Source organism: Cricetulus griseus, chromosome 3, assembly GCF_003668045.3.
Source record: "Cricetulus griseus strain 17A/GY chromosome 3, alternate assembly CriGri-PICRH-1.0, whole genome shotgun sequence".
Taxonomy (NCBI): domain Eukaryota; kingdom Metazoa; phylum Chordata; class Mammalia; order Rodentia; family Cricetidae; genus Cricetulus; species Cricetulus griseus.
The window spans coordinates 160,644,686-160,707,872 of record NC_048596.1 but is presented as its reverse complement, the minus strand read 5'-3'; the positions used below and the strand labels follow the sequence as shown (position 1 = coordinate 160,707,872).

Below are 63,187 nucleotides of genomic sequence, written 5' to 3'. Positions count from 1 at the left end.
GCTGGCCTCAAACTTGATATATAGCTAAGAATCTTTTTTGTTGTTGTTGTTGTTGTTAAGACAGTGTGTTTTCTGTGTTGTCCTGGCTGTCCTGGAACTTGCTCTGCAGACCAGCCTGGCCTCAAACTCAGATCTGTCTGCCTCTGCCTCTTGGTATGCACTGCCCAGTTTATACAGAACTCAGAGCTCTGAGCATGTAAGCAAGGAACTCTAACAAATGAATCAGCCCCCTACTTGTTATGTATTGTGGTTATATAGTGCTGTGGAATAATCTTTCTGTACACTGTGAATATATATTACTCTCATTGGTTAATAAAGAACTGACCAGCTGGGTGGTGGTGGTGATACCTTTAATCCCAGCACTCAGGAGGCACAGGCAGACAGATTTCTGTGAGTTGAAAGCCAGCCTAGTCTACAGAGTGAGTTCCAGGACAAGCTCCATGCTCCACAGAAACCCTGTCTAGAAAAACCAAAAAACAAAAAAAAAAACAAAAAAAAAATAAAACAAAAAAAAAGAACTGTCTAGCCAGGCAGGAAGTATAATCAGGACAGTCAAACTAAGAATGCTAGGAGGAAGAAGGTTGGAGTCAGTGGAGTAGCCAGGAGACTAAGAGGGAGCAAAACATGCTGGAGGACAGGTAAAGCCACAAGTCATGTGGCAATACATAGATTAATAGAAATGGGTTAATTTAAGTTGTAAGAGCTAGTTAGCAATAAGCCTGAGCTAGTGGCCAATCATTTATAATTAATATTGAGTCGCTGTGTCAGTTATTTGGGAACTGGCAGGCAGAAAGGAAAACTCTGCCTATAATGTAGTATTATGAAAACCTCTCCCTGGGCGGTGGTGGAGCACACCTTTAGTCCTAGCACTCGGGAGGCAGAAACAGTCAGATCTCTGAGTTTGAGGGCAGCCTGGTCTACAAACTGAGTTCCAGGACAGCCAGGGCTACACAGAGAAGCCCTGCCTTAAAAAGAAATCAATCAAATAAAATATCTCTTACATGCTAAGAGATTGGTACTTTTATTAGACCTCACAGCCAGAGTTAGTATACCTTAAGGTCACTTAAGACTTCCAGGACAGATTCCAAAGCAATACAGAGAAACCCTGTCTCCGAAACAAAACAAAACAAAAAAAAAAAAACACTTAAGACTGTTATTCTACCATGTACTGAGTCTGTCTGTTTAAACTGCCTTTAAGAGAAAAATGTAAGTTCAGCCTCACTTGGATTCAGTTTTTACAACCTAAGCTAATGTACAGCTGAAATCCCAAATTACATACTGGTCTATGCCCCTGACCCACAGATAGTGCATGCGTATTTATATATTGGTTATGATAATCATTTGCTGGAAACAACAAATACAGTAATATTTGCCATGAATGTTAAAATCAATATATGGATATTGCTTGATAATATTTGTAATACTTTTTGTCACCTGGGTCAGTTGGATTTGCCGACTTATTCCCTTGTAAACCTCTGTTAATGATTTCTATAAACTATCCCTCATTCCTTCCCCCATGGGATACTCCCTGTGCTGTTGAAAAAAGACAGAGCAAAGCTCTTTGTTATGGACATATACGAGAACAGATTCAGAGGACAGCCTTAAGGTAGGTACAGATTCAGGCCCAAACAACAGACAGACAGGGAGAGCAATGTAGAAAATTCAAATCAGGGCTTGCCCTTGATTTAATGACACCAAGGGGAGGTGCTTTGATTTCTTTCCTAAATGTGATATAGATGCATCATTGGTAACTCTGAGTTAATTATTAATTTGTTCAAACCAACTGCACTTTAGGAGACAGGATCTCACTATATAGTCCAGGCTAATATGGAATTTAAACTCCTTTTTCCTCAGCTTGCCAAATGCTGGTATCACAGGCATGAGCCACAACACAGACAGCTATCATGAATGTGTCCTTGAGAACAAAATATTTCACTGATCCATTTCCTATTTGGAGGTGTCTGTGTGTGTGTGTGTGTGTGTGTGTGTGTGTGTGTGTGTGTGTGTATACACCTATTCTACAGCACACCTGTAGAAGTCAGGTGATGACTATCAGGGATCTATTCTCTCCTTTTTCTACCTTTGTGTAGTTTTCAGAGAATTAAAGGTTTTCAGACCAGCCTGGGCTACATGAACCCTAGCTCAAACAATCAAAACCAGAGTCAGGTGGACGTGATGGTGCACATTTTTTTTTTTTTTTGCGAGACAGGGTTTCTCTGTGGCTTTGGAGGCTGTCCTGGAACTAGCTCTTGTAGACCAAACTCACAGAGAGCCGCCTGCCTCTGCCTCCCGAGTGCTGGGATTAAAGGTGTGCGCCACCAACGCCCAGCTGGTTGTACATGCTTTTAATCCTAGTGCTTTGAAGGCAGAGGCAGGTGGATCTCTGAGTTTGAGGTCAGCTTGGTCTATAGAGCAAGTTCCAGGACAGCTAGGGCTCCACACAGAAGCCCTGTCTTTAAAAAACCTAATAACAACAACAATAATAAACAATAAATTATTTGGTTTATTTGGTTTGGTTCCCAGCACCCATATGACAGTTCATAGTAGTCTGTAACTCCAGTTCGAGGGAGATCCAAAGCCATCTTCTGACCTTGAGTGGCACCAGGCACACATGTGGTACACATAATATATCTTGGCAAAAGGATCATACAAATAATATTTTAAAAATTAATCTAAAAAGCAAATCCCAAGACCAGATTAAAACAATGAGACTGGCTGTAGCTCAGCGGCAGAGGTTTGCCCAGCATGTTAAGTTTTGGTTCCATCCTCAAACCACCAAATACAGAGAAAATTCTAAGAACCTCCCTAGCAGCCTGGCAGTGGTGGTACACGCCTTTAATCCCAGCTCTTAGGAGGCAGAGGCAGGCAGATCTCTGTGATTTTTGAGCCCGGCCTGGTCGAAAGAGTGAGTTCCAGGACAGACAAGGCTACACAAAGAAACCCTGTCTTGACAAAAAACAACCAAACAAGTTTTGTTTATTACTTACTGTCAAGGTAGGTCCTGTGATCCCAGCTACTAGATACAAGAATTATGTTTGAAAAAAAAAGAAATAAAGGGGAGTTTAGAGGATATTAGCAGCTGGAGTAGGCTTTATTTTATCTGGTTATTTTCTCTCAGTATTTGACTGCACCATGATCAGGTTGTAGCACCCAGCAACACAGTGACCAGAGTTCCAGACAATGCAGATAACATGCTTCAAGACCGGGTTTTTGTAGCTAAGGATGGGGAAGGGAGAAGAACAAAGGGCAGAATGGAGAAGTTTACCTTTTCAGAACGCAGGGTCTGTTGTCTCTTTTGTATCATCTGTAATCCCCAAATAGCTGGCTTTCTGGAGCTATAAACTAAGGTTATGGCCAATGCTTTTTTTTTTTTTTTTTTTGGAGTAGTGATCTTTTACTAGGGAACCTGAGGCAGGAGACCAACTGAGTCCAGTGTATACAACGTAGGAGTAAAAGAGTTTTGTGTTTTTGTTTTTTTTTTTTTTAACTTTTTTTGTGTTGTTTTGTTTTTCGAGACAGGGTTTCTCTGTGTTGCTTTGGAGGCTGTCCTGGAACTCGCTCTGTAGCCCAGACTGGCCTCGAACTCACAGAGATCCACCTGCCTCGGCCTCCCCAGTGCTGGGATTAAAGGCGTGCACCACCAACACCCGGCTTTTTAATTTCTTTTTAAGGGTTAAAAAAAAGAGCTGGGCGTTGGTGGCGCATGCCTTTAATCCCAGCACTCAGTAGGAAGACGCAGGCGGATCTTTGTGAGATCGAGGCCAGCCTGGTCTCCAGAGCGAGTGCCAGGATAGGCTCCAAAGCTACACAGAAAAACCCTGTCTCGAAAAACCAAATAATAATAATAATAATAATAATAATAAATAAAAAATGAGCTAAGTAGTGGTGGCACATGCCTTGCCTGTCTCAAATCCCCCCAAAAAAGAAAAAAGGAAAAGAAAAGAAAAAAATCAAAACCAAAAAACAAACAAATTGGGTCAAGTGGTGACGGCAACACACCTTTAATCCCAACAATCATGAGGCAGAGGCAGGTGGATCTATGCCAGCCTGATCTACAGAACCAGCTCAATGGCAGTTAGGGCTACACAGAGAAACCCTGTCTGGAAAAAAAGCAACCAACCGACCCACCAGACAAGAGTCAAAAATTCTATGACAGCAGGAAACTACACTTTAAAAGGGTGGGGCACAAGCATGGGCAATTAACAGGCGGTTGCCAGTACTAAATATGGCAGCATCCTTTTAGCCCTACACTCACCTCACGTGACGGGCCAGGGCGGGGCCGCAGCTTAGCTCAGCCCCATAGGACACGCCCACTCCTGATTACCCAATGAACCTGAGGCTGCAGGCACGCCCTCTTTCACCCCTTTCACCAATAGCCGGCCGACAGCGTCCTTATAAACCAATCATCACTTTTTCCTCAGTTGAGTGATAAGTCAACGGCCCAGTGAGCAAGACCCGAGTCGGGCCGCAGACAGGAAGCGTTGCCGCTCGCGTCCAGGGGCGCGACGTACAACCAGACGGACGGCTCTCCTCGCAGCTCGCGGAGGCGAACCGGGCGACAGGTAAGTGGTGGGTCCCGAGCTCGGGGCCGCAAGTCGGGGCTGTGGGTTTGCTGAAGACGCCGCGGTGCAGCGGGAGGAGTGGGCGCGAGGCGGCAGGGCGGTTAGGAACCCACCTCGAGCTGGCGGCCGTTGGGCTCCCGCGCGCATGCGCCAGGGGCGGGCCAGCCGTTAGTGTGTCGGCTTCCGGGAACGGTGTTATGGCGGCCCTCGGAGGCCGGCCTGTGTATCGTGGCGGGATTGATGCAGAGGGCGGCCTCAGGCTGGGGTTCGGGTCGCAGCCGGACGACCCGGGCCCTCGTGGGCAGAGTCTGCAGTCACCTGCCTCCTGTCTTCCTTTGCCGCTTTCCCAGGAGGTTTCTCCTCCAGACTCGGGAGGCCGGTGTGGCGGCTCACAGGAGCCGGGTCTTTCACCCGGTGTCGCCTTCCCGGTGTGAGGCGGCTCAGCCCGGTTGCATCTCATCTTCTCTGGCCCTGATTGAAACTTTAGGTCTGGGATAGCCACTTCCTGGGTTCACTTGTTTCATTTTCTGTACCTGATGGAACCCAGGCCTGACGAATTTGTGGGTATCCGCTCCGAGTAGCACCCCAACTCGTTCCTGAAACATTTGGTGTATCCCATCTTTTTTTGTTGCTGTTGTTTTTTGTTTGTTTTTTGTGTTTTCTAGACAGGGTTTCTCTGTGTAGCTTTGGAGGCTGTCCTGGAACTCGCTCTGGAGACCAGACTGGCCTCGAACTCAGAGATTCGCCTGCCTCTGCCTCCCGAGTGCTGGGATTAAAGGCATGCACCACCAACGCTCAGCCCCATCTCGTGTTTTGAGACAGGATCTTTGTACACTGGAATTCACTATGAACTCAGTGAAATCCACTTGTGTCTGCCTCCGGAGCGCTGGGATTAAAGGCGTGCACCACTACGCTCGGCTTCACCTTTATCCCTTAACTAGGACAAGAAACGTTTTTAGATCTATACTGCCTCAAAACAGTACATATGTATGAGGGGGCCATAAGGTTCTCATGAAGTTGAGGCTGTCCTTGAATTTTTTATTCACGTGGGTGTGTGAATGACTGTGTGCAGGTGCTCTTGGAGGCCGGAAGAGGGACTCGAACCTCTACTTGGAGTTAGAAGGTGGTTGTGAACTGAAAAATCGCCCGAAAGCATCAAGCGTTTTAACCGGTCTGCCACACCTCTCTTGTCCTGAATGCCCAAGGTTTTTTTTTTTTTTTTTTTTTTATTGCTGAAATAAGATCTCTATGTAGCCTTGGCTGGCCTGGAGGTCACTGGAAAAATTGCCCAGGCAATTTTAAAGTTCATTTTAGTATAGACTGGGCATTTGGGGGGGGGGGCGGGGTTGAGATAGGAGGATCGGGAATTCAAGGCTGGCCTAGGTCCTGCATAAATCCCTTTCTCAAATAAAAATAGATACACCATCTTGGCCATTCACATGTTTGAGCCAGAGATGTCTGGTTCTACTCTACCCGGGGATGGCTCTGACCTATTTGGTGTCCTCCTTATTGCCCCTGGATAATTCTCTTTCCATGCCTGTTTTTCCCAGCTGTTGGCCTTATGCTCCACTCCATCTTGAGCAAATTCTTTTTTTGGAGGGGGTGCTGTTTGCGACAGGGTTTCTCTGTGGCTTTGGAGGCTGTCCTCCAACTAGCTCTTGTAGACCAGGCTGTTCTGGAACTCAGAGATCTGTCTCTGCCTCCAGAGTGCTGGGATTAAAGGTGTGTGCCATCCATGTTCTCCCCCCCCTCACACACACACTTTTTGTGTATGTGGTGTATTTGTCTATATCAGAGGGACAATTTGTCACTTCTATGTGGATTCTGGGGAATCCTGCCCTTTCCTACTGAGTAGTAACCTTTCTTGACTGGCAAATGAACCTGTCCCTTTGCTGCTGCAGTGGACTGGTGTAAGTTTGCCGCCTTAAGGCCCTAGTTGTAGTTCCAGTCATTTACCACCACTGCTGCTGACTGCCAGGTCCTCTTCTACATATGAGATCAGGTTGGCGAGATGAGTGTTTTTGTTTGCTTATTTTTCAAGACAGAATTTCTCTGTGTAGCCTTGGCATGGAATTCAATTTGTGGACCAGGCTGACCTTGAACTCAGATTTGCCCGCCTCTGCCTTCCGAGTGCTGGGCTCAAAGGTGTGTGCCACCACACCCAGCTAAGAAGGATTCTTTTAAATTGATGCTAACAGAAGTACACTTTTGGAGAATAAGCACCCAACTAAATGGTGCTGGAGAGGGGAGATCATGACCCATGCATGTGGTAAGGTGTGTGTGGGGGGTGGGGGGTTGTTGAGATAGGGAGATAACGTCTCACTATGTAGGCCTTGGCTGTGTAGACCAGGCTGACCCGAAACTCTTCAGGTCTGCTTGCATCTGTCCTGAATGCTGTTATTAAGGATGTTTGCCACCACCTGACATTTTGGAAATATTTTATTTGGCTGTGGTGATGGCAAATGGTGTATTATTATATTCACTCTGAGACCCTCCTCCCCCCAAGTGCTATAGAGCAAGTTCCAGGACAATCAGCTACACAGAGAAAATCCAACTCAAAAATTTACGTGTGACTCTTGCCTGCATGTGTGTGCCGTACACCACTTGAGTTGCCTGGTGCCCAAAGAGGCCAAAAGGCTTAGATCCCAGGAACTATTATAGTTGTGGATAGGTACTAGGAACCAAACTTGTGTTCTTTACAAAAGCAACAACTCCTGAGCCATTTCTGCAGGCCCAACCTCAGCCTGTTTTAAACAGCACAGTGATGAGAGCCAGATTTGATTTAGATGGAGTGCGTGCCTTCTGTGGGAGCTGTGTACTGGATAGGGATCAGTGGACACTGAGAGGCTGTAATCCAGACAGATGTTACCCAAACGGCCCCATGCGATATGCTTACAGGCAGGAAGATTGTGTGGCCATAAAAAGGAAAAAAATGTCTCATTAAAGACCAAGGGGAAGGCAGAGACAGGAGGATCTCTGAGTTCGAGACCAGCCTGGTCTACAAGAGCTAGTTCCACGACAACAGCCTCCAAAGCCACAGAGAAACCCTGTGTCCACCCCCCCCCCAAAAAAAAGACAAAGGGGACAAAAAAAGGAATGAAGTGCTGATTCGTGTTGTACTGTGGATGAGCGTTGAGAACGGTGCAGAGTGAAAGAATGGAAAAGTAAGGCCTCATGATGCTATTATAGAAAATGCTCAGAAAAGGCTAGTCTGCAGAGAGAGAAGCAGATTGATGGTTCTGGGAGTTCAGTGATGGCTAAAGGGTACAAAGGTAGTTTCACTTTGTGGTCTGGTGGATGAAATCCAGGGTCTCACATGCTGGGCATCTATCTCTGAGCCACACCCCCAGGCACAGAGACTCCTTTTTTTCTTTTTTTAAAGTATTTTTTGTGAATGCTTTGCCTGATATGCTTTATGCCTGTGGAGGCCAGAAGAGGACATTGGGTCTCCTGGAACTGGAGTTATGGGTGGTTGTGAACCACCATGTGGGCACCAGGAATCCAATCCTGATCCTCTGAAAGAACATGTGCTCTTAACCGTGGAGCCATCTCCAGCTCATCCAGAAGGTTGAATGTGCTGATGCCACCATGTTGGTTGGCTCCTGAATTGTTTACTTTGGTGAATCTTATAGCAGATAACTATTTCAATAAAGCTGTTCCAATTTTAAAGAAACAAAGAAAGGCAGCTTCAACTTGGGGCCAGCACGGTAGCCTATTGGAGAAGTGGCTAGGTAGATTTGCCTGGATTTGGTGAGTTGAATTCACTGGATGGGATTTGCTGCTCAGTCAAGACTATCTCAGAATGGAATGAATGAGATGGGGGATGTGGGCCTTGAGGAGAAACACAAGCTTTGTTGTAGGCCTCTTGGAGTTCAGCTCCTAAGGATAGGAGAAGGCAATTAGTAACTGGTCTGGAGTGAAAGTCATATAATTGGAGATAAAGTAGGGGAACCTTAGCAGAGAAATGGCCGAATTTGAGGCTGGAGAGATTGCTCAGTGATTAAGGGCACTAACTGCTCTTCCAGAGGCCCTGAGTTCAATTCCCAGCAACCACATGGCAGCTCACAACTGTTTGTGACTACAGTTCTAGGGAACCCAACACCCATAGCAAAACACCAGTGCATATAAAGTAAAAATAAAGAAATGGCTGAATTTGGATAAAGTCACAGAGGGAATACATAAGAGAGCCAGAAGTAGGTCCTAGTGTGTCAGCATCTGACTTCAGGAACTATTTCAGCAGACCAGGGAGGTCAAAAGACAAACCTGGATGGTGTATGCCTTGTACTTGGTGTTTGAGGGATTAATGAAGTGACAGGGAGCTTGTCTCCCGTGGATTCCATTTAGCATCTCAGCTGGCTGGCTTTCTTGCTTGCCTAGCCCAGTGGGAACCCTCTTCATAAAAGCACTTAATGATTCCCCAGTGTAGACCACAAACAGCAGGGGAGGCTGGGCAGGGCAGGGCAGATGCTGCTTGCTTTCTTGCCCACTATTGCTTTCTCAGCACCAAGGCAGTCACAACTGCAGGTCCTAGGTCTTGCTTCATGCATGTACCGGGAGGTCCTTGGGATGGGTGGTCTGAGGAGACTTACTAGTACCGAAACTTAAATGTCAGGGAGGAGGCAAATTAACCAGGCAAGGTGTTGTCTGCTTGTAATTCAAATACTGGTGAGGTTAAGGGAGAATGATCTCAGCAAAGACCAGCCTATATATTAAAGTGTCATCCCCATCCCTACCCCAACCCCCAGACAGGGTTTCTCTGTAGCTTTGGAGCCTGTCCTGGAACTCACTCTGTAGACCAGCCCTCAGAGAGATCCACCTGCCTCTTCCTCCCAAGTGCTGGGATTAAAGGTGTGCACCACCAATGCCTGGCTTCTATTAAAGGTCTTTTTAAAAACAAAAAAAACTCAATAAGATTGGGGATTTTCCTCAGTTGGTGGAATGCTTATAAAGCATTCCACATGCCCCAGTACTGTATTTTTAAAAAAAGCTGAGGTGGAGCACACCTGTAATCCCAACACTTGGGAAGCAGATCTCTGTGACTGGTTTACATAGCAAGTCTCAGACACCCAGCGTGATATAGTGAGATCCTGTTTAAAAAAAAGTTGTGATTAATCTGTGGTGTTGGGGACAGAACCTGCTAGGTAAGTGTTCTGTCACTGAGCCCCATCAGAAGACCTTAGGATGCTTGAGGGTGGTGGCCTTGCTTGGGGAGTGAGTGTGTAGCAGATGAGAGTTGCTGGGAAGAGGGTGGTAAGGGGCTGTAGGCTGAAGGGAGAAGAATTGAGCTTTCCTTGCCTACAGGGTTTGCCCTGCCAAACCCTTTCCTGCCTGCATCTCAGATGCATCTCTACCTTCTCTGTCTTCCATTCTCAGTGCCATGGCAGAACAAGATGTGGAAAATGAGCTTTTGGATTATGATGAAGACGAAGAGCCCCAAGCACCCCAGGAGAGCACTCCAGCTCCCCCGAAGAAAGATGTCAAAGGGTCTTACGTCTCCATTCACAGTTCTGGTTTCCGGGACTTTCTGCTGAAGCCAGAGCTCCTGAGAGCCATAGTTGACTGTGGCTTTGAGCATCCTTCAGAGGGTATGCTACCTGGTGTTGCCACCCCCCCCTCTCCAGCCATGACCTTCCCTGGCAGAGGAGTATACAGGGAGGCAGCATCCTGTCTCTTACTCATATACTTTTTTCTTCCTCAGTCCAGCATGAGTGTATTCCCCAGGCCATTCTGGGTATGGATGTCCTGTGCCAGGCCAAGTCTGGGATGGGCAAGACAGCTGTGTTTGTGCTGGCCACCCTGCAGCAGATCGAGCCCATCAATGGCCAGGTAGGTGTGGGCTTCTTTCTGGGATGGGTTCCATGTGGCAGAGCAGCCTTGGGTATCATGAAACTGCTTTGCTTTTGATTATAAGCTGGGAATTGAAACTATACTGACTGCAGTCACCACAGTTACTGCTGATTTGTTATGCAGGTGTGTAATACCACCATTAGAGATCAGTTTTAGGGTCTTAAGAGTTATGTTTGAGCTGGGCGTTGGTGGCCCACGCCTTTAATCCCAGCACTCCGGAGGCAGAGACAGGTGGATCTCTGTGAGTTCGAGACCAGCCTGGTCTACAAGAGCTAGTTCCAGGACAGCCTCCAAAGCCACAGAGAAATCCTGTCTCAAAAAACAACAAAAAAAGTTATGTTTGAATCCAGCATAGGAAGCTGAGGCAGGATTGAGAGTTCCAGGCCAAGGGAAGACCCCATTTAACAAATGTCATGTGTGGTGGGCTGCAATGTGGCTCTGTGGTAGAGCTATCCAGTAGCATGTGTAAGGTTTTGGTTTGTATCCTTAGGTGGGTAGGTGCTGGTCCTGTCAGGGCATGGCACAAGTGTGGTAAGGGCTGTGTTGTGGGTGGGCGAGAAGACATAGCAACATGGGGTAACTAACCCTTTTCTTTAGAGTCTGTGATACCATTCTCTGTTCCTGGCCTCTTGAGGGAGACAGGCTTTAGTAGCCATGAGAGAGTTTGAGGGGGAGATAGGCTTAAGGAGAAGGTGGAGATGTTTGGATCTTCAAGTGACTTGTATAGATGGAATTATCATAATAGATACACTGTGGGTAAGTGTGGATTCTGGGAAAGAATATGTTTCTTGCCTACCTCCAGGTATCTGTACTGGTCATGTGCCATACAAGGGAGCTGGCCTTCCAGATAAGCAAGGAATATGAGCGCTTCTCTAAGTACATGCCCAGTGTCAAGGTAAGCCTCTTCAGGTGCTGTGTTGGGCCTCAGCTCCAGCCCAAGCATCATTTATCAAGCTTGAGGTCAGTGGTAATTTGTGTTTCTTAAAAGCCTGATAATTTATGCCTAGCATCCACAGGCTTGTGCTGATCCAGGTGCCTCTTCTTATCAGTGCTAGCCTGTCAGGCTTGCTCCTGCTCTTTAGGCTCTCCTGGGTTCTTAATGAGGCTGGTGTGCTAGGATGGACAGTAAACAGCTTCCTTTCTGTCCCCATAGGTATCAGTGTTCTTTGGGGGCCTCTCCATTAAGAAGGATGAAGATGTGTTGAAGAAGAACTGTCCCCATGTTGTGGTGGGGACACCAGGCCGGATCCTGGCACTTGTACGGAGCAGGAGTCTGAACCTGAGGAATGTGAAACACTTTGTACTAGATGAATGTGACAAGATGCTGGAACAGCTGGGTGAGCATCCCACTGGCCTGCCTAGCAGGTTCCCCACTCAAGAATCACAGCAACTTTCTAGGGGGCCTGATGGATGGGGTAGGCAGTGGGTCACATGGGCGGCAAGACCTCAGGGCTCCTGGGAGAAACCTAAAGAAAAGTTCCAGTGTTGACAGAGTATGTGCTGCTTCTGACGCCAAGTTGAGTGGGACCATAGGCCCCGTGAGCTGCCATCCCTTTAGGACATGTAGGCACCCCCAGGGAATCTGGAGGAGTAGGGTGGCCTCTGCCACCCATCAGGGACTGGGAGAGATGGGCATGTGTCCTGGGGAGCAGCTGCAGCTCTCACGCCAGCGGCTGTCTCTGCCTCAGGCTCCCTTTCCCGAAGCATGGCTCAAGGCGCACTGGCAGGGCCGCTCCATGCTGGCAGCGAGTAAGTGGACCGCGGCTCCTCCCATGCCTGCGCTCCCGCACGCCCGCCCGCCCATCCGAGCCCAGCCCCTCAGGCAGCGGGGACACCCCTGGGCCCACTCCACCATGGCCATGGTGCCAGTATTTTCTGGCCCAGGTTGGGGAGGGCTGGTTCCTCTCTGGTATGGGTCTCATCAATCAGACAAGACACTGAGGCTTGCTGTATGTTGGCATCCCATCCAGACATGCGCCGGGACGTGCAAGAGATCTTTCGCCTGACACCCCATGAGAAGCAGTGCATGATGTTCAGTGCTACCTTGAGCAAGGAGATCCGGCCGGTCTGCAGGAAGTTCATGCAGGATGTGAGTAGGGTGACACCCCAGATGGCCGCCTGCCCACCACGGCCCCAACACCTCAGCACAGCAGCTTTGGCCCTCCCTAAGGGCCTGGGCCACTCCACGACACCCATACTGCTCTCGTGGCCTGGAGGATACTGGGAGGCCGGCGCAGCCTCCTTACTTCCCCTGGTTTGTCAAACTGGGAGCTGAGTGTGGTTACACCTACACCAGAGCAGAGCTTACATCTGGCTTTTGGGAGAGAATTGTTTACTGAGGTTGGGTGCAACAGGCCCTCTGGGAATCATCACTACAGAGGAGCTGCTCCCTAGAAGGTTCCAGGCACATGAGACACCCAGAAGTGAGTCCTGCTCGCCCCTTCCTGCTTCCCTTCCCACACAGCCCATGGAAGTGTTTGTGGATGACGAGACCAAGCTCACACTGCACGGGCTACAGCAGTACTACGTCAAGCTCAAGGACAGTGAGAAGAACCGGAAGCTCTTTGACCTCCTTGACGTCCTAGAGTTTAACCAGGTGATGCTCCCACTTGCCCACATCAAGATGAGTGCCTGTGGGTGATTCTTCATGGACCTAACTGGCATTCTCCTTCAGGTGGTGATCTTCGTCAAGTCTGTGCAACGTTGCATGGCCCTGGCCCAGCTCCTAGTGGAACAGAACTTCCCAGCCATTGCTATTCATCGAGGCATGCCCCAGGAGGAGCGGTGAGTGCATGATGTCCACCATGGCCAAGGATGCCCCTGGGACCAGTGTTTGATGCCTCTGTCTCCCACCCTAGCCTGTCTCGCTACCAGCAGTTCAAGGACTTCCAGCGGCGCATCCTGGTGGCTACCAATTTGTTTGGCAGAGGTATGGACATTGAGCGAGTCAACATCGTCTTCAACTATGACATGCCAGAGGACTCCGATACTTACCTTCACCGAGTGAGTGCCCCCTCCCTGGATGGGTGGACCAGGGCCCCGCCCTTCCTCAGATCCTGAGGGGTGCCCATCTCCTGACCCTATCTCTCTGCAGGTGGCTCGTGCTGGTCGCTTTGGTACCAAAGGCCTGGCAGTCACTTTTGTATCTGATGAAAATGATGCCAAAATCCTCAATGATGTTCAGGATCGGTTTGAAGTTAATGTGGCAGAGCTTCCAGAAGAAATAGATATCTCCACATACAGTAAGTAGCTAGGGCCATTCTTCTGGGCACAAAAGAGCTGGGCTTCCAGAGCAACAGCCCTCCTCCCTCACTGCCTCACTCTTTCTTGTCTTTACAGTTGAACAGAGCCGATAACCATATGTGTAGCCAATGCACCATGGCCACCCTCTTTCCCACCTGCTGCTTCAGATCCTCTTCCTAGGTGACAAATGGGTGTATCTTTTTATATTGTTCCAAAGCTGTAGCTGTGTAAGAATAAACTTTTACTGTGGATGCCTGGCTCCAGACCTATCTTTCTTCTCTTGGTCAGCATTTCATGGACTCAGAGGCCAAGCCAGCAGTCATGCCCACCAACAAGCATGCCACCTTTTTTTCCATCAGTATATTTAATTTTATGTGTCAACATTGAGAGGTTTACAGGTTTAAAAAATATTACAAAACATAAAACCTTTATAACAGTGAGACCCTTCCTCCCTGGATGTGGGGCAGCTGGGCCTCTGTACCGTGAGCTTTGGCAGCAGGCAAGATCATTGATGGCTGACATAGCATCAGTCTTCGCTTAAAGAAATTGAACCCAGCACCCTGGCCTCTTATGTGCCAAGGTCAAGGGACCTGCATCTGTCCCCAGGACTGCCTGTTTCATGTACCAGGGCAGTGGGCTAAGGTGGTGCTGGCTGGCTTCTGTTTCTGTGGTAGGCAGTAGCTGTGATGGGGCAGAGAGGCAACCAGAAGCAGGACCAGTGGCCCCTTTACCCTGTTACAGGGCTCATTGCCCTGTAACATCATGTAACATGGGTGTACATCCCTTCTTTATCAAAAATGGGGCCAAAGGTGGGAAGATGGCAGGAACAGAAGACAGAAGAGTGACAGCCTTGAGTGTATGCTGGTGACCTGGCTGGAACTTGCCTTCATATCCCTGATTCTGAGGGCCTGAGAGCCTGCAGAAGAAGGAGCCTTTGAAGCTGAGCTCTCAGGAAGGAGTGTCCTCCCAGCCCTGCCCCAGGCCAACCCCTTACCCGTGTGTGACTCTGGCTGGTGCCAGTGCCTGTTGTGGAAGAGCTGAACTCTGAGTACTTGTTGCCAGCAACCATGCAGGCCCACTTTCGGTACTCTTCCCTCACCTGTGAGCCCAAAGCACCGGGTTAGGGGGGAAAGGAGCTGGACTTGGGAATCAGGCCTGGCTCTATCTCCCTTCATCCCAAGCTTTTCCCACAGCCAGCTTTGGCTCTGGTCTGCCTACCTTCTTATTGAGCAGGCAGAGCATCAAGTAGAGGAAGAGGCCCTGCAGGCAGTTGAGCAAGGTGAAGATGTAGGACAGCCATGTGCTGTGGGGGTTGAAGAGAAACAGGCCGAAGACCCAGGTACAGCCCAGCACAGTGAGCTGGGCAATGGCTGTGATGGTCAGCACCCTGTGGGTTGGGTAGATGCAGCTAACAGTCTGTCTCCAGCTCTCCCAACTCCCCTCCCTGCTCAGGCCCTAGCCCGCCCTCCTCAGCCCTGCTCTGCCTGCCTTCCCCACTGTCCCTCTCACCGTGCCTTCCTTAATTGCTTCATGTTTGGGTTGATTTCAGAAAATTTCATTGTGAGCTTCCAGACAGTAACCACAAAAATGGCAGAGTTACACTGAGTGGGGAATATGGACCATAGGTTAGAGGGCTGCAAGTGATTAGCAGTCTTAAGTGATTAGCTGCTCAGGTCCCCAGTACCCAGAGAGTACTTACAAAAATGATGAAGGCCAAGGGTCCCACAAAGCTCCAAAGAAAGCCCTCCTTATGGTTCAACCAGCAGCTGGGAGAGAAGGTGAGGTGCCTGTCAGTGGCCCTGCCTGCCAGGTCCCAGCACTCCACTCCAGCCTTACCTCCACCTCCAAATCATACTCACTATGTTTGTTGCCCATATCCATCCATTTTGGCAGCTGCTGAGATAGCCACGATGAGGAAGGGTACCCCATAGCCGAACAGGCAGCGCCATTGTGTACTCAGTCCTTGGCCCTGGAACACGCGCACTACAAGGAAGTAGAGCTCTATACCTTCCAGGGCCATCCAGCAGAAGGCTGCCAAGAAGAAGTAGTGTAACATCATTGCCACCAGGCGGCATCGCAGGCTCACCTGTGGGGGGCGGGGGAGCTGTCAGTGCAGTGTAGGACCAATGGCCTCCAAAGCTAGCAGCTGGGCTCCATCAGAGCCTGACCTTCCACACAGCCCCAGGACAGACCAGGCTAACCTCCTCCTAGGTCTTGACTCCAAGCCCAAGTGAGGTCAGAACAGTAACATACCTCACCCCCTTCATTCTCGATGCCCACCAGGAATATGACAGAGCCCAGGAAAAGGCAGATGCACAGGTGCAGGTGCACCACGGTTCGAGAGCTCTGGATGGGTTTCACCAGCAGGAAGGTCAGGATACACAGCAGCAGGCAGATGAGCGAAAGTGACAGCCCCACCTTGGTGATCAATTCCAGTCTCGGATCCTAGGGGCAGGCAGCTCAGGATGAGAGGTGTTCCTTTACACCTGGGGGTTGGGAGGTGCTCATCTTTTCCTACACTCTGAACTCCTACCTTAGCACCCATGAGAAGTCAGAGGTCCCACATGCCTGTCTTAGACCACAGGGCCAACTCCTGGCTAACAATTCCAGCTGACCATGAGATCCAGGTTCTGGCCATGTTCAGAAAGCTATACTAACCTGGGATAATTATACATGATGCTTTTTTTTTTTTTTTTTTTTTTTTAAATCACATTGATGTATTTGTGTGGAGGGGGTGAAGTATCTGCCCGCTACTGCATGTGTTCTCTGGAGACGAAACTCGGGTTATTAGGGCTGGCTGCCTGTACGCACCTTTACTTACTGGCCCTTCTCATCTGCCTGAACTGGTGCATTTTTTAGCAGTACCTCACATTTGTGCAGGGACTGAGAAGCAGGGCACAGGGCTATCCAAAGGGACTTACTTGAGCAACCACTGGGGTACACCCTTTTGAGTGGAGCCTACGGTCCTGCCTAGGCAGGCACGATACCTATGGTTTCAGGACTTACCTGCACGTGGTACTGGGCCATCAGGATGGCAAAGCTGCTCAGGTGGTTGCAGTGGCAGATAGTGCCGTTCATTGAGCAGCCGTCAGTGGACCAGTGCCCATTCCCATCGTCACCAGTGTCCAAGAAGGCACATATCAGGTCTTCACGTGGCCGCTTTGTTGACCTCGCCTATGGACAAATAGGTGATGAGGGTGTCCAGAACATACTTAAGGTCTGGGGGTAAGCAGAGGACCTTGGCTTTTGGTCGCATAAATATGTCTACTCTGCGCAGAGAGCATAGGGAGCCAGCAATGGAACGACAGAACACCAGTCCCTGCCGTGAGGTGAAGCAAATCACGAGCAGTTAACAGTTAATGCCAAAGAAATTACAAGAATCAATGGGGAATGGTTGCTTACAGATTGTAATTTAAAAACAAAAACTAGGTTTACTGAATGTATTTCAGGGGCTGTCTATCTAAATTTAAGAGTCATCCATTCCAGGTTGCACTCAAACTCACTGTGTGGTTGAGGATGACACTGACTTTTAACTTCTTGCTTCTGCCTCCTGAGTGTTTGGATTACATTTTATGTAGAACTTACATCTTTGGATCCAGGGCTTCACATATGCTAGACAAATATTCTACTAAATGAGCTATAGCAGCAGCCTAGAGTAATTTTGAAATTTTAAAGTTAACATGTATGTAGCCAGATCTGTGACACCATTCATTTATTGAGTTGTTTGTTTATTGTCAAGCCAGGGTTTCTCTGTGTAGCCCTGGCTGTCCTGGAAAACTCTCTGTAGACCAGGCTAGCCTCGAACTAGGCCATCTGCCTACTTCCCAAGTGCTGGAAGTGTACCACCACTGCTGGGCCTGTGACATACACCTTTAAACCACTCACAACATAGGTGGATCATAAGAGCACTGGATGTTCCAGAGGACCCAGATTCAATTCCCAGGACCCATATGGTAGCTCATAACTGTCTAATTCCAGTTCCAGGGAGTGATGCCCTCTTCTGGTGTCCACAGGACCAGGCATACAGGCAGTGCACAGACATATATGGAGGCAAAACACCATTGACATAAAATCCTTTTTAGAATTACATTGATGGGGGCTGCACTTGTTTTACTCCTACAATGTAGGGTGTGGAGATCCATCTCAGGCCAGGGATTGAATTGATTGAGGCTTGGTGAAAAGCGCCTTTGCCTGCTGAGCCATCTTGCAGGGTCAGACTGTAAGGCTTTTTTTTTTTTCTTTTTCCTTAACGTTTTATGATACTGAGGAGCAAACCCTGGACCTTACCATGACAGGCAAACATTCTACCAGTGAGTCAACTACTAGCTTTGCCTGCCAGTTTTCATTTGTTCATTCATTCATTCATTCATTCATTCATTCATTCATTCAATTCAGCAGTACTAGAGGCTGAACCCAGTCTCTTTCTGAATTGTAAGCAAGTATGCACCACTGAGTTTGAAGACAAGGCCTTGTCCAGGCTGGCCTTAAATTCATTCTAGTTCAAGCAGGCCTTGAACTTGAAGCTCCTGCCTCTCAGTAGCTGTAAGTAAAACCTGTGCCACAAGACCCAGCTCATGTTTTGTTCACTTTTTGAGACAGGGTCTCTCTCCAGCGTTCTATCCTGAAACTCTGGAGACCAGGCTGGCCTCACTCAGAGACCCTCTTAAGTGCTAGAATTAAAGGCATGTATCACCATCCCCAGCTGTAATTTTAGTTTCTTTGTGTGTTTCTGGTGGTATTTGTTTTGTGTATATGTTGGAGGGAAGGAGTCAGTACCTTTGGGGAGTTGGTTCTCTCAAGAAGGGCCACCTTGACTTTGGTTAGCACGTGAGCAGCAGGGCATCCCCCTGCCCCCTCCCCCCTGTTGAAGGACTCACAGGATGAGAGAAGTTGAATGTGACGTTCGAGGCAAGTTTCCTAGTGTCGGTGTTGGTCAGAAAGATGGAATTGATGTTTGAGAGGAGCGTAAGTGAAACATTTAGAAGTGGGCTTTCGAAGCGCTCCTCCAATATATCCCGGCTCTGGTTCAGGTGCATGGAGGCATCAGCTAGCAACTTCTGCATGTTTGGACTGGACAGGATGCCTGCCAAGGAGTGGCCTGGGGACAGACATGCAGGCTTGCTTCCCATCCTTCTCCGTATGCCACCCTCCCAGTAAGGTCCTCCCCGATGGGCTGGTGTCTGCCTGACCCACATCCGACCTGACTCTGGCTCCCCTGGACCCTACCGTTTTCTGAGCTTTTGGCTCCAGCTGCCACAGCCCAGTCCAGTTTCACCCAAGCTTGGCTATGGTACACTGTGGTGATATCTTTGTTGTCTTGCTCCTTGATCATCAACGACAGTTCTGAAGAGACAGGGACAGTGGCTGACTGTGGAAATCAAGGATAGCATGGTACCTGGGGGTGAGCCTGGAGGGAGCCTTACCAGTGTTTGAGGGCGACGTGTAGGTGAAGGAGCCTTTGGGTAAGAACTGGGCCAAGGTCCGAAGGGTTTGTTCCATGTACTTGAGCAACTGGATGGCTACTTGGTGTCGGTCAGTGGGGTTTAGAGTTTCTATATCCGTGGGGTCTTCCAACAGCTTGTCCATGGCCTCAATGACTTTCTGGAGGTGATAAGTGAAAGAGTTGTTGAAGTTTTGAACCACAGGAACTGACTGACAGACCCCAACCACCCTTCCCATCAGTAGACATGGAAAAGCCACATGGGTTACCTGGGGAACCAGCTGGAGGGATACATTAAGACTTACACAGTAGCCAAACTAGAGATGAGGTTTATGACCCTGTGCACTTGGTTGTCACACCAGCTCATATACACCAGCAGGTACACTGACTGCCAATGCCCTGCTGAGTCATCCTCCCAGCCCCTTACTGGGGATTCTAGGCTGGTGCTCCACCACTGAGCCACACCCCCAGCCCCTCACTGGGGAATTCCAGACTGGTGTTCTACCACTGAGCCACACCCCACAGCTCCTCACTGGGGAATTCTAGACTGGTGTTCTACCACTGAGACACACCCCCAGTCCTATAATCTGGTAATTACTTGTTTACTTGTTGAACTTTTGATCTTCCTGCCTCTACCTTCTGGGGTGACAGGCATGTCATACACTACCACACCTCATTTATTTACTGCTAGGGGTTAAGCCAGGGTGTTTTGCGTGTTGGGCAAGCATTCTACCAACCGCACTATCCCAGGCCTCTCATTGTTTTCCTTTTTGATACAGTCTAGCTGAGTAGCTCAGGAACTTAAGATCCTTCTTCAGGCTCCAAGCAGCATAGGCCACCACACTCTACTTAACTCAGTCTTAACTGCTCCAGTCACTGCCATTACAACCCTTGTGTCACAGCCACATACATGGCTCCACATGTCAGACCCCTGTGCCTCAAACCACAAGCACTGCTTGGATGCATGGAACACTGTCTGTCTCCATTGCAGCCTGTGGTTTCTTCCCTGTTGCACTAGAGTCCCCAGAGTTCTCCCTCACCTGAATGGTGTGGTTGGCCGTGGCTAGATCAAAGTCTTTGAGCAGATTCCGGACTTCAATGGAGAAGCGAGAAAGACTCTGGGAAGGGAAACAGTGGGTCATGGGTGGGCAGCAGCACAGCTGAAAGGGGTGGACAGACTGTAAAGGGATCCAGCCTGCTGATCCCCACTGGCTACTCACTTGGCTCTGGGCTGTGGGCAGCAGTGTCCATGTCGGGAAGGATGGCTCTGTGGGGACAGAACTGTGGTTCAGTAATCTCAGAGTGCACTTGCAGGGCATGGAGGTGCTGAGTGGCTAGGTCAGGTACCTTGGCACTTAGTGTTCTTTGGGCCATTGAGGGACCCAGAAGTTGGCTTCCAACCTGGACGGCAGCGGCACTTGTAGGAGCCTGGGGTGTTATCACAAATGGTGGAGCTGTGACACTGATGCTGCCCAGAGCTGCACTCATCAATATCTGGGGACACAAAAAAGGGGTTAGGTCCTTTCCTGTATGGTCCCAGTCCCACTCCCTTCCTAGGTATTGCTACCATCCCTGGCCTGAGGTACTGATCCCTGGTGGCCTCAGTGAGTGGTACATGGTGGCTTAGGGAATGTGTAGGGCCTCCGGGGAATGTATGTGTGAAAGTGGGAACGATGAAGGCATCTGGGCCCCCCAGGGGGGATCCCCTTGGAATCCCAGCTCCTTTCCTGGACCCCACAGCTTTCTAAAGTCAACCTCAGGAGATTAAGGTCTGACCAACAGAGCCTCCTTTCATTCCCTTGAGTAAACATGGGGACTGAAGAGACGCCTCGGAGTTAACCTTTGGGTTCAGGATCCACATCAGGCGGCTCAGAAGCCCCCTGTGACTTCAGTTCAGAGCGTCTAACAGCCTCCTGTTATATATATATTTTAAAACAGGGTCTTTATGCATGGCCCTGGAACTCATAGAGATAAGCCTGCTTCTGCCTGCCTTCTAAGTGCTGGGATTAAAGGTGTGTGTCACCACACCTGGCTAAAACTAATCTTAAACAAGACTGTGGGTCCTTAGGAACGTGGCATCCGGACCTTCACACATTGTGTTGGTTGGGCCATTGGGGGATCCAAGAACAGGTTTCCAGCCTTGGCGACAGATGCAAGCATAGGTGCCCAGCTTGTTGACGCAATGGGTGGATTGGTGGCAGTAGTTTTGCCCGGAGGTGCATTCATTCACATCTGGGAACAAAACCAAAGGGTCATCCCTACCCCCACTCATATATACCTCCATGTACTGTACCCACTTTCCCATCTTCTCACTGCTTCAAATTCAGTTGCCACCTAGTGACCTTCTACTTTACCTGCAGAGCACCTCACGCTGGCCTCTGCAGGACAGGCCTAGCAAGGATCAGGGGACCCAGTTTATAGGAGGTAAAACCAGGAAGCAGATTGAGTCATGGGGTTGGACTTCTTGACCAAGGGCCTCTTGTTGCTCTCTAACCCTTCTCAGAATAGGATGTGATACTGTTCTCACAGATGAGGAAGAGCCACGCCCTGGGAACTCCACAGAGCTTCCGGGCTCAGAACATCCTGGGGCCTCCCTACCCTGTAGAAACATGTTGAGAACTGAACCTCGGGGGAGTCTTCATAGTTCTTGGAGCTCCTGGAACCCTGCAGAGCTTCTCTCTCTTCAGGCTACAGCCCTGCCTCGCCTCCTTCCAGCTCCTGTCCAGTCTTGCAGCTGCTTCTGGGGGGTATATCTGTGCATACCTTCGGGGCCTCAGCCTGGGCTTGAGGTCAGGTGACACCTGCATGAGTAGCTGCCCTGGGTATTGGTGCAAATGCTGTGTTCCTATAGACTCTGGGATTCTGGCCCTCATCCATCTCATGAGAAGAAGCAGAGGGGATGTGTGCTTGAAATTGAAGGCTCAGGATCGGCTAGGTTCATGACACAGAAGCATCTGGAACATTCCAGTCTCCTCCTTGTGGGCACACCCCTTTCTAATTCATATGAAGGCATCATATAGGGTCTGTGGTAGCTCTGACTCTGTTGTCCAGATGTGGAGGGGAGTAGTAGAGAGTTCCCTAGCTGCCAGCAATAGAAGTGTGGCAGCTATCAGTATCCCAGCCTGAAGACTTGGGACAAAGGCCACATATGACCCTGAAGAGCCAGTGCAAGGGAGAGTACAGCATGGCAGCCTCTGTCTCCATTCTTACAGGGTACTGTCCCTTCGGGAGAGTTCTACATGGAATTCCAGGAACCTTCAGGACCATGTAGTCCCACTCATAGGAGGTTCCCAGACCTCTGTTCTGTTCAGTGGGGAAGGATTGAGACTTGCTCCGGAGCTACACCCCCTCTACAAAGCTCAATAGAAGGGGCAGGGAAAGAAGGGATAAGACTACACAAGCCAGGGTACCACACAGTGGGAACCAGCCTGTGTGGTGACAAACTGATGTGCAGCCAAGCATCACTTGGCTGAAGTTATAGAGGATAAGAACATGTATTTTATTGAAGCCAGCCTTTCAATATCACAGTGCCCAGAAAGGAAGCTGTGTCTACGGGAGTAGGAATGACAGACATTTCTGTCCTCTCTCCTGTCATAGTCACAGACCTGGAGAAGCACTGAGTGTAGCCTCGACTCTTTATCCTGAATTGCCTGGCCTGGCAGCTGTGGGTTGACATTGTCAGGTGAGAGTAGGTTCTGGGGCGGTGGTTCTCCATAACACCTTCTCTTGCACAGTGCTTGCCTTCAACTCTGATTGTGTGTGGGGTTGATGTCACCCTGCCCAATCTGGCCACACCATTCTTTCTATTCTGTCTTCAAGGAACCATAATTGTTGGGGATAGTCAGAATGATGATTGGCTGACCAAAAAGGGGGTCCAGGCACCAACTGTTTTCTTCCAGCAGGAGCAATGACAGGGAATGTGGCCTACCCTTGGATGTCTTTTCTCCTGGGTCTCCAGGCTGTGTCCACGGGTGTACTGCAGCTTGCTGCTTAGGGAGGTTTTCAGGCACAGCAGCAACTGTGTGGATCCCGGAGGGGGCAGGTGTCACCCCAGTGTCCACTGATGCTGGGAAGAGGACAGACCCTGCAGTGGAACGTGCTCATGGTAGAGGCAGAGTATTCTGAATACCATCCCTTTGGTTTATGCAAATGAGAAGCAGATGGGCAGAAGGATGTTGACTTATGAAAATGAAATGTAGATGGGCAGAAGGATGGTGGCTTATGAAAATGAGATGCAAATGAGCAGAAGAAACTTCTGAGCTTCCAGAACCAAGTAGTAGAAAATGAGCAGAGGATATGGCCAAGAGCTCCTGCCATCCTTCGAGTGTGATCCAGGTTGGCGTACCCTCCAAGCAGTGCATGTCGGAGTGCTAGACGATGACTCAGCAAGTGCCTTAGGCATTGAATGGGTTATGCTCTAAGATGGATGGATGCTCTCTGTCACCTTCCTTGAGGTCCATGGGGACTCCTGTGTCACCTCATGTATTGATACATTTTTTCTCTGAAAATAATCTGTGTGTGCATGTGTATCTGTGTGTCTTTCTCTTTCTCTTTGAGACAGGGTCTCATTATGTAGCCTTGGCTGTCCTGGAACTCACTCTGTAGACCAGGCTGGCCTCAAACTCACAGAGATCTGCCTGCCTCTACCTCCCAAATGCTGGGATTAAAGGTATGTACCTCATACCTGGCTTTGAAAATCTCTCTTGCACTCAAAGAGAATGAACTTTTTCCAGATCTTGCCATCAAGTTAATAATCTGCCTTGAGATTAGTTAAAACTTAATCTGCTGTCCTACTATCTAAATTTAACTTGCACTTAAGAGAACAATGTTACCAACATTACTGTGCCTTGGATGGCCCATGTCATCAGCTTTACAGCCTAAGCTAACACATACATAGCTTTAATCTTACACTATGTTCTCTTCTATGCTCCTGACCAAAAATAATGCATGTGTGCCTGTGCCTGTGTGTGTGCACACGCGCATGCGTGTGTGCGCGAGCTCGAGCATGTATTGTGGTAATCTTTACGGAAAACAACCAATAGGTTGGAAACAACTTTACACAACAGATATCCACCATAAATGCTGTAAACAGCATGTGAACATAGGTTGGTAATGTCTGTTTGCTGTTCTGGGTAAATAAAGTTATTTTTCCCTTACAAAGTTCTCTTAAAGATTTCTGTAGAGAATTCCTCATTCCTTCCCCATGCTGTGTTTTCTGTACTGTATAATAAAGAGCAAACCCCTTTGTTAAGGACAGACAGAAGACACAGGAAAAGAAACATGGAGAGTTCATTTTGTTTTGGTTTTGTTTTTCAAGACGGGGTTTCTCTGTGTAACAGCCCTGGCTATCCTGGAACTCACTCTGTAGACCAGGCTGGCCTTGAACTCACAGAGATCCTCCTGCCTCTGCTTCCTGAGTGCTAGGATTAAAGGCGTGTACTAACTAGCCTGGCTATTTTTGTTTCCTTTGAGACAGTGTCATTCTACATAACTCTGGCTGTGCTGGAACTCACTACATGTTCGTTCCCTGACTCAAACTCCAGAGTGTTGGATGACAGATATGCACTGCGCAGCCAACCAAACAGGGCTTTCTGAGTCACACTTGGGAATCAGGACGAGACCCCTGCAGGGAGGTCCCAAATGTCCCTCCTCCCTGAATCTCTATGCTTGTAGATGTGACACATGGCCCAGAACAAATCACAGGGGCAGAACCAACATCAGGACCCCGCCTTGTGACTGCTGAGTGATTACGCTGGTGGCCGTGAAGATGACTTGGGCAAGTTGAGGGTATCAGTGGGCTCTTACCTTCACATGTGTTCTCACTCCTGTTAGCAAAAGATTTCTTCCCAGAAACGAGCTTATATCCCTGGTTGCATACGCAGTGGTAGCTCCCCACTGAATTCTGACACGTGGCAAATGGTCCACAGATGACTGTTACACTATGTTTTAAACATTCGTTGATGTCTACAACAAAACAGGCAGAAGGGTCACACCCCAGATCTCCCACCCTACCTGACTACATCATGGAACTGCTGATGTTTCAGCTTTGTTGAGGGACGTTAAGAGCTGTGCTCATGAGGCTGTGCTATAGCTTGAGCTAGCTATTCCTGAAGGCTTCCAGCAGGTCAGCTCTGCTCCTCTCAGAGCTCTGGGTAGACAATACCAATGTGGGGTGGACTGGAAGGCCAGCCTCCTCCCCAGTTCTAGAGCCAAGTTCAGGCCCAGAGCCCTGAGCCCAGGCCCCTCACTCAGGAAGTCCTACTTGTTCACTTCGTGCCTCCCCTTTCTTTTTCTGTATTTGAAGCTGATACCTCTGACCCCAGACCACACCTTGTCATCTCTCTATGTGCCCATCCCCAAGCCTCTGTACCGTCACAGCTCCCTGAGAAGTCAATGGTGAGCCCGTCACCACTTGGGGCGAAGCCTGACTTGCATCGACAGCGATTCTCAACACATTCTGAGTTCAAAGGGCACGAGGGGATACAGCCTGTGGGGACAGACACTTTGGTAAGAAAGTAAAGGAGGCCCTCAGAGGGGAACTGCCTCCCAGAGCAGAATCTTAGAAAGGTTTGAGGGTGGTCTTAAACTTCCCCAGCAGCTGCCCATCTCCTCCTGAGGCTCTGTGTTTGGCAGCAGGGTTCCCTCCCCAGCTCCGGCCTTGGAGCCGTCTGTCTGATGGACTTACGCCTAGCCGTCTGGGTCCAAGCTCCTGCCAGGTTCAGTAGGATATACACCACTGCAACAAAACAAAAGATGGTCAGCTGGACCCCAAAGCAGGGACAGGAGGCCAAAGTTGTGCATCTGTAGGCAGCAGGTTCTGACCCTGTCCAGGCTGAGACTCTGTAGTTAATACTCAAAACAGACCCAGTAGACAGGGATAATGAATGACACTTGGGAGGTGAGGCAGGAGAATTAGGAACTCAAGTCCAACCCCAGGCTACATACTGAGACCCTGTCTCAAAAAAAAAAAAAAAAAAAAAAAAAAAATCAACCAGGGCTGAGGAGATGGTTCAGTAGTTAAGAGCACTGGCTGCTCTTCTACAGGTCTTGAGTTCAATTCCCAGCACCCACATGGCAGTTCACAACCATCAATAATGAGATTTGATGTCTTCTTCTGGTGTGCAGGCAAACATGCAGACAGAACGCTGTATACATAAAATAAATAAACAGATCTTTTTAAAAAAAGCTAAACAAACAAATGAGCAAGCAAACAGCAACAAGTTTCATAAAGTCAAGTAATGGGTGCATACCTGTAATCCCAATATTTGGGGGGAGCACAAGAGGATCAGAAGTTTGAGGTCATCTTCGGCTACATAGCAAGGTTAAGACCAGCTTAGGCTACAAGAGTCTATCTCTAAAACAAGCAAAACATAAAGAAAAAAAAAAGGGGGGGGGAGAAGCAAACAAAAAGCCAGGGGAGAGTTTCCAGATACAAGTTTGAAACTAGCCTAAGTTACACAATGAGATTCTGCCTCAGAAACAAGACAAAGAGAAAAACTACAAAACCCATGTGTTGCTTTCTGTGGCTCAGACACTTACAGCCAAAGGATCGGTACCCATAGTACTGACAGAGGTACTTGGAGATGGGGGTGATGGTGATCTCCCTTTACGGCAACAAACCCTACAAGGGTAAGGTATTAACACTTTGTTTTGAGACATAGTCTGTCTCTATAGCTCTGGAACTCACTATGTAGATCAGGCTGGCCTTGAACTCACAGAAATCTGCCTGTCTCTGCCTTCTGAATGCTGGGATTAAAGGTGTGCACCACCACTGCCTGGTTTAACATTGTCTTTTACACTTACTCTTTGGTCTCAATGCTGTGAAAGAACAACATAATCAAAAGCAAGCTGGGCAGGAAAGGGTTTATTTGCTTACAGGTTACAGTCTATTTTCAGGGAAAGTTAAGGCAGGAGACTGGAGCCAGGGACTGAAGCAGAGACCTTGGAGGAACGCTACTCACTAGCTTGCTCCTCATGGCTTGCTCAACCTGCTCTTTTGTTTTGTTTTGTTTTTCAAGACAGGGTTTCCCTGTGTAACAGCCCTGGCTGTCCTGGAACTCACTCTGTAGATCAGGCTGGCATTCACCTGCCTCTGTCTCCTGAGTGCTGGGATTAAAGGTGTTCGCCACCACCACCCAGCTCAACCTGCTCTTTTATACAACCTAGGATCACCTGCCCAGGCGTTATTTTTTAATCAAAACATAGAAACCGAATCAAGACAAAGTGTAAAAACAAACAAACAAAAAGGGCTGGCCCTTCACACGTCAATTAGTAATCAAGAAAATACTCCACAGGCTTGCCCACAGGTCAACTTGTGGGATTTTCTCAATCGAGGGTCCCTCTTCCCAAATGAAACTATAGCTTGTGTCAGGCTGACAAAACACTAGCCAGCATATTTATATTTGGTGTGTGTGTGTGTGTGTGTGTGTGTGTGTGTGTGTGTGTGTGTGTGTGTGTGTGTGTGTGTGTTTGCCACTATAACCTATGTGGATGTTTCTCTTTTCACCACAAGAAATCCCATGGATTAAATTTAGGTCATCGGGTTTACATACAGCAGCTGCCTTTACTGGCCCACCTCATGTAGCCCAGGTTGGCCTGAAACTGGCTATGTAGCTAAGGATGACCTTGAACTCCTGACCCTCTGGCCTCTAACTTGTTGGAGCTATCGTGGTTTATATTGTTTTCTCTCATAATACTGGGATGAAACCCAAGGCCTTTGCATGCTAGATAAGTGCTCTACCACTGAGTCTCATTCCCAAACCCTCTTTTTACTTCATTCCTAAATTGTTCAGGCTGGGCTTGCACTTGAAATCCTCCTGCCCCAGTGACCTGAGGAGCTGGGACAGGCCTGTGCCACCAGGCCAGATCCTTGTTGTTCTTTAGGTAAGAGTGACAGCTTGGACTATGTCTGCCAGGTCCCATCCAAGCTCTGACACTCCAACACCACACACATCTACCCACTGTTAACCACATGGTGGTGACAAGGCAGAGGGGCTCCTCGCACACAGGAAGTGGCTGTGGTGGAGGGGGTGACTGCTGAACACAGCCTTGTTACCTTGCTGTCGTTGGCAGGCATCCCACCATGGCAGAACTGGGAGCCTTAAGCAACAGAGCAGTCACTAGAGACAGACATCCAAGAAGACAGAGGCAAGGAGAAAAGACATGAGGAGGAGGAAGAGAGAACAGGGATCCGGGCGGGCGGGAGTGCAGAACCCAGTGACTCGAGGCTGAGGGGGAGGCTCTTAAAACTTACACAGAATTCAAGGGCAGCCTGGGTAACTTAGTGGAAACCTGACTGAAACAAGGTCCTGGGTTCCATCTCTGGGACCAAAAAATGAAAGGGGGTGGTGGTTGGAGGAGGAAGAAGAAGAGAAAGCTCAGATAAGGGCACTTGCTGCCAAGCCTTATAACCTGACTTCTGAGTTAATAGCTGGGACCCACATGGTGGAAGGAGAGAATTGACCTTTATGTTTGTGTGCCATGACATGTAAGCACACACACATGCACATATCCACCCACACAAAAAATAAAATGAAAATTAAAAAAAAAAAAATTGGACCGGCCGATGGTAGCACACTCTTTTAATCCCAGTACTCGGGAGGCAAAGACAGGCAGGTCTCTGTGAGTTCGAGATCAGCCTAGTCTACAGAGCAAGTTCCAGGACAACCAGGGCTACAAAAGAAACCCTGTCTCTAAAACAGCCCCTGGGGGGGGGGGCGCATCTGGAGAGATGGCTCAGCAGATAAGAGCACTGGCTGCTCTTTCAATGGACAGGGTTTAATTTCCAGTGCCCACTTGGTGATTCACAACATTCTCTAACAACAGTTCCAGGCATTTCAGTGCCGTCTTCTGGTCTCCAAGGCTACTAGGCATTCACATGGTACATACACATATAGGCAAGCAAAACAATCATGCACACAAACTAAATAAATCTAAAAAGAGAGAGACTGGAAACCAAGTGCAGTAGTACAGCCCTGTAATGACAACTACTTGAGATGCAAAGGCACGAGGATTCAAAGTTCCCAACCTGGCCTACAGAAGAGCCTGCCTCACAATAAAAATAGAGAGAAAGAGTGGGGTGTAGTATGTGTGAAGATGTGGGCCTGGCAAGGTGTGAAGCCCTGTTTCCCTCTCAGTACAGAAGAGGGGGGAAAGAGGAAGTGTCTGAGAAGCAGGGGGCCTGGGGAGAGCCTAGGGGACAGAGTTGCTCCCAAAGTGGAGAGTTCAGTAGCAAGGGAAGAGTTCTAACAGGAGACCCGGAGGGAGCACTAGGGTGAAAGGTTGGTGGGGAGATGGAGTGATTTACCCACCACTGGGCTGGCTGCATGCCAAAATCTTAGGGGGTCCTGGGGTCAGCCAGTAACAGCAGAGTTGGGGGGCAGTGTCTCTCAGAGGGCTTCAGTCTTTGTGTGATTGGATTCCCCCTGAGGCCAATGGAGGGCCAGAGGCTCCAGGTGACATTCACCCCCTCAATCCTGGGGCACCCCAGCCAGGCAGCTGTCCCCTGAAGTCAGAATTCCTCTTTCTTCCTCCTCTTAGGCCATAGAGCTGGATTTCTCCCCCCACCCCCACCAGAACCCAGTTCCTCTTTGTGGGACAGACCACAAAATGACCTTGCCTCCAGGGTGGGCCCCAGGGCAATCCACAGTTCGAAAAGCATAGTACCAGTATGTTCCTCTCTTCATGTGACCAACTTGATTTCTGAGACAGGGTCTAAGTGAACCTGCATTCATCAAGCAGGCTAGGCTGGCCAGCCAGCCACAGGGCTCTATCAGCCTCCCTGCTACAACACTGAGATCACAGGTTCCATGGGTCTTTTCCTGATAGAACTCTCTTCCAGCCCTCAAGTAACTTTCTGAAAAATAATATTGATTTATTTTTGTGGGTATGGATGTTTTGTCTGCATGTATGTTGCCTGGTGCCTAGGGAGGTCCTGGAATTGGAGTTAAAGATGGTTGTGAGCCACCATGTGGTTACAGGGAACTGAACCCCCATTTTCTGGAAAGACAACAAGTGCTCTTAACCACTGAGCCATCTCTCCATCCCCTTAAGCAACTGCTTTAAGACTCAGAACCACCAGGCGTTGATGGCACATGCCTTTAATCCCAGCACTCAAGAGGCAGAGGCAGGAGGATTTCTGTGAGTTTGAGGCCAGCCTGGTCTCCAGAGCTAGTGCCAGGATAGGCTCCAAAGCTACACAGAGAAACCCTGTCTCGATAAACAAAAACAAAAACAAAAACAAAAAAAAAAAGACTCAAAACCATGGCAGAGTGAGTGTGGTGATAGAGGCCCAGCACTGGTGAGGCAGAGGCAGGTGGAACTCTGTTGGAGGCCAGCCTGCTGCACCTAAGGAGCTCTAGGACAGCCAATGCTACATAGCAAGACCCTGTCTCAACAACAACAACAAAACAGAAGTAGGGAGACCATCACAAGTTCGAAACTAGTCCGGGCTACATAGCTACAGTGCCAAACCCTGTCTCAAAAACAAAACCAAAAAAACTCAAAATGAAGTCAGGCCTAGTTGCACAAGTCTGTGATCTCAGCCCTCAGAAGGGGAATGAGGATCAGAAGTCCAAGGTCATCCTTAACTACCATGAAATCTTGTCTCCAAAGAAACCAGGAAAAAGACTCAGCAGCAGCAGGAGGCAGGGGCTTGGGTCATTGTCCAATCTCCACCAAGACAAAGTGAGGCTGGGAGCTTGCAAACAGATGAGTGGTTAAGCCAGGCTGGGAAAGGAGGGCAGACTGGAACAGCAGAGGGCGTCCTGTCCCTCACCCTGGGCTGGGTTCTACCCCACTACCCCGCAGCCACTGGCCAGACTGCCTACATCTGGAGACTTGGAAGTTAACCAAACAGGAGCACAACTGCTCCCTTCTGCTCCCAGACACATCTGGTTCAAATTCCCAGGCTCAAACTGGAGCCATGGGACTCTGGTTTAGGGAATCCAGAAGTGGGGGTAGGGCAGCCTTTGTGCTTCCTGCTGGAGACCCCCCCAACATCTCACCCAGAAAAAATAATAATCACAATGATAAAAGTGTCCACTTAATTCTCTGTCTCTATTTCTCTCTCTCTCATATGTAAGTGTGTGTGAGTGTGCAAGTGTGTGAGTGTGTGTGTGTGTGTGTGTGTGTGTGTGTGTGTGTGTGTGAGTGTGCGAGTGTGTGTGTGTGTGTGTGTGTGCTGGGACTTCCTATGTAAACCATGTTGACCTCCAACTCCCAGGATCTTCCTGCCTTCTTCTCTGCTACTGGGATTGGAGACACCAGCAAGGCTGATTCATTGATTTTTGAGACAACATCTCCCTTGGCCTCAAACTCATATGCAGCAGGGAATGACCTTGAACTTCTGATCCTCCTGCCTCCACTACCAGAGTACTGTGATTGCAGACATGGCCACCACACCCATGTGTTCAGTTAATTCAAATTGTGAACCAGAAAGTTTGTGTACAAACTCTTGGCCCTTGAAACAATATGCAAACTGCATAAACAAAATGCAACTGGTCTTGTTCCATTTGACAGAGGAGTAAAGTGAAGCCCAAGGTCACTGTGACCCAGCCCAGTGACAGCCAGGCAGGCCTCGCAGCTATCTGCCACCAACTGTGCCCCACTGGGACTCTAGTTCTGGCTCCAGAGCCCACACAGGCTACTGAGCTGCCTGCCTCTTGCCACCTGTTGCTGGCACACAGGCCAGTCATTGTGGTTGGGGTAACCCCAGTTTGCACACAAGTTCCATTTCTTCATTGTTTGTTATCAAGTTACTTAGGTAACTTAGCAGTCAGATAGTGGTTGGAGGCACTCAGGGTGGAGCGGGAAAGTCCAAGTTCAAACTCAGTGTGGCAACATCCCTTCAGGCAGCAGCTCAGTCCCAAGCAGGTCCCGAGGAGGGTCTTTGCAGTGTTCCTGGCACTGAGACAACCGGGGACATACTGAGGGTTCCCACCCTCACTGAAAGGGTGGTTCTCACACTGGCTTGTGCTCCACATAAGAGTGTCTGTATGGGCGACCAACCAGCCGAGTTTACTTTAGCCTACATTTCTTTTCTTTCTTTCTTTCTTTCTTTCTTTCTTTCTTTCTTTCTTTCTTTCTTTCTTTCTTTTTTCTGTATGTTTGTTTTGCCTGCATGTATGTCTGGTGCCTGTGGGAGCCAGAAAAGGGTGTTGGATCCCCTGAAGTTACAGGCGCTTGTGAGTCACCGTGTGGTTGCTGAAAACCAACCAGGTACTCTCTTAACCTCTCTCCAGCCCGCAGCAGCCTGCATTTCTCTTTCTTTTGTTCTTTTGAGACTGGGTCTTGCTGTGTAGCCCAGGCTGACCTGGAACTGGTGACCCTCCTACCTCAGCCTCCCTAATGCAGCGTCATCATGCCGGCTTTGTCACCCCCTTTATGTACCCCCGTGCCTCAGTTTCCCCCTCTTAGCCTCCAATTGGTAGCAGTCAGGCCCAGCACCCCTAAGAGCCTTCTGGGGCACACAGGTGCGTGGGCTTTGCTTGCCCCTGCCCCGCCTGGCCACGTCCCGCGAACTTCTTCCCCGCCCCGCGCAACCCCGAGGTCTCACCGAGCAGGAGGGGCCGGTGGGCGCCTCTCATGGTGGCGCAGAGCCGACGGCGTCTGGACTGGCGGCGGGCGGCGGCGGGCGGCTGGGCTGGGCCTTTATGCACCCGGCGTGGGCAGGGCCCTCCCCGGAACTGTCCTCCCCGCTGGAAAGTAACAGGAAAGTGCCGGGGAAACAGCCCCAGGGCGCGGCGCGCCCGCGCCTGGAACAAACGCGACCTATCGCGCGCGCGTCCCAGTCACCCGCCCCGCGGACAGGCGGACAGGCAGGCAGGCGGACAGGCGGCGGCCGCAGAGCAGGGCGGCGCGGACGAGGGACCCGGGACAGGGACCCAGTCACGTCGAAAAGAACTGGGTGGAGCTCCCACCGGAGCGACGCCTTGGGCTCCTGAGAGACCCCATTTCCACTAGCAGGACTTTCCCGCTTCTTTTTCAGGAGGGCAACTGAGGCTCAGAGAAGCCTGAGGCCAAATAAGAATCAGAGGAGGGCAGAGTACCTTTCTGGGATGCCAGGCCGGGAAGGAGAAACGTCAGGGCTCAGAGATGTGGCTCAGTGTGTAGTGCTTGCTTCACATGCTCGAGGCCCTGTCTACCTTCAGTGTCACATAAACGGGAAGGCAAAGGAGCGCGAGCCTGTAACCCCAGCATTAATCAGGAGTTCAAAGTCATCCCTCATTTTGTCGCATTTGAAGCATGCCAGGACTACATGGCACCTTGTCTCACAAAGAAAAAAGGAATGTGCCGTGGTTGTGCACTCCTGTAATAATCCCTGCACTCTGGAAAGCAGAGGCTAAACCCGAGGCCATCCTTGGCCACAAAAGAGAAAAGAGTTCCAGGCCAGCCAGGGCTATGTAGTGAGAACCAATCTCAAAAATAAATAGATAGATAAATAAATACGGAGGAGTACTATCAAGATGGCTCAGTGGGTAAAGGCACTTGCCCCTGAACCTATTGACCTGACATGGTGGAAGAAGAGAACCAACTCTTGCAATTTGCCTCTGTTCTTCACAAGCACAAGCACTAAATAAAGAAATAAACAAGTACAACATAATACAAACGGAGAATGAATAGAGGAAGAGAGCTGTGACCACTGGACTTCTCTAACCACTGCAGGGCTTTTTGGTTACACGTTCTGACCTTACCACAATCTATAGAGAATCATATGCTGTGCATTGGCTTCCTGCTTGAATAACACATATAACTAACATTTCTTTTTCTGTGATGGTGGGGAGATAAAACCCAGGGCTGGGTTTTTGTTGGTTTTGGTTTTTCTTTTTTTGCTTTTCGAGACTGGGTTTCTCTATGTAGCTTTGGAGCCTATCCTGGCACTACTTCTGGAGACCAGGCTGGCCTCGAACTCACAGAGATCCTCCTGCCTCTACCTCCCGAGAGCTGGGATTGCCACCAACACCCAGCCAAATGATTTATTTATTTTTACTTTATGTGCATTGGTGCCTGTGGGTATGTCGGTATGAAGGCACCAGATCCCCTGGAACAGGAGTTACAGACAACTGTTGAGTGCCAGGACGTGAACGCAGGTCCTCTGGAAGAGCAACCAGTGCTCTTAACCACTGAGCCCTCTCTCCAGCCCCAAACCCAGGGTTTTGTGTATGCTGGGCAAGCACTCTACTGTACATTCCCAGATACATCTAGTGCCTTTTCAAAACAATTATTTTTTTTCCTTTTTTTTTTTTCTCTGAAAGAATCTTAGTAGCCCAGGCTAGATTTGAATTCTATGTAGCCTAGGATGGCCTTGAATTCCTCCTGACTTTCCTACCTCCAACGCTGTAGTCTACTGGAATCACAGGCATAAAACACCAGGAGCTTCAGGCCTTCTTTTTACCTTAATAAATGCCTGGTGCTCAGTGAGGGATTAGCTGACTGCATGGGTGCACAGTCTATAAAGGCAGCCCTCCTGAGGCCAAGGTGAGAGGATTGCTATGAGTTTGTGGCTATTCTGATCAAATAAAGGAAGTTGTAGAAAATGTGTGCTATTAGGGCCGGAGAGATGGCTCACTGGTTAAGAACACCGGTGGATAACAGTACTGGCCGCTCTCCCCAGGGCAGGGTTAGATTCCCAGCACTCTCATGGCAGTCAACAATTGTCTGCAACTCCAGTCCCAGGGATCTGAGGCCCTCTTCTGGCCTCCACAGCCATGGCATACACTGGTGCACAGCTGTACACACGGGAGAACAGGCAAAGGCCAAACTGAAAATTAATAATGAAAATAAAGACACAATATTTCCCTCAACTAAACACATAGAAGAAACATTCTGTAAAAATAAAATAAATGTTTTATTTGAAAAAAGTCAGCTTCTGACACAGGTTTTAAATTTAAAATTTAAAACTTTATTTTCACCTTGTCAATTATAATGGTGTTTTAAATGCGGTGGATACAATTCATTGACTGTCATATATCTGTATCTTTCTAACTTTATTTAGAAGGGGTTAAAAAATATTTACAATTCCATTCTGGTCTGTCCTTCCTCCTGTCCTTACACTAGACCCCTTTTTCTATATTTCCGTAAGTGAAGAGGCCATTAAACTTGAGGTTTGTTGAATGAAGACTATGGCCAAGAATTCTAAGCATGGTAGGAGTTTCTCTTTAAGCCTTGGTGTGTGAATTTAAAAAAGAAAAGAAAAGAAAATGTGTGGTACAAAGTAAGTCACGGGGCGCATTGAAAGGTGGCCAGTGGCCGCATTAGGAAAGCTGCAGTGAGATGGCCCAGCTTTAGTTCAGGATTTACTCCCTTGAGGTTTGAGCAAGAGACAGCAGAGGGGCGGAAGAGAGAAGAGAAAGGGCCAGTCCAAGTCTCCAGTGGAATCTGGGCTTTTTTCTCCAAAAATGGTGGGACCTCAGGGCTCACTGTCCCCACAGGCTGGCAGGCAGAGCCTCCCTGGGACTTGATTTTCCTGTCTGATGAATGGAATTAAACCAAGCATGGAGGCTCATGCCTATCAATCCAGCACTAGGAATGTAGAGGCATGAGGATCAAGACACATTTACAGTGTGGTGGCGATTGTCACCTTGACTACACCTAAAACCCTAGACAATCAGCACACCTGGGAGAGTTTTTTTTTTTTTTTTTTTTTTTTTTTTTTTTTTTTTTTTTTATTAAATCATTCCTTAAATCTAGCCACACCTTCTAGTGGCAGCCTACACTATACAAAGGACATGGGAGAGGAAGCTCTTGTTCTTTGCCTGCTTGCCCTTGCTGCCATTGACAAGTTTGTTCCTTCACTGGCATCAGAGCCTACTTCAGGATTCTGACATTTGCTGAAGACCAACTGAGACACCCAGCTCATGGACGGAACAACTACTGGATTCTTAGACTGCCAGGAAACAGCCATTGTTGGACTAGCTGGACCACAACCTGTAAGCCACGCTAGTAGATCCCATACAGATATTTGTTCTACTAGTTCTGTTATTCCAGAGAACCCTGACTTAAAACACATAGCAAATTCAAGGTTAGCCAGGGCTCAAAAAACAAAAACCAAACAAACAAAACACTAGACTCAAAAAAGCCAAGTGTGGTGGCCCTCAGGAGTTACTCAGCACTCGGGAGACACGGGACAGAAGCACTGCTTGGTGACACAAAGCATTCCAATCTACCCCATATCTGAGGGTCTAGGCAAAGCTCTGCCCTTTGCAGGGAGTGATGTGCTTTCTTTGAGCCTCAATTTCCCCATCTGAGTGAAAGATTTTAGTTTGCTGAGAGAAAAAGTTTTGAAAGATTTTAGTTCACAGAGAGAAGTTGTTTCCCACAGGCGTTGGCCCATTACCAGGAAGCTGCCCCCAACCCCGGGCACATCCTATGGTTCAGACAGGGGCAATCGCCAAGACAACCCTCTTTGGGTCACACCTGGTTGGCCAACAGACAAGATAACAGGCCTCCCTCCCCCCAGGTACTGGCCAAGTACTTTTCAGGGTACGTTCTGTGGTTTTTCCTTTGTAGAAAAGCAGGTCACACCTGGGTGACCACGCTAACATGAGATCATACTTTGTAATCAATCACTTTGCGCCCCTTGCCTGTATGCTGATCTGTATGTTTTTTCCTTACATAGGAAAAAAACCTGTGCTAGGGTGCGCAGCTTCCACGATATTGCTGACACCCGAATGCGAATTCGTTCAATAAACCTTCTTGCTTTTGCAGCTCTTGGTCTGGTTTCTGAGTCTGGGGGCTCCTCAGGATCCTGAGGCCCTTGGGGGTCTGGAGGTCTTTCAGAGTAGAGCTTCTCCAGGCGCCCATGGGGATCCTGAGCAACCCTGCTGCACCCACATCAACGCAAAGATTAGCAGCTGCCTTTGGGGTGTGGCAAGCAGACTGGGACCTCGATGTTCCACCAGCTCAGGCCCTACAGCGCATGCACGAGCCTGGGCAGGGCAGGGGTCGGATGGGATCCCGGGCGGAGGGGACATAACAGGATGCACGGGCTGGAGACAATGGCAGAGGAAGAGGCCAGGCAGCTCCTCGCGGATGAGCGGGCACTGGGCTCCAGCAGGGCGGTACGCAATTGTGAGCTGGGACAGCTGTCGCCACCGAGCCAGGAAGCCCCACGGGAGAGGGAAGAGGGCGGGAAGGCTGCTCTTCCTCCTACAGTTCTCAGCACCGGGGTTCCCCCAGTCTGGCGCCCCACAGCTGCAGACTCCTGGCCTCCTCTATTCCTCAGATCTGTCCTAATGAGTCCCAGTCGGTCTGTGTGTCGGCAGCCAGCGCAGCGACTGTGTTTATAGTCAATGACAGTGCTGCGACAGAGCCTAAATATAGAAGTTACACTGTTTGGAGCCCCGGCCCTGAGGTAGGGTGAAGGGAAGCGCACCTGTCACCTGAGTTGTCACAGTCCCTAAGGTCACCTGGCCTGACAGTGCCCTGAGGCTGGAGCCCTGGGGTCCCCACCCCTGGGGGGAAGGAGGCCTGTTATCTTACTCAGAACTTGCAAGGCTGAGGCAGGAAGAACCTGAGTTCAAGACTGGCCAGGCTGCATAGTGTGAGCCTATGAGAGAGAGTTGAGAGTGAGGTCAGCGAGGAGGGGAAGAGAGGAGTGGGTTGGGAGGGGAGGGGAGGGCAGAGGAGGGGAAGGGACAGACAGCAGTCAAAGTGGATTCTACACAGGAGAGGCGCTTGGAGTGATGGTCCCAGAGAGACACAAACTAGTTTGGGTGAGTGCACCCTTTAGTGCTCTGGGCCCCACACCCACCTCCTCTTCTCTCTCCTGTGGGCCAACATGAGAAAAGGGGGAGAACTGTGACTTGAGTGTTCTTAGCTTCTAAGAAATGCAGAAGGCTTCAGGAAGCTGTAGGGGCATCCCCAAACCCCAAACAAGCCCAGCACCTAGCAACACACTTCCCCTTTCCCATGGGCCTTAGCTCACTAGTGACAACAGCTGGGGCTGGGGCAGGAGTGGGGGTTGGGGCTATAAATAGACGAAATAAAAGCAGCTGCTACCACAGTGTCCCACAGGAAGCCCTGCAGAGGAGGTTCTTCACAGCCAGCTGCATCCCATCCAGATGACCACTGATCACCAAGATTTGGGACAGGGTGGGAGAGTTCGGTACTGAGGTGCTTAACAGGGAAACCATGGAATCTCTCCTCCCCTTCCTTCTGGGCTGATGTGGAGCCTCTCTTGGGCTAAGGTACCCCAGAGCCACAGTCCGGTCACAGTGAGTGAGCGTTAAAGGAAGTGTGCTATCTTGAGCGCCATTGAGATTTTAATGTAACCCTTCCCCAGATGTACTTCATGAAGCCACTGGAATGCTAGACACTTGTGAAAAAGGGCAAGCAACAAGATGGCTGGGTCTCCATAATATATTCTGTTTATTTACTTTAGAAACTGAGGAGCTGGAGATGTAGCTCAGTGGCAGAGTACCTGCCTGGCATGTGAGAGGCAGTTCCATAAAACACAGAAACAAGAAACAAGTGCAATGGAGCATGCCTAAAATCCCAGGTCTTGGGAGGAAGAGGCAAGGAGATCTCTGTGAGTTCGAGGCCAGCCTGATCTACAGAGTGAGTTCCAGTACAGCCAGGGCTACAGAGAGAAATCCTTCTCAAAAAAACAAAAAGAAAACAAATAATAAATAAAAGCTGTAAGGAAAAGCAGAAGCACAGGTTGGGGGTTGGGAGATGGCTCAGTCAATAATCTGCTTGTCCACGTAAGCGTGCGGGCTCGAGTGTGACTCCCAGAACCTGTGGAGAATCCAGGCAAAATCCCAGCACTGGGAAGGGAGAGACAGGAGCATCCCTGGGGCTCACTGGCCAGACAGCCTTGCCTAACAAGCAAGCTCCAGGTTCTCAGAGAGTGAGTTGGGGATTGGGCCTCAGCTCCAATAGAATAATCGTATGGATAGAGAAAGAGTGAGGAAGACACAGTCCTCGGCCTCCTTACACATTCATGTATTGGTGAACACACACGAATATGCAGAAGACAGAACTCTGGCACACACACATACACAGATGAATATGTATACACACTTTTTTCTTGAGATAGGTTTTGACTATGTATTCCTGGCTGGCCTGGAATTCTCTATGTAGATCAGGCTAGCCTCAAACTTAAAGGTATCTGCTTGCCTCTGCCTCCCAAGTGCTAGGATTAAAATTTGTGCCTGTCACAAAGTTTTGTCTTAATTTTTTATTTACATTAAAAACTTATTTTGAGCCAGGCGGTGATGGTGCACGCCTTTAATCCCAGCACTCGGGAGGCAGAGGCAGGTGGATCTCTCTGAGTTCAAGACCAGCCTGGTCTACAAGAGCTAGTTCCAGGACAGCCTCCAAAGCTACACAGAGAACCCCTGTTTGGAAAAACAAAAAAAATCAAACCAAAACAAAAAACAATTTCTTCATCAGGTGTGGTAGCACACATCTTTAATCCCAGTGCTGGGAGGCAGAGGCGGGCAGACCTTTGAAGTCAAAACTAACCTGGTTTATAACGTGACTCTTGGAAAAAAAATAATTATTTTGTGTGGGTATGTGTAGGGGGAAATGCTGACCACGTCCGCTTGAGGGCTGGCACAGGTGACACTGTCCACGCCCACTTGGGGGCTGGCACAGGTGACTCTGACCACACACACTTGGGCATGGTCAGAGTGACTTAGCAATGCTTTAAATATGAGGGACGCACGCATGCAGCTCTCTCCCTTTTCCCTCTCCTGCCTGGCTGTACAGCAGTGGCTCCATCGCGTGAGCACTTCCTAATAAACCATCTGTTTTCAAACTAGTTCTGACTCCATTGTGATCCACATTAATTGCGTTCCACTTTAGGTATGTGTGTACTGGGCAGTGCACACATCTTTGCCACATGTGTGGCAGTTAGAAGACAATTTACGGTGTGAGATTTGTTCTCTCCTTTCAATATATTCCAACTTAAGCCTTTAGCTTTGGTCACTGGGCATGACAGCCAGTGACTTTACCTCCTTCAATCTCACTTGCCCTTTTTTTTTAAAAAAGAAGAGCTGAAGGGAGTAGGTACACCCCATTATAATTTTAAAAAAGAAACCTCGGGAAGTAGTCACACCATATAACAGGGCTCACATGGGGGGTTTACTGGAAGAGGAGAGAGAAAGGGGGCAGAGACTGGTCCCTGGGGACAAGAGTGGAGGAAGACAGAGGAAAAAAAGAAGCAGAGAGAGAGAGAGAGAGAGAGAGGGAGAGGGAGAGAGAGAGGGAGAGAGGAGGGAGAGGAGAGGGAGAGGGAGAGGGAGAGGGAGAGGGAGAGGGAGAGGGAGAGAGAGAGAGAGAGAGAGAGAGAGATATTTTAAAAGGGAACATAGTGAATGTGCACAGGTGGTGCTCTTAGTGGTTGCAGCTGAGGGCGTATCCTGTCAGGACCCCAAGGGCAGGCCAGTACAGATGCCTAAATACTACAACCCCCTTTGATCACAGCACTGGAGAGGCTGGGTAGGAGGCAGGAGGACCACTGTGAGTTAAAAGCTAGCCTGAGATACACAGTGAGTTCAAGGCCATGCTGGGTTACAGAGTGAAATCCTGTTTTGAAATTAAGCAGGAGGAGGAGGAGCTGCCAAGGAAAGAACTGGAGAGAGGGAGGGACTGAGCAGCTGTCTGCAACAGCTGCCAGGAATGGGAGTGGGCCTGAGCACAGGCAACTTGAAGCTCTGCAGCCCTACTGGGGTACCAGGTGGCACTTGGTGTCTCTGCAACTTGCAGACCCCTGCCTCCTCCTCACTCTACAGGAGTTTCTGGGTACCTGTGAAAAGGCAGGGTAAGAATCAGGCCCCTTTAGGGGTGTCCTGGGCCTTCAGAGTGCTAGGAAGGAATTAGGGCTAGGGAAGAAGGGGTTTGTGGCAGGCTCCAGGGTCAATCTCTCCCAGCTTCAGCTTCCTCCCTCTGTAACTCCTCTGTGTGTTTTCTGGGCATTGGGAAAGGGGTCGGGGGGAGGTTCCTATTGAAAGTGTAACAACACTTCTGCTTCAGGGGAGGGTTTCCCCAGCGAAGTTGTTACAGTTCCAGAGAAGTGTTACAGCTCTACTCAGGTCTGGTGAAGTGTAACAACTCTGCTGCAGTAGGGAAAAGTTTCCCAGTGACAGCGTTACAGTTCTGCTCTGCTCTGCTCCGGCTCTGGCAAAAGTAGTTACAGTTGGGCTCATTCTGGTGAAAGTGTCACGCTGAGCAAAAAAAAACAAAACAAAAACAACAACAACAACAAAAAAAACCTCACTCAAAACCTTTATTGGGAGGCAAGAATCCAAGAGAGTGGCTGCTTCGTATAAGAAACAGCAGCAAACTGAATAGGCTATGTACAGAACTTACATAGGGCTTCTTGGGGTGCGGGGGTGGAGCTTCCAGGATGGTTTGGGATTGGTGGATTTTGTAGTCTGGTTCTGGGGCAAATTCAGGGACTAGTGGGATTCTGTGCTCAGGGAATGGTAGGATTCTGCAGCCAGGTCAAGTCAGGGTGTTTTCCTTGGTCCTTTTCACACTACACTACATAAGTGCTGGCAGTCATAACCATTCCAGAAAGAGGCAGGGGCCAATGAAAATACAGTCATTCCCCCATCTGCTCATCCAGTTGGGGTGTCTGCGTGCAGCTTTGGGGATCATGTGTCAGACACTGAAAAGAAGTGTCGGCCATGTGCGGCACACACAAGCAATTCCAGCAACCAAGAGGCTGAGGCAGGAGGATAACAACTTTGAGGTCACAATGACTGTTAACACAGTAAGATCCTACCGCTATCACCTCATGTATCGTGCTTTTTCTTTTGGGCCACCAAGCAGTTCCCAAATCATGACACAGTATTATTCTTCATTACAAATGCCCAGCCTTAGCTTAGGCTAGCTCTTTTAACTTACTTTCACCTGTTTCTCTTTGTCTACCTTTTGCTTCAGGGCTTATCACCCTCCTTACTGCTGTATGTCTTACTTTCACTGCTTCTCTGGCTAGCATCTGCCTGGCTTCTTGCATGTCCCTCATTCTCTCATTCTTCCTCTCTTGTTCTCTCTTCCTCTCTGACCCTAGATTTCTCCTTTTTATTCTTTCAGCCTGGCAGCCCTGCCTATACTTTTTCTGCCTAGCAATTGACCATTCAACTAATAATCAACCATTATTAGGTCAATTAGGTGCCTTAGGCAGGCCAGGTGAAACAAACACAACACATCTTAACATAATTAAACACACATCTTTACATTGTTAAGCAAATACAGCATAAACAATGTAACACATCTTTGCCCAGCTAAAATAATATTCTACAATTCCTCACACACACAAACTGTCCTTCAGCTACCTAGTGAGACTGCCATTTCACTCAGTGGCATATGCTTGGCACAACTGAAAGCAGAGGGGGGGTAGGGGTGTGGCTCAGTATAGAATACCCACCTAGAATACTCCAGTGAGGGACTGGGGATGAAAACATAATTTTAAAATATTTGGTTTGGTGAGATGACTTAGTAGGTTGCCAAGCCTGGGGACCTCGGATCCCCAGAAGCCACATGGTGCAAGGAGAGACCCAACTCCCAGGAGCTCCTTGGACATTAGCCCAAGACCTATGTATCCACAAGCACACATACAATAAATAAATGCATCAAATCATCGACACCAGGGACTCCAAATCTGTCTCCTCACATGCACACAGTACACAGATGCCACTGTGGAAACAACCCAAGTGTCAATCAGCACAACGGTCATTCTGTAGCTGAATGTTATTCAGTCATTAAAAGGAATAAAGAACCAGGCCTCCTGCAGAATACCGATTATCCCTGCACTCAAAATGTGGAGCTTGCCAGGTGTTGGTGGCACACGCCTTTAATCCCAGCACTCAGGAAGCAGAGGCAGGCGGATCTCTGGTCTCCAGAGCAAGTGCCAGGATAGGCTCCAAAGCTACACAGAGAAACCTTGTCTCGAAAAACCAAACAACAACAACAACAAAATAGATGTGGAGCTGAAGAGATCAGTGGAGACCATCTCCCGTCCCCTCCTGGGCTCTTGTCCCACCCTTTTCCATGAATTGATCGGGCACACAGGGAAAAATTCAAACAAGAGGTATTTTATTGTCAGTTTGGGATTAGCGACTTTAAAAGGGCATAAATGCCACTTAGAACAGACTGATTTTCAATGAAGAAAGTTTGAAGTCTTGGTGGCTGTGAGGACTCCTGAGCACCTAAGACTTCCTGAGCAACATGTCTCTGGAGTTGTGGGTCTCCACGTCAAGAGGTTAGCAACTGCTTTGGGTGAGTTCCCATGCTGAGCTGAAGCATGGTGTCTCTAAGGCTAAGGGATGGGTTCTGTCGAGTCCTGAAGGCTAGCTTGAATGAGCTCCTTGCCAGGGTCAAAGTCTTAGGCATAGGGACTTCCATCTTCAGCCAGCGCAGTCTCAGCAAGTTTAAAGGCAATCTCCTCTTCCCCCTCTGTGAGTTTTACAGTTCATGGAGTGCTACCCGGTTGAATATGGGCATGCAAAAAAGGGGGAAAATAGGACCAAGCAGGAAAGAATGGTCAGATCTGGGGGAGGAGGGGAGGAACTCCATGCCAACTACAAGTCTCTCTACAAGAGATGCTTAATAGTTAAGATGTTTGGTGCTGTTCAGAGGGCTCAAATTCAGTCCCCAGCACTATCAGACTCACACCCACCTTTAACTCCTTTTTGTTGTAGCTGTTTGGTTGGTTTTGGTTTTTTGAGGCATGGTTTCTCTGTGTAGTTCTGGATGTCCTGGAACTCACTTTGTAGACCAGGCTGGCCTCACACTCTGCCACCTGCCTGCCTCTGGCTCCCCAGTGCTGGGATTAAATCATCTGTCACCAGGTTTAGCTTGCTGTCAGCTGTTCACTGGTCCACTCTGAGCTTAGCCTGCAGGCCATGAGAAGGCCATCAGAAAGCTCCATCAGGTCTCACTCAGAGGCAGGAGAATCCAGAGTCCAAAGTCTTCCGTTCCTCAGCTACTTAATGAGTTCAAGGCCAGCCAGTACTACATGAGACACTGTCTCAACAACATCAACAAAAAAAAAAACTAAGCAAGCTGCCATTCGCCTGTGAGTTCAGGCCAGCCAGTGCCACATGGCAAAACTCTCTCAAAGAAAGGGTAGGGTGGAGAGGAAGAGAAAGAAAGAGAAGAACACACCAGAAAATGCTTATCAGGTCAAGGCCTGTTTGGGTCATCCAGTGTGGCCACAATTCACCTCTCAGTTCTTTTCACAGACTGAGACAAAGTCCTCATTTCCCTTCCTCTTTACACATTTGACAGTTGAGCAGTCAGCGATCAGTGAGCACTGCATACATGCTGGTGCTCTATGTATGCGTCCACCCAACCCATGCAAACCTTGCCCTGTAGGGCAACGTTGCAGAGGAGCAGAAAGCCAAGAGACATAAGAACACTAGGGTCAATGTTTGGGATGGAGAGACAGGGAAAGTGAAGGAGGACGACCTGAGAGTGCACATCACGAGGCTGCGGCTGGAGAGGTGGCTCAGTGCTCAAGAACACTGGCTGCTCTTTTTGTTGTTGTTGTTGTTAAAGATTTATTTATTTATTATGTGTACAGTGTTCTGTCTGCATATATGCCTGCACATCAGAAGAGGGCACCAGATCTCATTACAGATGGTTGTGAGTTACCATGTGGTTGCTGGGAATTGAACTTAGGACCTCTGGAAGAGCAGCCAGTGCTCTGAACCTCTGAGCCATCTCTTCAGCCCACACTGGCTGTTCTTACAGAAGACCTGGGTTCGGTTCCCCACACCCAAATGGCAGCTCATGACTGTCTGTAACTTTAGTTCCAGGGGATGAAATACTTCTGGCATCTGTGTGGTTCACAGACATACATGCAGGGGAAAAACCACACATATAAAAATAATAAATGTTTTTTAAAAGAAAAGAAAAAAGGTGTGGATGAGGAAGGGGCCTGAGGATATCTTAGGAAGAGTGTCCCAAGCTTGGAAAAAGGCTCAGGCAGAGAGGCTGGAACATGCCTGGCCTGGGACAGCAGGAAGTAGGGAACAAGAGGGAAAGCAGGGGGTATATGAGGGATGTGTGCATTAATGGTAGATGCCTGTGCTGGGGTGTCACCCAATAGTAGAACCCTTGCCTATCAAGGCCTAGTCAGTAACAGGGATTCCCTGTACATCAACAAACAAACAAAACACAGTAACAAGACTCCCAGCAAGGAGGGAAGCTGACCAAGGGCCTGGAGGATTGCTGTTGTATTGTGACACAGGGAGGTGCAGAGGTGCAGGAAGGACACACATCACAGGACTGTCTGTTACCCTGCTCTCCTGGCCCCTCCAAGCTGAGCACTATCAGAGTCCTGTTGACTGTCCCATGGCTTCAGAAGTTCCTGCCCAAGACCAGTGTGGCTCCCTCTTATCTCCTTCACTCCTCCTCCCCACCCCGTGCCAGGTCTGGCCACACCTACACTAGCGCCTTAGCTCTCATGCTTACAACAGTGACAGAGGAAGGTCTGCGTGTAACTTTACAGGTGGGGCTGCCAGGTGTGGTGACCCACACCTTAAATCCCAGCACTCCAGAGACAGAGACAGGTGGATCTCTGTGAGTTCAAGGCCAGCCTGGTCTACAGAGCAAGTTCCAGGACAGCCAGAGATGCATGAGACCCTGTCTCAAAAATGAAAAAGAAAAATACACACACACCCCTGTTGTAGAATATTATTTTACATTTGTTTGTTGCTGGAGTTTTCTTTCCTATCTGGTCTTGCCACCCTTAAGCCCCAAATAAACACACAGAGACAAACATTAATTTATTAAACTGTTGACCAATGGCCAGGGCTTCTTATTGGCTAGCTCTGCCTTAATTATTAACCTATTTCTAATATTCTAAGTATTTCCACTTGGTCTTATCTTACCAGAGAAGGGTCCAGACCTGTTACTCCTTTGTGGTCTACATGGCGTCTCCCTCAGTCTCTCCCTGACTATCTTTCCCAGAATTCTCCTCATTTCTAGTCACGCCTATCTTCCTGCCTCTATTGGCCAAACAGTGTTTTATTCATCAACCAGTAAGAGAAACATGTATACAGAAGGACATCCCCCATCATTTGTTTATGCTGTGGGACATTTGTTTAATGATGCAAAGATGTGCTGCATTCTTCTATATTATATTTGTTTAACTCTGTGAAGCTGTGTTACTATGCCTGTCTAAAAGACCTAATTGATCTAATAAAGAGCTGAACGGCTAATAGCTAGGCAGGAGAAAGCATGGGCCGGGCTAAGAGATGAAAAACAAAAGAAGAAGGAGATGAGGATGTTGGGGTCCAGCCACCCAGCTACACAGCCAGACACGGAGTAAGAGGTAAAGAGAGGGGTGTACAGAACAGAGAAAGACAAAAGAGACCAGATAATTTAAGTTAAGAAAAGCTGGTTATTTAATCCCACCACTTCAGAGGCAGAGGCAGGTGGATCTCTGTGAGTTGGAGACCAGCCTGGTCTACAAGAGCTAGTTCCAGGACAGCCTCCAAAGCCACAGAGAAACCCTGTCTGGAAAAAAAAAAAAAAAAAAAAAAAAAAAGCTGGTTAGAAAGAAGCCAAGCGAAGGCTGGTAATTCATAAGAAAGAATAAGCATCGTGTGATTTATTTGGGAGCTGGGTTGTGAGCCCCTCAAAAGAGTAAAACAACAACTACACACACCCCTCCTTGATGATGCGATGCCACTGAGCACAAATCCCCCTGATTAGCACCTGTCTCAAAGTGTGGTCTATCAATCCCTAGGTTCTACCTCTCCCTCTTGGCCTTCTCCCAGTCTCCCCTTAAACACTCTCCATGTTACCAGGAAAGCTAAGAACCCTTTCTGGTTTATTAGTGTTATTTGTAAGAGGATTAGAAATAGACTCAGAAGGAAGCCTGGGACAATTTAATTAGAGTTTAAGAGAGAATCAACAGAGCAGGAGAGCTACAAATCTTGGCAGCTGCCTGGAAAAGGGAGAAGCCTTTGGAGCAAGGGTCCACCGTGGTCATCTGTAGTCACATGGCAGAAGGTGATTGTCTTCAGAGGAAAAAAGGAATCCCAGGGTGTCGGGGAAAAGAGACAGGAAGAAGAAAAAAAGTTATATCTTTCTGTATAAGAAAAGTGAGCACATTTAGCAGAACTACATGGTGGTGACTTTGTAAGTAATTACTGAAGGCAGATTTTCTGGAAGGGAAAGTACATATCTCATTAGGGGGAGAATTATTTCTCGAATCTCCTTAGCCTGGCTTAAGGCAAATCCTCCTTTCTGAAGTGACTGACACACCTAACTAGATTAACTCTTTTTATAGATTTTAGTATTTCATCTTTGTGTCTGTGCATGCCTGTGCAGGTGCCCTCAGAAGCCAGAAAAGAGCATCAAACTTGGAAGAGTTACTAGTGCTTTTTCCACCTTTGGATTAAATCTTTTTTTTCTTTCTTTCTTTTTAGATTATTTTATGTGTGTGGGTGTTTTGCCTGTGTGTGACTGTGCACCAGGTGCATGCAGTACTCATAGAGACCAGAGGAGGGCATCATCCTTGAAACTGGTTGTGAGCTGCAATGTCGGTACAGGGAATTGAACTCAGGTTCCTTTAAAATAAATCTTTTTGTTTTGTTTCTGTTTTGGGTTTTTTTGTTGTTTGTGGCTGCTCTTGGCCACCACTAAGTCCGAGCATTGGGCGAAAGCCTGGAGATTTGGATGAACCACAAGACTCCTGGTCCTTTTCTGAGAGAATGTCTCCCACCTTTATTGTGGAGCAGCCTTATATACAAACTTACAAAAACCCCAGGTCAAAGGGTTCATAACAAGAGGCAGGCAGATCTCTGTGAGTTCGAGGCCAGCCTGGTCTACAGAGTGAGTGCCAGGATAGGCTCCAAAGCTACACAGCGAAACCCTGTCTCAAAAAACCAAAAATAAAAAAAAGGGGGGGGGAGCTGGAGAGATGGCTCAGAGGTAAGAGCACTGACTGCTCTTCCAGAGGTCCTGAGTTCAATTCCCAGCAACCACATGATGGCTCACAACCATCTGTAATGAGATCTGGTGCCCTCTTCTGGTATGTAGATATATATGCAGACAGAATACTGTATAAGTAATAAATAAGTAAATAAAATAAAAAAGATCCTATGTCCTTTAAAAAAAAAAAAAAAGGGTTCACAACAAGATATTGATCCCAGTGGGGTGAGGTCTGGAAAACAGGAGGTACCTGTGGTTATGCTGGAAAACAACTCACAGAGACCCCATGGGGGCTGGGTGCCAACAGTGGTTGTTGGTTGTTGTTGTTGTTGTTGTTGCTGTTGTTTGGTTTTGTGTAGCCCTGACTGTCCCAGAACTCACTCTGTAGACCAGGCTGGCCTCAAATACTGTCTCTCAAGTGCTGGAATTAAAGATGTGTACCACCACTATCACCAGAATTTGAATTATATCTTAATGATACTAGAAGTAAATAATAATGTTGGTGTTCACAAAGGAGCTCACAAACAAAAAGCCAAAATAGCTTGGCAAGGCCATTTTTGGGGGGCAAAAAAGGGGGGGTTCAACAGAACCAGACCAGGCCTGCAAGAACACTTAGTTTAGATAGCTTCTGTCTTTTGCTCCTGAGATGGGTGGTGGCTGTGGCTCATCCTACTGGTAGGAGCAGGACTTTACAATAGGATGTGATTAATCTGTGAATAGGGTCTGAGTCCTTGAGGATAACTTCCTTTGATAGGGAACACACACACACAGGTTTTCACAGGGAGGCAATAATAGTATGTTTAAGTCTCTCAGGCTATCCAAATATGTAGGATGAACTCAAGCTGGACTATAGGAGGATTTCTGGGGGCTAGATAAAAGCCAGTATTCCTCTGGAACTTGTGAAACCGGTTCCCATGGACCCAAAGTAGTCATTTCCCTTATCTCTGGCAGAAGAGATATATGTCTTCCTGTGGTACCTATTAGCATATCAAGCCCATGCTGGCCTCAGGCTCTCTCAGCATCACAGGTACCTGCTACACATTTCAAAGTCCATCCTAGCCCTTCTCACCTCCTCCCCTGCCTGAACTCCCTCCAGCTCATGGGATGTGCGCCCCCCATACTCATCCTTCTTCCAATCCAGCTACTAGTCTCTGTACTTTGTCTCACTCATTAGTCAGGGTTCTCTAAAGTAACAGAATTTATAGAATGAACTTCTCTCTGTGTCTCTGTGTCTCTGTGTCTGTCTGTCTGTCTGTCTCTCTCTCTCTCTCTCTCTCTCTCTCCCCCCCCTCTCCCTCCCTCTCTGTAGTTATTTAGTCCACAAGGCTGGATGTCTCAGCTGGTGTTCAATATAAACTGGAATCCTGAAGAAGTCAGCTCTAATGCCAGTGAAGGGATGGACTTGCTAGCAAGGTGAGAGCAAGCAGACAAAGAGCAAAAGCTTCCTTGTTCCATGTTCTTACAGAGGCTTCCAGCAGAAGATGTGACCCAGATTACAGATGGGTTTTCCCACCTCAAAAGATCCGTTAGAAGTGGCACCTGGAAGAGTCCAGAGCAGAAAGAGAAAGAAGTAGATTAAACATGGCCAGCAGACTGGACATGGCCAGGACTAGAGAGGATGGAGAGAATAGTAGAGATATCGGAGCAGCACACTTGTGAGGGGTTTTTGCTTATCTCGAAGTGGAAAGATCCTCTTCTTCTTCTTCTTCTTCTTCTTCTTCTTTTTTTTTTTTTTTTTTTTTTTTTTTTTTTGGTTTTTCGAGACAGGGTTTCTCTGTGTAGCTTTGGAGCCTGTCCTGGCACTCACTCTGGAGACCAGGCTGGCCTCAAACTCACAGAGATCCGCCTGTCTCTGCCTCCCGAGAGCTGGGATTAAAGGCGTGTGCCACCAACGCCCGGCTACAGTGACGCTTCTTAGTACCTCCTCCTATGAGGGAACACCAAGCTTCAGCAGGCCCAGCTGTAGTCATCTTTTGTCAGCAGGTTCAGCCAATCTTAGGGAGATGGCAGGTATTTGATTTAGAATAGTGCTATTGGACACTAGATTAACAAAGTGGAATAAAAACTACTTAATCAGATAATGCAATAAGCTACCAGTGTACGTAATGTTAAACTATGAGGATTTCTCAGGTAAACCTTATAGATAGCAATAGAAAGTCTACATACAGGAGGTGGGATCACTGCCATATCTGTGCTCTTGGCTTTGAGCCAGTGTGTGTAGCAGATACACAGCAAAACGTCATCAAACCAATGCTTACGGCATCCAGCAAAGCTCACAAGGAATCACTGTTCAAATTATGGTGCTGGAGTTACTATTGGAGTGTTTACAGAGTGTCCCTCTACTCTCTCCATGGATGAGAAACCCATTAGCCCTTTCACCACAGGCATCCTTTTTTTTATTTTAAAGATTTTATTTATTATGTATACAACATTCTGCTTCCATATATATCTGCATATCAGTAGAGGGCACCAGATCTCATAAGGATGGTTGTGAGTCACCATGTGGTTGCTGGGAATTGAACTCAGGACCTCTGGAAGAGCAGGCAGTGCTCTTAACCTCTGAGCTATCTCTCCAGCCCTACCACAGGCATCTTTATCTCATGTGATAAAGAACAGTGTACCCAAAAGTATTGTTCCTTTGCAAAACAGAACCCATTGGTTTACAGTGGAATAGACACTTGTTGAGAGGGACTGAAGCCCCTGTCCTTACGTCCTTACAACCTGTATAGTCTTGTCCAGAGGAGTCTTTTTATCTGTTGGGTTGTGCATCGGGAACAGGGATTAACAGGAGACAGAAATGTGTGTGAGTGTGCTTGCATGTGTGTGAGTGTGCATGTGTCCCATACCAGGCAGAACATTTGTTTTGAAGGGTCACCCTCTGATATCCCCATCATAGATGATGGCAGTCAGCACCCATGATCGAAGAGGATCAAGCTAACGGAAGTATCTGCCTTTACAAATGTCCAAACTGGAACCTTCTGTGACTAGACCTAGAGTGACCAATACCCAGTCAGCTGTGTATATCTACAAATGAAGGGCAGACACCCCCAAAACTTAGAAAGTACTCCCCTCCCATAAAAAGATTGGGTGGTAGACAATGCAATATTCTGACTGCTATTTGTCTATAGAGGCCAACTTTTACCCTCTAATTTGTAATTAAGTCAGGCCTGTGTACAGAAAAATATCAGACATTTATTCCTTTTTATTTTAAATTTGTGTGTATGAGTGTTTTGCCTGCATGTGTCTGTGTACCATGTTGGTACAGGGATCAAGCCTGAACCCTCTGCAGGCAACCAGCACTAACCTCCTCCAGACATTTCTTTCCTAAGGCCAGGGATGGAAGAGATCCCAATGGGTAGGATACAGTGTGGGGAGTGTTTACTGACACTACCCATTTGTCAGGCAAAAGAAGACATATTGGAATGGCTTCCAGTATCACCACACCAACCTGGTCTACAGAGTGAGTTCCAGGACAGACAGGGCCACACAGAGAAACCCTGTCTCAAAGAAAACAGAGAGGCCAGGCAGTGGTGGCACACGCCTTTAATCCCAGCACTCCGGAGGCAGACGTAGGTGGATCTCTGTGAGTTCAAGACCAGCCTGGTCTACTAGAGCTAGTTGTAGAACAGCCTCCAAAGCTACATAGGGAAACCCTGTCTCGAAAAATCGGAAAGAGGTCTTTCCCAGCCATCTCCATGGTGGATGGATGAAAGGCCCGAGCTAACATGGGGTTAGCTCGTTAAACAACTGCAATAAAGCCTCGTGTTGTTTACATCAAGAAAAAAAAAAAAGACAGAGAGAAAAAAAAAAAACAGAAAGAAAGAAAGAAAGCAGAGAAAAAGCATACAGATGTGTGTGACTCTAATACCTGAGACCTTACTGAATTCTTTGTTTTGTCTGGCTGATTTTAACCCTCACCCAGCAAAAAAATGCTTGGGGAAAAATATATCATTACATGTGGAAGAAACCCATTAACTTTTAATGATCATATAAATTGGAGATTTAGCACCTTTGCGAATTAAACTCCCAATATTTCCCTTTAAATATTCCCTTTGAATGTTTTCTTCAAATATATAACCTATGAACCAACCCTCTTACATTCTCAGTCTAGACAGGAGGCGAGCATGCTGGTACTCAGGTTGAAACCCCCTTTAAAGAAGGCTTCCTCTAAGTCACTGCCTGAATCAGAAAAGCCCTGGTATAATTTACCACACACAATCAAGGGTTAAGTGTCAATTAGAGAATGTGGGACATAGAAACCTTGGAAAATAAAATAAAGCGTTATCCTCTTCTACAAAAGGGGAATCCCCTGAGGGCTCATGGGCACCTTGACATTGCTGCCCGTTTGGTTTATGCCATGCAATTATATCAGCTAAGATGGTGATGAAGTCATAGGGAATTCACTATCTTTTGATGTCATAAATAAAATAATTCAGAAAGAGACAGTACCAAAGTTTTCTTTTTCCTTAGCTTGTTTATGTCACAGCACCTGAACAGTAAAAACCAAAGCCGCTCTTTTTACCAGTGTTATTTCCTTCCTGGTTTATCAGTGCTCAGTGCCCATGTGTGGAGGTCTCTTGTACTCCAAGTTTCTTCTCTAAGACATGTTTCAGCCCCAGGGTAATCCAGTCAATGGAAACACTTTGCTGTTCCCCACAGCATTTCTTTCTTTCTTAAGATTTTATTTATTTATTATGTATACAACGTTCTGGTGACAAGAGGGCACCAGACCTCATTACAGATGGTTGTGAGCCACCATGTGGTTGCTGGTAATTGAACTCAGGACCTCTGGAAGAGCAGTCAGTGCTCTTAACCTCTGCGCCATCTCTCCAGCCCCTCCCCGCAGCATTTCTTACTTGGTTTGTGCACCGTGTTGCTGGTTAGCACAGTCATTCCCTGGGGCTAGGCACCCTGCCTTGTCCAGGGACAACCAAACCCAGGTTCTTTTGCCAACCCTATAAACCAGGTATTGCACACCTGTAATCTCAACACGTGGGAGACAGAGGCAGGAGGATCAGAAACTCAGTCAGGGTCATCCTCGTCTACACAGCAAGTTTGAGGGTGGCCTGGGCTACATGAGGAGCTCAGTCAGTGGGAAAGCACCAGGTACCCAGGTCACAGCAGTTGCAGGGACAGAACAGCCAAATCTCTGGGCCTCCCTGACCTGCCCAGCTGTCAAATTTCAGGTCCCTTCTCAGAGAACAAGGTGGAGTGGAGATGCAGCTCAGTGGTTAAGAGCCCTGGCTGCTCTTACAGAGGACCCAGCACCTACATGGCAGCTCATAGCTGCCTGAAACTCCAGTTCCAGGGGATCTAATACCCTTTGCTGGCCTTCACAGATACCAGGCACACATGTGGGTCAGACATACATGTAGGCACTCACACACACACACATACCGTCTCTGACTGTGTAGGCCTGGCTGACCTACAACTCACAGAGATCTGCCTGCCACTGCTTCACAAGTAGTAGGATTAAAGGCGTGTTCTATCAAGCCCAATAAATAAATCCTTAAAAAAAGAGAAACAAAGGAGAAAAACAAAAACAACGCCAAATTGGACAGCATGGAGGAACAACACCGAGGTTGCCTACAGATCTCCACAACTGAGAATACACACACAAGGAAGCAAAAGCAATCATGAAGGGCAGTAGTTTAATGACACTTAAAACAATTATGCCATGGAATAGTCCTTTACAATGTGTGAATATATTTCACAGGGATTCATTTAATGAAAAAGCTAAATGGCCGAGGGCTGGAATAGATGGCTCAGAGGTTAAGAGCACCGACTGTTCTTCCAGAGGTCCTGAGTTCAATTCCCAGCAACCACATGGTGGCTCACAACCATCTGTAATAAGATCTGGTGCCCTCTTCTGGCCTGCAAGCATATATGCAGGCCAGCCATACAGAGAACACTGTATACATGATAAATAAATAAATCTTTAAAAAAAAACAAAGCTAAATGGCCAATAGCCCGACAGGATTTTGGAGCAGAGAACACACTGGAAAGAAGAAGGCAGAGTATGGAGGAGGCAGGAAAGCAGCATGGGCAGGGTAGGGTAAAGTTAGGCCACAAGGCAGAAAGTAAATTAATAGAAATGGGTTGATTTAAGTTATAAGAGCTAGTTAGAAACAAGCCTAAGTTATCAGCCAAGCTTTTATAATTAATAAGGAGTCTCCATGTCATGGTCACGACAGAAATGTCTGACTACACAATGACATCTTATTCATTATTAGGGAGGGCACGGCTCCCAGCAATGGCTCTCCCCTCCAGCATACAGGTCCAGGGATTGAATCAGGTCATCAGGTTCATTTAGAAGCAACCTGACTGGATGAGCCATATTTCGTAAAACAAAAAAATTAATGAAAGAAAAAAAGATAATTAAACTTTCACGGTTTGAAATAAAGTCAGGCTCAATGATGGGGCTGTGTGAAGTCACATGAGGGCCTGAGACCAACCAAGATTTGGTCTCTCCCCTAGGAAAGGCGTGTACATTCCACACGGGTGGCTGCTGGCCAGAGCCAGCAGGGAGCTACCATGCCTGAGAGCCTGGTGTGGTGTCACATAGCAATCCCAGCAGTGGAAAGACTGAGAGAGGATGGTGCAGAGGCTGCTATGAAACTAGAGCCAGCCCTGGCCTCAGGATGAAGGCCTCTGTGTTCTCTGGGCAGCTCCTTCAGTCAGCCCGGAGGCCGATAGCAGCCGTATACTTGTCCCACTCTGCTGCAGTGTGTTTTCTGTGACAACACAACACCACAGAATGTGAGTTCTAAAGAAAGAGAGTTTTCGTTAGGTCATGGTTATGGTCCAAGGTCAGGGGAGCCATCATTGGGTGGCAGAGTCCTAAGACTGTAGTTCATCACATGAGAGACAGGAACCCTCAGGAGACACAACCAGAGTCACAGGATCTCACAAACATGTATCTGCTATGCAGACAGAACTAGACTGTAGGACCTGCCTGGTCCTGCTCTTACTGGTGATCAAGCTTAGGTTTCAATTGGAGGGGTGGGGCATGGCTCAGAGATGGAGCCTCTGCCTAGAACCCCCAGTGAGGGGCTGGGTGTGGCTCAGTGATGATCACATTGTAGCATATTCCAGGCCTTGTGTTCCACCCCTACTATGGCAAAAAGAAAAGAAAATGTCAATATGAAGGGGACATCATGAAACCCACAGAATAGCACTCCAGATAATGACTTTGGGGGAGGCAGTTTGAGACATACTTTCTCTGTGTATCCCTGGCTGTCCTGGCACTCGCTCTGTAGACCAGGCTGGCCTTGAACTCACAGAGATGCACCTGCCTCTGCTTCCCAAGTGCTGGGATTAAAGTGTGCACCACTGCCCAATGGCCTCCAAACCCATCTTTTTAACTTTTTTTTTTTTTAAGATCTTATGTGTGTGAGACTCACCTCACACTGGCTGTGTAGCTGAGCGTGACCTTGCACTCCCAGTCCCCCGCCCCCACCCCCTGAGTGGTTGGATTACATGTAAATGCTGCCATATCTGTGATGACAAAACCCAGAGTCTAGCTCATGGTTGGCAAGAACTTTACCAGTGGAGCCACATCTCTAGCCCGTCTCTTTTTCCTTCAAGACTTATGTTATTTTTAATGTGTGTGTGAGTGTGTATGTGTGAGTGTGTGTGTGTATGTGTGAGTGTGTGTGTGCTGGTGCCCTTGGAAACCAGAAGAGGACATTAGCAGGCAATTAATAGGTGGTTATAAACCACCTGATGTGTGCTAGGAGCCCAACTCAGCTCTTTGTAATAGCAGCAATCACTCTTGATTTACAAGCCACCTCTCCAGCCCCAGCAGCATAAATGCTTTCATTATTTTCCTTTTTTATTATCTTTATTTTAAATTATTTTTCTAATTTAATTTTTAGGTATTGTGTGTGTGTACTGTATGTGTGTATGTGTGTGTGATGTGTATGTATGTGTTATGTGTGTATGTGTGTGTTATGTGTGTGTATGTGTATGTATGTGTGTATGTGTGTTATGTGTGTATGTATGTGTGTGTTATGTGTGTGTATGTGTGTGTTATGTGTGTGTGCATGTGTGTGTATGTGTGTGTTATGTTGTGTGTTATGTGTGTATGTGTATGTATGTGTGTGTATGTGTGTTATGTGTGTGTTATGTGTGTTTTTTGTGTGTGTTTCTGTGTGTGTGTTGTGTGTGTGTATGTGTGTGTGTGTTATGTGTGTGTTATGTGTGTGTGTTTCTGTGTGTGTGTGTGTGTGTTATGTGTGTGTGTTTTGTGTGTGTGTTTTGTGTGTGTGTGTGTTTTGTGTGTGTGTGTGTGTGTTATGTGTGTATGTGTGTTGTGTGTGTGTTATGTGTGTGTGTTATGTGTGTGTTTTTTGTGTGTGTTTCTGTGTGTGTGTTGTGTGTGTGTGTGTTATGTGTGTGTGTTTCTGTGTGTGTGTGTGTTTTGTGTGTGTGTTTCTGTGTGTGTGTGTGTTTTGTGTGTGTGTTTCTGTGTGTGTGTGTGTGTGTTTTGTGTGTGTGTTTCTGTGTGTGTGTGTGTTTTGTGTGTGTGTTTCTGTGTGTGTGTGTTTTGTGTGTGTGTGTGTGTTTCTGTGTGTGTGTGTGTTTTGTGTGTGTGTGTGTGTGTATGTGTGTGTGTGTGTGTGTGTGTGTGTGCACATGTCCATGCAGGTGGGCATGCACATACACAAATCCTTATTTTTTGTTTGTTTCTACAAAAAGTGTACTTTGGTGGAGGTGCTGCTAGGCAAGCGCCCAGCTACTGCACCGCTTCCTACCCTATAAAAAATTTTTAAAAAACAAAAAACAAAAAGAAACAGGAAGATGTGTCAACCTTTTGTAGCCAGCCTCAGAAGGAGCACTCCATCAAGGTCAGGGTTTGTTGTCAGAGTCAAATCGCAGGCTGGGGAGACCGTTCAGCTGCTAACCAGCTGTGGTGCTGGTGCAACCATCTGCATTTGACCCCAGGACCCGTGAAAGGGGCAGGGATGTAGGTGGTCTCTCAATCCTGCTGCATGGCCTGGAGGGAAGCAGCGTCCCGATGCTCCCAGGTTAGGCAGCCTAGCCACTTGGCCAGCTCTAGGTTCAGTGATAAACTCTGTCTCTAAAAACAAGGTGGATGGCCCCAAAGAAATGACACTTGAGGCTGTCCTCTGACCTTCACATACATATACACACATGTAACTCCCACACAAACATGAATGCATAGGTAGGTGTACAAGTGTACACACACACACACACACACACACACACACACACACACACACACACCAGGGGGGGGGGGGACGACACAAGTCACTAAATTCAGTCTACACCAAGGAGAGGGAATCACAGTTGGTGGATGCCGGATGTGGGAGTTACAGGCATTATAGTCATATGTCATGCAATACATATGGTTTTTTGAGACAGGGTTTCTCTGTGTAGCTCTGTAGGCCAGGCTGGCCTCAAACTCACAGAGATCTGTCTGCCTCTGCCTTCTGAGTGCTGGGATTGAAGGTGTGGGCCACCAATGCATGGCTCCCCCCAGAGATCTGTCTGCCTCTGCCTTCCGAATACTGGGATTAAAGGTGTGCACCACCAATGCCCGGCAACTTACAGTTTTTATAAAGAGGGTATTTTCTGGGTAGTGGTGGTGCACACCTTTGATTCCAGCACTTGTAAGGTAGAGGCGGGCAGATCTCTGAGTTTGAGGCCAGCCTGGTCTACAGAGTAAGTTCCAGGACACCTAGACTGTAACACAGAGAAACCCTGTCCTAAATACCCAAAATCAACCCCACCCCTAAAAGGGAGTTTAGCTCACAGTTCTGGGGTTCAAGGCTGAGGCAAGGTGCTAGATCTGGGTCAGGTCTGGTGAGTACTCTGTGTGCTTTAACAGGAGGAGGCCACATCATAGAACAAGATGCCACAGGGAGGTTGGTCCTGCAGCCCCTTCCAGGGGTTGGATGACCTCAGTATCTGGCATTAAACCACCTTCCCCACCCTCTCTTGATGTGTGTACTTATGTACCAATGTGAATATGGCTGTGAATGAACATAAATGTTTATCCATGCGTGTGAGAGGTTAGTCTTAGCTGTCATTCCTCAGGAGTGGTCCACCTTGTCGCTTGAGACAGGTCTCCCATTGCCCTGGAGCTCACCAAATAGGCTACACCGGCTGTCCAGTGAACCCTGGGCATTCTGTTGTCTCCTAGGATTGCTAGCACGAACCCACATGCCCAGCTTTTGTATTTTTAAGTTTTTTGTTTGTTTGTTTTTATCATTTCACATTGTGTGGATGTGTGTGCCTGTATGTGGGTATGTGCAAATGACTACAGGTGCCCCAGGAGGCACAGGGCACTGGCTCCCCTGTAGCTGGAGTTACAGTCAGTTGTGTGCCAGTTGGCATGGGCGCTGGGAACTGTGGGAAGCAGAGGAAACCTGAGTCAATGTGCAAGCAGCAGATTAAATCCTCAGTGGATAAGTGTTGTTGACATGGGTGTGGCCACATTTAGGACCCCAGTGCCTCAGACTCATGGCAGTGGCAAAGCCCATCCCCGCTGAAGGCAAAGCCTTCCTCTGGTCCAAGTACAGTGTTTAGGAATGATTCCCACAATGTGTAAACACGGGCAGCCACAGTTTCCTCCTCTGGGCTGACCGCAGCCTGGCACTGCTCCTCTACCGAGACCTCCTACTGAGATAGCTAGCCGGCCTACTCCAGCTGCCTCCTGATTCAGATATACAGAACAAGCATGCTGAGTTTCTGGATTGTGTAGCTGAGTGGTTAGTGTCCTCCTTCACAACAAGCACAGACCACCAATCCCAGCTTTTCTGGGCACAGGTCTGTGTGTGTCTGTCCTTTCTTTGTTGCCTTGTTGCCCTGAAGCCATGCAGAGTATGGTCCCCTGGAGCAGCACACAGCTCCTCTCTGTGCCACCCCCCATGCCCAGCCTCCCTTGAAAAGATTTATTTATGTGTGTGGATGTTTTACCTGCATGTGTGTATGCACACTATGTGTGTGCCTGGTGCCCTCAGAGGTCAGAAGAGGACACTGGATCCCTCGGAACCAGAGCTAAGCATGGTTGTGAGCTGCTGTGTGAGTGCTGGGAACTGAACATGGGCCCTCTGCAAGAGCAGCAAATGTTTAACCTTTAAGCCACCACTACAGCCCCACACACCCAGCTTTTGTTTGTTTGTTTCTTTGTTTTTGTTTTTTGAGACAGGGTTTGGCTTTGGAGGCTGTACTGGAACTCGCTCTTGCAGACCAGGCTGGTCTTGAACTCACAGAGATCCACCTGCCTCTGCCTCCCGAGTGCTGGGATTAAAGGTGTGCGCCACCACTGCCCAGCCCAGCTTTTGGTTTTTTGGTTTTTTTTTAAAGATTTTATTTATTATGTATACAACATTCTGCTTCCATGTATATCTGCACACCAGAAGAGGGCACCAGATCTCATAACAGATGGTTGTGATCCACCATGTGGTTGCTGGGAATTGAACTCATGACCTCTGGAAGAGCAGTCAGTGCTCTTAACCTCTGAGCCATCTCTCCAGCTCCCCCCACCCCACCCCCGCCCAGCTTTTTATGTGGGTGCTGTGGACTGAACTCTGGTCATCAAACTTGCACCATCTCCCCACCCCCACCAAGTTGCATCTCTTAAAAGTTCTTGTTATGCTGGGCGTAAGTTCCTGTTACCTCAGTGCCCGTGTCTGCTCCCTAAGGACCAAACCTCTAACACAGAGCCACAAGGACAGAGACACCTAAGCTAGGGCAGGGCGTGCAGGAGCTGGTCTGCCTCTGCCTCCTCCTCCTCCTTCCTTCCTGGTGTACATCTCCACCAGCAGCCCAGAACTTCAGGGCTCGTGTGTGTGTGTGTGTGTGTGTGTGTGTGTGTGTGTGTGTGTGTGTGTGTGTGACTCTCTGTCACCTGATTTCAAAGACATCTGATGTGGCTTTAGATAACTAGCCTCCCTCCTCTCCTTACCCTGGCTGGTTCCCTTGACTATGCTCTTCTCCTGGGATGCTCAGTTGCACCTCAAGGCCTTTGTCCTTGTTCTCTGTCTACAGCTCTGTTCCCAAATATATACCTTGCAGTCTCACATTAGCCTGTAATGCAGATGTTCGTGGAAGACACAGCTGTATTTCAAGGCACCACAGACACCACACCAAATTCCTTCCTGTTCAACTTCAACATACATTGTAAGGGTGGGCACAGCACCTTGTCTGAATTCTGTGGCCTTGTGTGTGTGTGTGTGTGTGTGTGTGTGAATGTACACATGTATATACATGCATGTGAAAGCCAGAGGTGTCTTTCTCAATTACTACCCACATTTTATTTTGTTTATTTATTTTGAGATGGGGTCTTTCCATGTCCTATGTCACTATGTAGACCAGTACCTCCCAAGTGCTGGGACTGAAGGCACATGCCACTGACCTGGCCTGTATGCTTTAACTAGCTAATTGTGGGCGACATGGAGGCTATCAGATAAGCTCACAGATAAGCACTAGGGAAACCAGGAATGATAAACTCACGAGGTTGTCTCTTCAAAGGGAGGTAAGTAGAACCTATTTTCTGCCCAGAAGGCTAGGAGCAGACATGATTAATAGCCCAGTGACCTTTGCATTATCTGTGTGGCCACACTGGACCCTCCCCCAGACCCTTATCATGAGCTTGTCTATAAGAACCTATCTTTATGGGAGGTGTCACATGTAGTCAATCTATAGACCCCATCTTTATGGAGAATGTCACATGCACTTTACAAAGAGTTTGTTTTTTGGGTTTTGGTTTTGGTTTTTCAAGATAGGGCTTCTCTGTGTAGTCTTGACTGTCCTGGAAGTCACTCTGTAGACCAGGCTGACCTCAAATCCACAGAGATCCTCTGCCTCCCAAGTGCTATAATCAACGGTGTGTGTCACCACCACCTGTCTACAAAGAGTTTCCATGTAGCCATGTCTTAAGCTGTATTGTGCATATGGGGTTGAGTTAATTATCACAAGGAAATTTCCACCAAATTACACTGTGCTTAAATATGCCTAGAAGTGGTTCCATTGCATCTTGACTTAAGGTCAGAGAGTTCAAGCCTATTATTGCTCCTTTAAGGTCAAACCACAGGATGTTTGGCCTAAGGTATGGCTATTGTATGTCTTGCCTTGGGCTAAGGTGTAGCTAATGAATCGCTCACCTTCACAGGAGGATATTTGGTTTAGGCTGTGGTTACTTGATGTTTTGGGTGTTAAGGGGGTATTTACATTTGTTTGTTCCTTGTGTCTTGGTAAGGAAGTCTTTTGCTTTCTCCCCTTTTGATTGGGGTATATAAGAATGTTGAGTAATAACTTGGGACTGATCCTGGTATTCACTGGGTGCCCTCCCAACTCTGTCCCTTGTCTCTAGCATGTTTCTTTCCTCAATCCACACTGCTCCTTTCAAGCATGGACCAGACAAGTGTGCTGGACTGGACACATGGCACCCACCATGGGGCCAGACTCGCACACCGCTGCACTTGGCTTTTTACACATGTGCTGGAGACTGTACCTGTATGCTTGAGTGGCAAATGCTTTCCGTGCAGAGTCACCTCCCTAGTGCAGCAGTGACTCGAAGCGCTGCCATGCCACAGCTGCTTGTGCACATGGCTCCTGAGCTCCTCCTCCTCCTTTTCCCTTAAAAAAAAATACTGTTTTATGTGTTTGTGTGTGCCTGAGAGTACATTTGTGTGCCACATTCAGACAAGTATCTTTGAATGCTAGAAGAAGGCATCAGATCCCTAGGACTGGAGTTACAGTTGATTGTGAGCTACCATGTGGGTGCTGGGAACAGATCCAAGGTCCTTTGGAAGGGCAGCCAGTGAGGTGCTCTTAACAACTGAGTCATCTCTCCAGCTCCTTTGCTGGGCCTTCTTAATCACTTCCTAGTTCCTGTTTCTCCTCCTGCTGGGGCCTCTGGAGGCCTCAGTTCTGTCCTTTGAGGTGGTGGAGCAGTGTGCCTGGGGGTTGGTCCTCTTCTGTTGTTTTGTAGCTGTGTGGCCTTGGTGAGCAACACTCTCTCTGTGTGTGATTCAATCTTCCTATCTGTAAAATGGGAACACTTACTTTTCCAGGTTTGAGGGGCAATCACAGCTGGTTTGTCTTTGCCTGGTGAGGTCTTTAGGTTTGTTTGTTTGTTGTTGTTTTAAACTTTATGGTTTTGTAATGGCCTCAGGGCTGTGCTTAGGGGAAAAAAAAACAAAACCAAGGGAATGGAGGAGCTTTTCTTGAGGGGGGAGGGATGAAGGATGCTTAGATGGGAAAGAAGAGGAAGCTGAAAGGCGCCAGTTGTGATAGCTGGGGGGCAACACTTCATGGTGCAAGCCACACACAGTCACAACAGCACTGTGTAGGGCTATGAGAACCAACCCTGTGTGGTCAGGGGAAGGACCAGAGGAGCAGTGGCAGATTAGAGATGGAGCAGAGCCAGAACTCTGTAGCTCTAGGCTGGAGAGGAAGTGTGAGGGGGAACTGGGGGGCTCAGCTGGGGGAGCTCAGCTGGGAGAGCTGAACTGGGGGAGCTCAAAGCAGGGGTCAGTTGGGGGAGCTGAACTGGGGGGGCTCAGATGATGGGAGCTGAGCTGATGGGGCTGAACTGGGGGCTGTACTGGAGGAGCTGAGCTGGGGGGCTGAGCCGATGGGCTGAGTTGATGGGCTGAGCTGGGGGGGGGCTGGCTGAGCTGATGGGCCAGGCTGCTGTCCACACGGCCCGGGAAATGCCACGCCTCCTTCCTTCCTTGGCATTCAAACATTTCCACATAAGGCTTGGCTGGCTGTGGCTGTGTGGGTGAGGGGGAAGCTTGTGCCCTTTGAGTTCAGGACAAAAGAATTAGAAGCTCATGGACTGGGTCCCAGGGGAGCTGTTGTGGACAGAAAGGCTGGGTGAACAGGGAGAGGTGGAAAAGATGACCATTTGAACAGCCTCTAGGGGCCACACGGCCATTGCTAACCACAGCACTGGGACACCTTCTCTCTCTCCGAGCCTCATTTGGTCCAGAAGCTCGTGCTCAAGTGTTTGGAGTTCTCTGGGTCCCTCTGTAACTCACCAGTAGAGCTGGAGGTCTCAGTTTTACAAACTACCCAGAACCTACCAGCTCTCCTTCTCCTCCACCTGGTCCAGCCCCATTCTGTGCTCTGAAACCTGTGCATTCAGCATCCTCCCTTTAGCTCTGCCTAACTATTCTCTCTGGCCAGGTCCCTCTCCTGCTCAAGAGTCCTCCATGGCTCC

At 48.3% G+C, this 63,187-nt stretch overlaps 2 protein-coding genes across 7 annotated transcripts; one reads left to right on the top strand and one right to left on the bottom strand.

The window, feature by feature from the left end:
- Nucleotides 1-4,405: 4,405 nt before the first annotated feature.
- Nucleotides 4,406-13,903, top strand: Ddx39a (DExD-box helicase 39A). Of its 2 annotated transcripts, XM_027406168.2 has the most exons (11): nt 4,406-4,562; nt 9,936-10,147; nt 10,261-10,388; nt 11,212-11,304; nt 11,563-11,746; nt 12,380-12,498; nt 12,874-13,005; nt 13,084-13,193; nt 13,268-13,412; nt 13,504-13,651; nt 13,749-13,903. In XM_027406168.2, the coding sequence occupies exons 2-11, from the start codon at nt 9,940-9,942 to the stop codon at nt 13,763-13,765; spliced, it is 1,284 nt and encodes a 427-aa protein (XP_027261969.1). In that variant the 5' UTR covers nt 4,406-4,562; nt 9,936-9,939; the 3' UTR covers nt 13,766-13,903. The 2 variants fall into 2 exon arrangements, with proteins under 2 accessions (XP_027261969.1, XP_027261970.1); XM_027406169.2 differs by lacking the exons at nt 4,406-4,562; nt 9,936-10,147; nt 10,261-10,388; nt 11,212-11,304 and adding an exon at nt 12,098-12,158 and having other exon boundaries at nt 11,583-11,746.
- A 94-nt stretch (nt 13,904-13,997) lies between these two features.
- Adgre5 (adhesion G protein-coupled receptor E5) lies at nt 13,998-32,880 on the bottom strand. Of its 5 annotated transcripts, none has more exons than XM_027406167.2 (20): nt 32,648-32,880; nt 25,778-25,828; nt 25,463-25,579; nt 24,898-25,056; nt 23,021-23,176; nt 21,178-21,324; nt 20,440-20,586; nt 20,313-20,359; nt 20,133-20,210; nt 19,076-19,253; nt 18,879-18,995; nt 18,530-18,750; nt 16,659-16,826; nt 15,906-16,097; nt 15,512-15,738; nt 15,352-15,418; nt 15,162-15,253; nt 14,871-15,039; nt 14,647-14,751; nt 13,998-14,568 (listed from the first exon to the last, which is right to left on the bottom strand). In XM_027406167.2, the coding sequence occupies exons 1-20, from the start codon at nt 32,676-32,678 to the stop codon at nt 14,539-14,541; spliced, it is 2,499 nt and encodes an 832-aa protein (XP_027261968.1). In that variant the 5' UTR covers nt 32,679-32,880; the 3' UTR covers nt 13,998-14,538. The 5 variants fall into 5 exon arrangements, with proteins under 5 accessions (XP_027261968.1, XP_027261963.1, XP_027261964.1 ...); XM_027406162.2 differs by having other exon boundaries at nt 23,021-23,158; nt 32,648-32,793; XM_027406163.2 differs by lacking the exon at nt 25,463-25,579 and having other exon boundaries at nt 32,648-32,793.
- Between the last annotated feature and the right edge of the window lie 30,307 nt (nt 32,881-63,187).

Bases quoted from the DNA above. Each gene is read 5' to 3' on its own strand.
- Adgre5 (XM_027406167.2), bottom strand. From the start codon at position 32,678: ATGAGAGGCGCCCACCGGCCCCTCCTGCTCG. The intron at 25,057-25,462 runs GTACAGAGGCTT...GTTTTGTTGTAG, and splicing joins CTTCTCAGGGAGCTGTGACG to ACATCAACGAATGTTTAAAA. The intron at 20,587-21,177 runs GTCCGGATGCCA...TTGTGTCCCCAG, and splicing joins AACCAACACAATGTGTGAAG to ATATTGATGAGTGCAGCTCT.
- Ddx39a (XM_027406168.2), top strand. From the start codon at position 9,940: ATGGCAGAACAAGATGTGGAAAATGAGCTTTTGGATTATGATGAAGAC. The intron at 11,747-12,379 runs GTGAGCATCCCA...CATCCCATCCAG, and splicing joins CAAGATGCTGGAACAGCTGG to ACATGCGCCGGGACGTGCAA. The intron at 13,194-13,267 runs GTGAGTGCATGA...CTCCCACCCTAG, and splicing joins GGCATGCCCCAGGAGGAGCG to CCTGTCTCGCTACCAGCAGT.